At 33.1% G+C, this 72,089-nt stretch overlaps 6 protein-coding genes across 15 annotated transcripts; 2 read left to right on the top strand and 4 right to left on the bottom strand.

The window, feature by feature from the left end:
- Positions 1-6,862: 6,862 nt before the first annotated feature.
- LOC129310224 (uncharacterized) lies at positions 6,863-7,771 on the top strand. Its single transcript, XM_054952072.1, has one exon. It carries the CDS (start codon positions 6,863-6,865, stop codon positions 7,769-7,771), a length of 909 nt encoding a protein of 302 aa, XP_054808047.1.
- Positions 7,772-16,783: 9,012 nt separating this feature from the next.
- On the bottom strand, positions 16,784-18,742 carry LOC129287246 (COMPASS-like H3K4 histone methylase component WDR5B). Its single transcript, XM_054923441.1, has 2 exons — positions 18,041-18,742; positions 16,784-17,263 (listed from the first exon to the last, which is right to left on the bottom strand). The coding sequence occupies exons 1-2, from the start codon at positions 18,701-18,703 to the stop codon at positions 16,973-16,975; spliced, it is 954 nt and encodes a 317-aa protein (XP_054779416.1). The 5' UTR covers positions 18,704-18,742; the 3' UTR covers positions 16,784-16,972.
- Positions 18,743-22,889: 4,147 nt separating this feature from the next.
- LOC129313839 (F-box protein At4g02760-like) lies at positions 22,890-30,081 on the bottom strand. Of its 8 annotated transcripts, none has more exons than XR_008594052.1 (14): positions 29,540-30,080; positions 28,573-28,748; positions 27,903-28,100; positions 27,720-27,830; positions 27,173-27,258; positions 26,961-27,082; positions 25,636-25,700; positions 25,471-25,543; positions 25,332-25,394; positions 25,162-25,226; positions 24,995-25,069; positions 24,633-24,830; positions 24,163-24,204; positions 22,890-24,086 (listed from the first exon to the last, which is right to left on the bottom strand). XR_008594052.1 is itself a non-coding variant. In XM_054957251.1 (12 exons), exons 1-12 carry the CDS (start codon positions 29,867-29,869, stop codon positions 24,686-24,688), a joined length of 1,572 nt encoding a protein of 523 aa, XP_054813226.1. In that variant the 5' UTR covers positions 29,870-30,078; the 3' UTR covers positions 22,890-24,685. The 8 variants fall into 8 exon arrangements, 2 of the variants coding, with proteins under 2 accessions (XP_054813226.1, XP_054813242.1); XR_008594051.1 differs by having other exon boundaries at positions 24,177-24,204; positions 24,633-24,893; positions 29,540-30,079; XR_008594048.1 differs by having other exon boundaries at positions 24,321-24,893; positions 29,540-30,078.
- A 10,929-nt stretch (positions 30,082-41,010) lies between these two features.
- Positions 41,011-46,027, bottom strand: LOC129289962 (uncharacterized). The gene is made up of 2 exons (XM_054926704.1): positions 45,113-46,027; positions 41,011-41,540 (listed from the first exon to the last, which is right to left on the bottom strand). The coding sequence occupies exons 1-2, from the start codon at positions 45,950-45,952 to the stop codon at positions 41,127-41,129; spliced, it is 1,254 nt and encodes a 417-aa protein (XP_054782679.1). The 5' UTR covers positions 45,953-46,027; the 3' UTR covers positions 41,011-41,126.
- Positions 46,028-51,336: 5,309 nt separating this feature from the next.
- Positions 51,337-58,649, top strand: LOC129315434 (N-terminal acetyltransferase B complex catalytic subunit NAA20). Of its 2 annotated transcripts, XM_054959102.1 has the most exons (7): positions 51,337-51,668; positions 51,789-51,879; positions 53,311-53,443; positions 53,721-53,790; positions 54,181-54,241; positions 54,329-54,410; positions 58,444-58,649. In XM_054959102.1, exons 1-7 carry the CDS (start codon positions 51,591-51,593, stop codon positions 58,553-58,555), a joined length of 627 nt encoding a protein of 208 aa, XP_054815077.1. In that variant the 5' UTR covers positions 51,337-51,590; the 3' UTR covers positions 58,556-58,649. The 2 variants fall into 2 exon arrangements, with proteins under 2 accessions (XP_054815077.1, XP_054815082.1); XM_054959107.1 differs by lacking the exon at positions 58,444-58,649 and having other exon boundaries at positions 51,345-51,668; positions 54,329-54,801.
- LOC129315421 (ent-copalyl diphosphate synthase, chloroplastic-like) lies at positions 58,578-63,717 on the bottom strand. 2 transcript variants are annotated; one of them, XM_054959087.1, is made up of 15 exons: positions 63,603-63,716; positions 63,121-63,210; positions 62,923-63,011; positions 62,479-62,782; positions 62,188-62,371; positions 61,709-61,923; positions 61,469-61,589; positions 61,225-61,337; positions 60,893-61,119; positions 60,683-60,798; positions 60,488-60,586; positions 60,128-60,370; positions 59,921-60,044; positions 59,512-59,706; positions 58,578-59,009 (listed from the first exon to the last, which is right to left on the bottom strand). In XM_054959087.1, exons 1-15 carry the CDS (start codon positions 63,664-63,666, stop codon positions 58,770-58,772), a joined length of 2,424 nt encoding a protein of 807 aa, XP_054815062.1. In that variant the 5' UTR covers positions 63,667-63,716; the 3' UTR covers positions 58,578-58,769. The 2 variants fall into 2 exon arrangements, with proteins under 2 accessions (XP_054815062.1, XP_054815070.1); XM_054959095.1 differs by lacking the exon at positions 58,578-59,009 and adding an exon at positions 59,072-59,403 and having other exon boundaries at positions 63,603-63,717.
- Between the last annotated feature and the right edge of the window lie 8,372 nt (positions 63,718-72,089).

The raw sequence follows: 72,089 nt of genomic DNA, 5'->3' as shown, positions 1-72,089 counted from the left end.
GCAAATTTCCATGGTTAGTATGCAACCAATGTTTCATTCCCAAGATCACGCAGGATTTTATGGGTAATCAATTAGTGACTCCATATTAACTCATGCCAACCATATAAGAACTTAAAAAAGAGGAGGAAAACAAAATGGTCTCCAAACCATGACCTTTATCTGAAATTTTCGAACCAAGGAGGATACTTTTATATTCACCATCATATTTTCAAACAACTCAATGGACGTGATACAAACAGTATAATCATGAGATCAGAATTTTTAGAAAGGGCGAAAATACTTCAACAAAAAAGTCATAGATTGTCAATCTGTTTCCAATCATGTAAAAGAATTTAAACATACATAAATCACTGAGGCAGAACAAACACTCAGTATAGATGCACGCATAAAATGAAATCAAAGAGCATCTTATTCTAACCAGAATATATGTATATACAAAACGCATCACAGCACTAACAAAATCTACTAGCAACATATATCATCTTTTACTGAGGCAAGAATCAATCTCAAAGTAAGAACATGAAATTGATTTTGATCTAAATACATTAAATCGAACAAAGATTGGCTTCAGACCTTTTAAAAGAGATTGTGTTTTCAATCAGCTCTTCCTCCTTTTCCTTTGATCTAATATGCTCCCCTTATAGGTTCGGTCTTCCTTTCTAAATCGTCATGCGTCACTTCTCTTTAACTCTGGCTTTCTTCAAATTCGAACTCTTTCCAAAGATCAACACTGAATCTGTCTCTCACTTTCGGTCTCTTCTCTTCCCCTCTAGAAAATCGCTCGCCCTCCTTTATCTCTTTTTAGAAAAATCCCCCAGGAATCTCTCTATCTCTCCGTTATATTGAAGACAAAAATCATACCTGGTTAGCGTGAATCTGCAAACTCTGACTTAATTTGGCTTCTCCTTCCTTATACAGCGCCAGATTTTATTTGCAGAGTCAGCCTTCTTCAGTCTTGTCTCTGATCCTTCCTGTTCTTGCTAAATTTCTTTGTCTAATCTTGAAAGCAAATGTAGGGAACGGCCTCCTGGAGCTTGTGTATGAGGTGAGAGGTGCTTGCGTGCCGAACTCTGCCTTCTGATTGCAATCATGGAGAATCAGGAAGAGAAACGCCTCAACCCCTCTTCTCTGCATGCATGACTGGCGTTCGTCACCCTGAATGAAGGACCAGGAACTGAAGGGTTAAACGCTGGAACCCCTCGCGTTTAAACCTTGGTTTTTATTTTTTTTTAAACTATGACTCTTTTTTTTAATTTTTTTAATTATGTTTATTAATTTTTTGGTCACATTTTCAATTTAAAAGCACAACACCAAGAATGAAAGATCTCATCTCAAATTTAGATTTTTTTTTCTTTTTAAAGTTTAACGGGAATTTTTTTAAATTAATTTTAAGATTTTGCTTAATTTGTTTAACTACCATTTTTAAATTTTAATTTTAAAACAAATATTATATAGAATAGAATATCTTTTCTTAATCTTAAATTTTCTTACTTCTTGAAATTTAAAATAAAACATTATTTTTAAAATTTTGTAAATTAATTATTTTAACTAACTAAAAAAAATAAAATCCTAACTAACAAAAGATTATCAAGGCTAAAAATAAAATCAATCCTTATTTAATTTTTTTATCTTTTCATTTTATTTATATCATTAAATTTTATTTTTTGCTAAATTTATTATGCCTATTGTATTTAAAAATGTTCGGACAAAATACAGTGTTTACAAATTCAAATATCAATTGTTATCTATAAGTTTTATTTCAAGATTCACAACTTTTTTTAATTATAAGAATTCAACAGTAATTCACAAATTTATATTTGCAATCTTGATATTCCTCAAATATTGCAAACATCAATTGTCATTCACAAGTTTTGTTTTAACATTTACAACTTTTTTTTGAATTGCAAGAATTCAATGACAATTCACAAGTTTGTATTTAAAATCCTAATATTCTTCAAGTGTTGTAAATATCAATTATCATTCATAAGTTATGTTTTAAGATTTACAACTTTTTTTTTTAAATCACAAGAATGTAATAGTAATTTGTAAATTCGTACTTGAAATCTTGAACTAAGGGTAATTTACTCATTTATATTAATTCTTTAATGACAAAAAAATTTCTAAAATTTTTTAAGGAATTACAGTATTTTGAGGGATCAAAATGTTATTTACATAATTCAAAGATATTTTGTTATCATTTTTCCTTTTTAATATCCATGGTTATGGCGTCCTTAGTGAAATTTTTGCTTTACAAATTGTTATAATTGCCGTAAATATTAGATTAAGTTTATGTTTATAAAATTTCATAACTCTTAGATTTTTTATATTTTATATGTCAAGTTTATCTTTAGCATATTTATAGAATACAATTGTATATACTAAAATTTAAATTTAAAATTTTATGATAAGCTGATTTCACTCTCGTGATTAGTTGAATCAAGTGATGAAACTTTATAAATAAAAATAATATGACACACATGTTTTATGTGCAAGTGAATAAGAATCAATCGACCTTTCCCTCCAATTATCTCATTCCAAGTATCTCTTATTTTGTATAGTTTTGTAACGAAAGGTCGGCAGCCAAACGCATTTTCATGGAAAGTCAAAAGCAAAATGAAAAATATTCACATTGGCCTTGCCAGCGTTGACCGATGCATTTGAAACATCTTGGCGCGGACAAGATTATTTCAATAATGACTTGTTATTGTTCCCATGACAAATTATATGAATGTGACAAAAGTGAAATGCATGTGGATGGTATGTTTGGATGGTGTTTGGCCAAAAAAAAAAAGATGGTATAAAAAGTTGGGACAAGAGAAAATAGATGAAAATGGGAAGAGAGAAAGAGAGAACTATAAAAATAAAAATAAAAACTTATATATTTAGCCTTTTTAATTTAATCAAGACATGAAAATATTTTATAAATTATTTATTTTATAATAAATTATTATTATTAATATTATTAGCACATTAAAATTAATTTGTTTTGATTTGATTGGATAAGAATATATTAAATATATAAGACTACGTACATAAGTTTTGTCCTAAAAATAATAAAATTTGGATTCATGAGTGACCTAAATTCACCAACTTAATGAGTGTTTTTATCACAACTATTAAATTTCATCAATGTTTAATATTTTAAAAAAATTCAAAACATTCATCACGTACTCTCTATCTCCTCTAATGCTCTAAAAAAATTGAGATTTAATGTTTTTAAATATCATATGACAAAGATTCTAACAATAATTTAATTTAATTGAATGATTGTTGTTGTGTCATATGAGACAATAATTAAATGAGTGAATTTGTGCTACTCAACAGATCCAAATCCAAAATAATGTCACATTCTTTGTGTTTCCAAATCCATGTGAGACTTTTTTTGAATTAAAATAAATTAAAGGCCAAACTCATATTTAAATTAACATGATTAAAATATTTTAAAATCAAATTAGTTGGCATTTTTTTCTTTTATTTTTCTATTCTAACATCAATATTTTGAAAAAAATATTTTTCTATTTCCTTTTTAAAAATAAAGTGTACAACCATTTAAAATAAAATATAATAGCCTAAAAAATGGATACATTTCTATTTTTCAAATGAAAGAAAAAAAATATCCTATTCAATTAATGCTAGATTGTTTCAAATTAAACACCAGACACGGCATGCGCATATAAACTTGGAGGTTCGAGCGTCATTGAAAGATATAGTTGAAAATATAAACCAATCTAAATTATATGAGTTAGTTTGTATGAGTTGAATTACGTTTAATTTATTTTTATATATATTAAAATAGTCTCAACTCAAGCCAACTATTGAAAATCAAAGGTTAAATGGGCTAACTTATTTTTTTTTATTTTCTTTCAATTTAGTTTTCATGAATTTTTTAAAAATATATTTAAATAATGACTTTCAATTTAATATTCCTTCATAATTCATTTTAGATATATCAAAATATTAATTTATAATATGTGTAAAAGATATATGAATTGATTTAGTTAAAAAAGTCATGTTCAATATAATTTATATCTACAAAATTTCCTCTTTTCTTTTTTTAATTTTTAAAATAATATGAGTAAAATGGATCAATTTTAATACATCAAGATTAATCTATACGGTTGACAAGTTATGTAATCTGAGTTATAAAAAACTCGTTCTCATCAGAGTCGATTTTTTGATCCAACCCAATTATTATGATCAATTATTTGAGTCAATTTATATAACTCAGGCTCATATTTCGAGCTCCAATGAGAGGTCGGTTTTGAGGGGAGGTGATGGAAAGATGGCGCTGGTCCCACCGTGGAGCTAATTCAGAATGAAGGCTTTATCTTCACTTTTGCTTCCATTAGATCTTACTCAGTGAAGAAGATTATCGGCGGGCATGAAATCAAATTTTAAATTCAAAGTGTATATCAAAAGCAAAAATCCGGTATGTAATAAAATTTTTAGTCTCTTTGCCTTTGGTTATTAATTTAGTCTGTCAAAATTATTTTGATAATCAAAATTAATCTCTTAAATTTTTTTCACAAAACTATCATATCAGTCCTCTAAATTTTCAAGCATAAATTGACTTTTAAATTAACGTGATATTTTAAAAATTTTGATGACTTAATGTGTATATTAAGCGAGCTTAAAAAAAAAAAGCCAGTCTTTCACAAAGTCATATAATTTCTTTATTTTTCTTATCTTCCCCTATTTGATGACTTATGAAAATAAAAAAAAAATAAGAGAAATAAAGAAATAAGATGACTTAGGAAAGTTAGCTTGTTTTCATTTAATCAGAGATACATGTCAAGTCACTAATATAGATTACATATTTTAACATGATAACTTAAGAAAACAGGAAAGATTATTGTACGATGAAAACGACAATGATTGAAACTTTAATTCTATAGTATTAAAATCAAGGTTAAATCCACTCATTGAATTGATAAATTATTAAACAGCCTTCCCTGGTTCAATAAAATTCTTCATTTAAACAGGATTTTGACTATTAACTTTTGATTAAACAATTTAATTGGTTCAATGTTTTGCCCGATTTTGAGTACTTTTCTTAATTCATCCAACTCTTACATGAATCTAACATCCTAGCCTCTTAAGTCCCCATATCGTTAAAATCAGCGCTGAAAGGGGAGAAGAAAATCAGACAATATCACGCTAACAATTAACCCTTAAAATATCAAGTATAAACTTCCTTTTTGGCGGAGTCAAACATGATAAATTAGGAAAGAAATCACCGTGTCATCGATTGTTTCTTATGATGATTGTTGGGTTCAGCACCCAAAAAAAGAAAAATAATAATAATAAAAGCAGGCTATGGGGGCAGTTCTTTAGTGAAGATTACAAAAAACATGGATAGTGGCTTTTTCAACCAAAAAATACATCACAGAAGATAGTGCCCCAGTGCCACCATTGTTGTTGGTTTAAGTTGGATAGAAATTTCAGTAATGCTACCAATAAGGATTGAATCTAATGAAAAAAAACTAGTCTTTCATAATGTAATGAATTAATGTTCAAATTTTTTTAAGAGAAATATTTATATTTAATATTCAATCATCATATGAATAAAATGGAAAAAAATTGTTATTAAAAGCAATACTGCCTCATCGTTTAGCTAATATTTGAATCTAGTCCTGTAATTAAAATGTTTTAAAATCTATAGGACTTTCAATAGCTGCAATCTTAATTCATCAAGATCTCACATCTTAGCTTTTTGATAACATTTCTTAGTTTAAAAGTACAGCCTGGAGATAGATGTGGAGGACAAACCTGCTTCCAATGCAGTCAAACATACATGACATGTTAGGGGAGAAATTGTGGTGTCTTAAATGCCATTTAAGATTAAAGATTTTATAACATATATAAATTTGTTAATTACGTAAATACTTGTTATCAAGTAAATTCCGCCTCATGCTTCGTCGAAACGAAAGATATGATAAAATTGTTAACAAAATTAAGTGTGCCTGGGAACCATGGGCAAAAAGTTTTGTTTTTGGCCCCTTAATCAAAGTATTTCAAAATCTCCAAGTCTCTATAATTGAAGCCTTGACATATTTCTAGTCACCATGCCATCAAAATTCAAAACCAAAATTGAAAGGGAATAAAGAGGCTGAGCACATTACATTAACAATACTATCACATAGTGTAAGTTAAGAGTTGTCTAATTATTCAAAATGATAGAAATGAAATAGATTCATGAATGATTCACAATTTCATAAATTAAATTATTCTTTTCTTCATAAACATGATTCATTTATTTCTTTTTCACATCTTGATTATTATATTTTTATCTTTATATTTATTTAATTTATTACATTTCCTTCCTTTCAAGTGACCAAACAACTCTTTGGTAGTAAAGGCATTGGAGTTTTTTGCCACATAAAAGAAGGTAAAGTCTAATTTAATCTTATTTAGCCATTTTGTCATTTTCAACATTTGAAAATTACCGTTTCTTGCACATGACATTGGACGATATATAATAATTTAAAACTGTTCTGACAGATTTAACAAAAAAACTGTCTCGACAATTCTTGTGAATTTTGAGAGATGATTTTAAAATTTAGAATATAATATATAATTGCTCTAGCTTAAGGTGAATTAAGTTATTGAGAGTAATTAAAATATAGCCTAAATTGTAATGTACCCTTGTTTTCAAGGGTAGGAGATAATTAAGTTTTGACCAACTCTCTCTCCATCCTCATCTGTTTTTCTGCCTTCTTCTGATCTCTCTATTCCTCCTCTAGTATCCCATTCTCAGAAAATACAGACCCAGCAAAAATGAAGCATTTTGAAGCCAATCTTGAAGCTTTTTAGTTATAGCTGCTCCCCTCGAGCTCAACTCAGATCACTTGTGAAAGAAGCCATGAAGGAATTTTCCCCTTGCTTTGGAGAAAGTGACGTTGAGGTCGTTGAATCGTCCTTCTCAAGCACCACAAGAGCATCACAAAATGTGGCTACCTGTGTCTATCAAAGTGAATCACAAGGTTGTTCCTGCTTGATCACGGTATCATGGACCAAAAATCTCATGGGTGAAGACCTGAGTGTTGAAATGGACGACTCAGGCAATCAACGCCTCTGTAAGATGGAAATACAGCCATGGTCGTTCTCAACGAGAAAAGGCTCCCAAACTTTACTGGTCGGTACTACCAAAGTCGACCTGTTTTGGGACTTAACATCTGCTAAATTGGCTTACGGACCAGAGCCATTGGAGGGGTTTTATTTAGCTGTTGTATTCAACCAAGAACTGGTCTTACTCCTGGGCAATCTGAAAACCGAGGCCTGCAAGAAGATAGAAGCTGACCCTTCTCAGTGTGCTACTGTTTTAATTGCCAGGAGAGAACACATATATGGGAAGAAGTGTTACAGTGCAAAGTCTCAATTTCGTGATAAGGGGCAAATACATGATATAACAATTGAGTTTTGCTTTGACACAATTGTTAGAGGGCCTTGTCTTGTGATTGAAGTTGACAAAAAGATAGCGACGCAGGTAAAGCGACTGGACTTGAAGTTCAGAGGCAACAAAACCATTTGGGTCGATGGCTTTCCCGTGGAAGTGATTTGGGATGTTCATGGTTGGCTCTTCGGGAACGATACAGGCAACGCAGTTTTTATGTTCCAAACTCACTTCTCGTTGCAGAAGATGTGGGCATGTCAATCTGATGAGAATTCTCCTGCTGTGACAAAGGCTTATACCCACCAACTCCAGGAACAAACCCAGATCATGCAAGTTCGTGACTTTTCCCTGATTTTGTTTGCTTGGAAGAAGGAATAGTCCATTGGAGGATTTGTATCTCATTATTGAGAGTAAAAAACTGAACTTTTTAGACCCCATGTCTCTGTAATGCCGTGATCTTTTGGGGGAAATTTTCCTTAATTAGTTCGCATTGAATTTTATGTATCCGTTGTTTTGTTCTTCGTCTTTTTTTATCTGGCATTATAAACTCGTGCCTTCATCTGACTGCTACTATGAACTTCGTTTGTTTGCCGTATTAGAGTGTAATTTTCCGTCTGGTCGAGTGAAACTCGTGATTTAAGTCTTCAAGAATCAGTTTCTGCGCTTAAAGAACTGGGAGGATGAACTAGGTAGAGACTTGCGGGCATTCGGTCATTTGGGGTTAAAAATTATTAACATATATGTTTGAGAAAATATCAATAAAGACTCCATGACTAGACTTATTTTAAATTAAAGGTCTTAGATTTCTTTCTGAAATATCACCGGAGTTTAGGGATCTTGATTTTAATTTTTTTTTAAATAACAAAATTGCCTTTCTTTTAAATTAACATTAGAACCGTCCTACTTTATTTATTCATTTTTCTATTTTACTTATTTATTTATTTATAAAATGTTATTCATTACTCTACTTTATTTGTTCATTTTTTTAAAATAAAATCAAGTAAAAATCCGTCAATGAACAAATAAAATAAAACAATGAATAATAATTTATAAATAAATGAATAATATATAGTATAGAACTAAATAAGTTGTCTTAAGATGATTTGAATACTTGAAACAAAATCATATGAAAATAAGGTAATGAACAAATGAAATAGAGCAATTTTAATATTAATTTAAAAGATAGCCAATTTTGTCATTTTCTTCAAAAAATTTAATGTCAGATCAGGACCCCTAGACTTAGTGATATTTCATAAATTTAGGGGCTTAATTTAAAATAAGTTTGTTAAAGGATCTTTGTTCATTATTTTTTCTATATTTTTTAAAATTTATAATAACTCTCACAATTAGAACATTAATATATTTACATTATTTCTTTTAGAAGTTTGAAATTTGAGATTTTTTGAGTATCATGTGATAAAATTTCTTAATCAATAATAGTTATTGTATCATGTAAAACATTCATTAAATGAGTGAATTTAAGCTAATCACTAACTTCAAAACCTTTGCCAGATTTGCTTCCCCCCTTTCTCCCAGGACATGCATGGAAAATAAGCACGAGCTACTGATGTTTGTTTTCTATTTCATTTCTTCGTTCATATCACTCGCGCACAGACAAAGTTCACGTTTGGAACCATACGGCGGATTAATGAGGAGCTTGCTGTGTTCACCAGCAATTTTTCTTTTATTTTACACTTCCTTTAATAAAAAATATAATGTATTTTTTAAAAATTAAATGTTAAAAAATACAAGATATTTTTAATATTTAAAAGTATAATTGATACATATTTTTAAATATATTTTTAATAAATGAATCATTTTATATTTACTTTTATATATTGTGTGGTAGTTTTTTCGAAATGAAACGAAATAGGGTGGGGCGGCTAAAAGTTCTATATCATTAATTAAGAGTTTTTTCTTCAAAAGAAGGAGGGAAATGGCTAGAATAACTTTTCAAGTCAACTTTAGTCATTAGTTCATTTTTTCTGACTTCCCAATTTGAAGGCTGAAAATAAAATGACATGATATAAATAATATCATTGTAAAATTACTCTTATTCTTCTCACCTCCTCTCACTCTTTCACTCCCTTTCACCTTAACATTGACAAGATATAATAATATCTAATTTAAATATATTAATTTTATAATAATTTTTAAATAAAATTATTCATTCCTATGATAAAACTTTTAAATAATGCAATATTCTATTCTGCTCCATCCCACACAACCCTATTCCGTTACATTAACAGCTGTTCCTTTTTATTTCGTTATATACTCTCAAATATGCCCTTAAATGAAACACACTATTAAAAAAAAGATAAATATACAAAGATGATATTAGTTTAAAAATTATTGTTCTTTTTATTCAAAAATATAAGGTATTTTTTTAAGAAGTTATATGTTAAAAAATGAAGGTATTTTGAGTCTTTTAAGATGTAATTATTATCTTTTTTTAAAAAATATTCCTATTAAATATATTACTTTATATTTTTTTATGATGAAACACTTTAAATATGAAAAGATAGAGTTAGCTTAAATATAAATAATTATTTTATTAGAAGTGAGATTTGAATAAAAATATTTTTTTTAAATAGAGGGAGTAATTAATTTATTAAGGGTGATATTCATTTAAAAATATTTTATATTTTTTTAACAAAGAGGGTATTTCTATTTTTCAATTGAATGACCATTATCAAATAATTGAAAGCGATTTGTATTCCCTTATTATTACGTGAAAGTTTGGGTGTCATAAGAAAAATATAAATGTTAGAAAATCATTTTACATGTTAGTAAATAAATAATATAAACATATATATGGGAGTTAGTTACATGTCAATTATGCTGTCTAATATTTAACTCAAATAAAATATACAAAAAAATTGTCAACAAAACAAACAAAACTGAGCCTACCTCAAATTTATTTTTATCCCAAATTTAGATGATATTTAATGCCAGTCCCTCAACTAGCCAAGGTGGTTTAAATAATTCTCATATTTCTCTGTTTAGTTGAAGCCCCTACCTCATCCAATCTCACGTCCTAGCTTTCAAGGCCGCCGCACCATCAACCCCGTTGAAAAGATAAATTGATCAAACTAAATAATATTAACAATATTATTTAGATGTGTTTGAATTCATAGAAATTTGGATTTGAAATGAATCCCTCCTTTAAATATTAAAAAATTTATCAAATTCAAATTCATTTCTCATTATAATTCATTTATAATTTTAAATTCTTTTAACATCATCGTCATTTAAAATTACAATCACTTTAAATATTTTGTATCTTTTTTTGTGTTTTCACTATTAATATATTCATGATTTTATTATTTTTTATTTTCTTTGGTTCTTGTCTCTCATCAATTAAAAATTAGAGATAACCTCATCAATCAATTTTTTATTTTCATTTTGAATTTCAACTCATCTTTCTTTTTTATTTAGAGCTTTTTAAACTATTCAAACAAAAATATTTAAATAAGATCTGAAATGTAACATTTTAAATTTTAAATTTAAATTTATTAATTCAATTTAGTGAAAACTAATAGTTTGGACTTGAATTCGTTCTTTTAAAAACATTCAAATTTCTTATTATCAGGCATTTTTGTTGTTTTCCATATTCAGGAACCATTTAGTGCATACGTCATTGCACAATACACAATGTTTTGAAACTTCCTTGACAGTTTTCTCGTGTTTTGAGGGACGACTTTAAAATTTGGTATATAGCCAAATATGACATATTGATAAGAGAGAGAAGAAAAAATGTGTCTTCATAAATTTGATGTTCTAATTTTATTTATAAATTATTTTTAATATATTTTATTAAAATTAAACAAAATTTTAAATTTTATTAACTTTGTATAAAAATTTAATAAATTTTTACCTTTACTCTAATAAGTATTCTTAAATCTTATTATTGATATTTTTATTCAAAGCATTTAATAAGAGTAAAAATATAAAAAAGAGCATTAAAAATTAAAAAATATTTTATAGATAAGATTAAATTTTTTTCTCTCTATCCTGTAAATAGGACCAGAGGAGCAGTGAGTTTAAGAGAGGCTTTTATAGATTTCAAAGCATATTTGAAAAACTTAAAAAGTTATTTGATATGGCCAACAATGGTTGATTCCATCCAAAGTTTAATGAAAACAAAGGACACGATATATTTTCTTACGCCAAGAGGTTCTGAACTCTGAGCATATGCTTAAGGCGTTAAACCCCATTACTTTCACGTGAGCAAACTTTAACATTTGATAGTTTTCAACAAAATAATTTGTGCCTAATAAATTGTTGTCGGATACTTTGTTCTAGCTCCTTAAGTTCACCCATGATTAGAAGTCAGTCCCTTGACTAGAATTTCTTGAAATATTTTCGGTCTCTCGGTATGCGAAGCCTTAATTTTTAAAAAAACAATTATGAGTGAACCCAGGTTACATTGTACTAAGAACTCCACCTCTTGGTGCAACGTAGTGGAATAAACAGGATTTTTTTAAAAAAATAAAAAACAAATACAATTTGATTCATGGGTTGAGTTTTTAGCACCCAACCCATCACTGTGGTGAAATCTAAGACATTTAAAATTAATTTTAATAGTTCAAATTTAAAATATTTAGTCTGTAATATTTTATATAAAATATTATTTTTTGGCCAGAGGAACATTTATAAAATTATCTTTATTTTAAGTTCAGTACTTATTATAATTATAAAGATAATAATTATAAAATTATCTTTATAATTATTTATAAAATTATAATTTTGCAAATTTTGACGGAGGGATGACAAGATGTCGTCCCCTAGCAAAATTCAAATATAGCCAAATGCCTAAACATGACAAATTGATGAACAAGTTGTGAGTTTGGGAGGAATTAACAACAACAAACGATATGATAAAATTGTTGACAAAACAAATCATTCCCAAACGATAATAGGCTAATTCTTAGCTTTCAATGCATTCAATTTAAGTAGGGTTTTAGTCTAGCTTGTTAATCATGTTGAATCCTAATTTTGATGATAACAAATTAGAGAAGTTTTTGTTTAATAGGATAAATTAAGGATATGGAAAGGGTAATTAAGGTATAAATGAATCCATGTGCATTTATCTTTGGCTTTTGCTCATAAGTAATATTACTACTGATATAAGCATAATACTACTAATATCAGTATGAACATTCTTAAGTCTTAAGCCTCTGATTCCCAATTTCTCAATGGGTTGTGTATTTGACATTACCCAAATTCTTTCTAAGTCTTATTTCGTTTCTTTTCTTAAATCCTTGGGTACAAATGTCTTATACTAATCTTGAGCTTCACATGTTGTTCATGTTTCTTTGGGTATTAGACTTCCTCTTTTGATATCAAGTACTTAGAGTGATTCCTTATTTCGTAGCCTAACAATACCAATACTAGTGTGTTTCTACTAGTACAATTGTCTCAATTCCGTTAAGGGTATGTTTGGTTAGGGGGGAGGAAAGGGGAGGGGAGGGAAGGGTGAGGGGAGAGGAGGGGATGGGGAGGGGAGGTTTCAAACATACCCTAAATCTTGCTCTCTATCAATATTGGACCGCGTATTTCAATTTTAATGTTACTATCAGTATTCTATCCTCTCCACTAGTATCGTTCCTATATACCAATATTGTTCATTCAATTTCGGTACTAGTTGTCCTTTGGGCTAACGAGAATACTTCTAGTACTATATTAGGTCTACTTGCATTGACTTATGCTCTTTGTTCGTAACTGTTCTTATCAATACCAGTACTAATATAAAGAACGATGTTCTACTTTTTGTTGCTATCTTTACACTAGCATCATTATTGTCATTTATTTTGTTTTTGTTCCTATCTTTATACTAGCATCATTATTGTTGTAACGTCTGAATTTTAAACTCTAGAGTTTATTACTAATTAAGTGGTGAATTAATAATTTAATACGTGATTAAGGTTTTGGAGGGTGAAATGTTGTTTTGCCTTTTAGGATGTTGCATAAATAGATTTAAGTAGAAGAACAGCATTTTGAGGTAGAACGTGTAAGTGCGGTGAGGAGTTTCCTCACTATGCCACTTGCCTCGACTAGTGACAAGTGTGCCATAGCGCATGGTACAAATTTTGCTTTTTCAATACGTAGCTCAACTCATGGAAACAAAGGGAGAGAGAGGAGGAGACACAAGAGAGTGGAGAAGGAAGTGACCTCTGCTAGGGCAAGTGATTTCAAGAGCAAGACCTGCATTTTTAACTTATTACTTATCGAGTAAGTCTCGTACCATCTTAACCTCTAATTTTATACTATTTTCTCTTAGTTTAAACTATTGAAAAATTAAATTCAAAAGCTTTAAGGGTTAATTTTTTACCCTATAGTAATAAAAAGGCTCTTCAGAGTTAAATTATGACTTTGCACCTTAGTTAAGCTTTAACGATAAAGTTTTAAAATTGTAAGCTCAAATTGATTAAATTTAGAGAAAGGAGATGGGTGGAAATTTAGATAGAAGCTCAATAAGGTTGTAATAAGTGATAAAAGGGTGTAAATATGTAGATGAACTTAAGATGGGTAGTTGGGGGTAATTTAATGTCTAACTATTGTAATTAGTACTTGTAGTCAATATGGCAATTGACTTTGGTGCTATTTTTATGTAGATTCACGTGGTTAGTGTGTAAATTGGGCAAAAGGAAATCAAATAAGGAAATGTACCATGGATAACCTTTCTTAAGAACAGAAGGGTTGAAGTAAACATATAGTTTGTTATATTTATTAACTATTATAACTGCGTTAAAGTAAATGTATAAATGAGTTTGATGCTTGCAAGATTTTTGATATGTTTTCTGATTTGCATGATTTAGCATTAAAAAAGGGTTTTGAAATGTTTATTCTAAAGAGATTTTAAATAAAAGCGCGCGCGTGCGCACACGCACACACGCGCGCGCGCACATAAATTCATGTGATCAGGCTAGCATTATGAGACATCCGATGTAGCATTATATTAGGATTGTTACCATAGGACATCAATGCAGTCTGACAACTCTTTAGTACCTGTGAGGGTGTAGTTAAGAGTCAATGACACCTTATCATCAATGAGTGTGAAGGGAGAAACTGTAGTTCGAAAATGGGATAAAATACCTTTGATTGGGTGTTTCTATCATTGAAGGTGTGTTTGGATTAATATGTAATTGATTCATTAGAGCTTATGGTTTCAAGTTAAGAAGTTTTGGAGGATAAGTGGATAAAGAATCATGCTAGTGGTTGTGATTGTGTGAAAATATTCAAAAGAAAAAATTTTTTTGTCTACATTTGATATATAAACTAGTACTTTGGTTTTATTTATTTATATATGGTTATTATGTTAATGAGCATTAATGAACTATTTTGATTCATGAGATTGTTATCTCATCTGTGGTTATTTATATTTTTTCATGTTCTGACTCTAGTGCTGCGAGAAGGAAAGATATGATCCAGAACTAGAGGATATCTCTTTCTAGTTGCCCATAGTAAGAAGTTGGTGTAATGAATTTATATTATATAAGTTTTGAAAATTATATATAAGTTGCCATAAGAATCTATAAATGTGCATAGTTTTGTGAATGCATATGTATATGTGACTTTTGAATTCTAGCTTGGTATGGTGTATATACATGTATTGGACATGATTGTGGTGATTTAGGCTAGGAATTAAATCCATATGCATGTGGATTGAATGGATACGTGATGAATGTGACAAGCCTGGCCAATAAAGTGAATTATGTGAAATGAGCAGTTATGCCCAAGTGTGTGTGTAGGTGATTTTTTGGCCAAATTTATATGTGTGTGTAATATTGTGTATATAATTGGTCAATCATGTGTTAGTTATTCCATTAGACGTGGTCATGGCCTTAGAAGTGACCAATAACTTGTAGTTTCAAATTGTGATGCTTAAGTGAAAGGTTTTGATTTAAAATGGTCAAAATACACTTAGGTTTTCAACTTTTAAATGAGATATTAGACTTAAATGAAATTAGTGTTATTAGTTAGATTTTGAAACACGCTTTGTGTGAACGCTTGAATCACCCCAATCAGATATTGAGGGCAAAAATAGTGCATGTTTAAAGTTCATATCAAAATTGTTGTTCTAACAGTAGAATCTGATACGTACACCATGACACACGGTACAGGGCCAACACCATGGCCCTATTTTGCATGAAATAGTTGGTTTCTTCCGTTTCATTCAAGCTGTGCATATAGAATTTTTAAGCCTTCTAAAGGTTCCAAATGTTTTAAGTTTGAATCTCAACCCTTTTTAAAATATTTTATTTGTTAATTTGAGAGTTTGAGGGTTGAATGGTAATATCAAGAGAGACATTACAATTGTCGTTTATTTCTTTAATTGTCGTGAGCATGAAACTTTGCCAAAAAGTACTATGCTATTGCTATACTTTTAGAGAAGGTCATAGGAAAAGAAGAAGAGTCTAACAGCTAATTAAATATATCTAACAGATTTTTTTATCAACCTTAATTATCAATAGGTACATTAATGAATACAGGCGTATAAGAGTTATTATGTGATTTTAAGCATTCAATTCATTACCTACTTTTTGTGATTACATTTATTGTATTGTGTGCCTCATTGGTTGTAAATATATTCTTAAAGAGAGTATTTGTAGGAGTTGTTCATTTGTTGAGCATACTATGTTCATCCATGTTTTTTTTTTTTGAAACAAAGGACTTAAATTTAGGAAACTTAATTGGGTTATATCTTTGCCTTTGTAAAAGGGAGTGATACAAACTTCAGGTCTGAAATTGTCCTTGGACAACCATAAACTTAGATTAATGGTGGTGGTATTAGTAGAGCAAAATCACAAGTGAAATTTAAGGACTAGATATAAACTTAAATGATTAGAGTTAAACTAAGATAAATATACTTCTCTCCTTTACTCTCAAATTAATTAGTAATATCATTCCTTTACTTATCTCATTTTAATTAAGCATTATTTGTTAAAAATTTTATTTGCCCAATTCACTTCCTTTTGGGCTGGCTCATTTACAAATCAAAGCAGAATATCTAACCATTGGTAACTGCATCCTTGATTCATCCAAATTTGAAAACATTTAGCTTTCCAGGTTATCCTCCCTCACAACCCACCTTGCAAAGAAGAAAACTGACGTACATCACGTTAATAATGCCACTTCATAGTACAAGTCAGTTGCATTGATTCAAGTTCTTTCATATTGAGGTAAAATCTAACTCACGTTACTAACGTTTTTTAGGTTCGTGAATGGATGAATCAAAAGTGCATTGCTGACTCATGAACCTTGACAAACCTTTTTTTATTTGGTTACCTGACAAGCTATTATTTTCATATGCCAAACATGTTTAGAGAATCAAACTAGTCAGCAGATGTCACTTGAGAACATCCCAATGTCAAATCAAGATAACAATGGTAGAAGAAAACTCCCTCAAAATTTGCATGCGTGAACAAAAGCTTTCATTCAATGTATTAAGATAGCGTAGAATTGAAAGAAGAAAATTACGACGTATGACGGACAAATTAATCCATATACAGTCTCGCTCGCTCTATATCCTCCCTAAGGTTATTGTTGTTGTTGTAGTACAATTTTCGCTCCAATTCAGGGGTCTTGTACCCAAATCCTCACCGTTCTATCACCGTCAAGGCCAGCAGAAGCAATTTTGTTCTCTGATGGGTGACAGGTAACAGATATTACAGTATCTGTGTGGCCTTCAAGTTTCTGAACCATATTTTTCGACTGGAGATCCCATAAATAAACGCAGCGATCTTCTGATCCACTGACTATATATTTCCCATTTGTCACAGAAAATGTTGAAGTTATGCAATATACTCTGTTCACGTGACCTGTATAAATTTTCAAGAACTTCCCCATTGAGTAGTTCCATAGCTTCTGCATCCAGACATTTTGTTTCCACAGGAAGAAATATAAAAGAAAATCAGCAACGTAGTAAACTACAACCCTAGACATTTAAAGCAAGAATGACAAGAACTATTTCATCAACCCCAAAACCCAAATCAATATCCCAAATATGAAAAATTCAACACCCAAATTACTAACAGAATTGATAACTAATTATTAACTCAGCTGTTCTAACATTCAGTTTGAAGGTTGACATAGATAACTATAGAAAAATAGATTTTCTGAATATATCAACAAACAGAAAATTATAATTCTGAGTTACTTGGTCTTAGCAGGTTTTACACATAGGCCCTTCAAAAGCAGCCTTCTTTCATCTATCATTACATAATAACCCTAAGGGTTCATGACTTTTCCATCTTCATCATATTATTCTGCAATTCGCTTATAAACTTGTAAAAATTCTTATCCAAATAGGCGTGCCACAACTGAAACTAAATAGGCGTGCCACACAATTAAACGTTTGAGGCATATAAACAGAAAACAGAAGGATCCCGATTAACAACATGATAATCAAGAATACTCATACAATCATACGCATGTTTTACTGCCCGCCCGCCCACTTAATAAATTACACAGATATTAGCATCAGTAATAAAACACTCAAGGTATTCTCTTGGGCAGTTGATCGACCAATCCAAATGATGGTCCATCATCGTCCACAAGATTATCGGGCAGAAGTTATGCACCAATCAAGTGGAAGGAAAAATTTCATGAAATAACAAGATTAGAGGAAAAAGCCAAACTAACCAGAGTGTCATTAAGAGTGGCAACAAGTATAAACTTGCCATTGGGCGAGAACTTGGTGAATGAGACGCCAGGAACCTTATCGTCGATCAGGGTCTTTAAGAGAGTGCCAGAGCTAGCATCCCAAATCTTACAGGAACCGTCGTGGCTGCCGGAGACGATGAGGGAACCATCTCGGTTGAAGTGCACAGAGGTGACAGGCATAGTATGACCAGTGATTACATGAATACACTTGCCTGTCTTAACCTCCCAGATCCGAATCGTTTCATCAAAAGAACCAGAGACAATGAAATTAGACTGGGGATTAAAGTTGACGCAGAAAACGACGTCGGAGTGGCCACGGAGGGTTTTAACGCATTCACCGCTAGAGGCGCCAGCATCCCAGATGCGGAGGGTTCGGTCGTCGGAGGCAGAACAAATGTAGTGAGAGTCAGAGGACCAAGCGAGGTCAGAGATGCCATCGGAGTGCCCGGTAAGATGGTGTAGGAGAGAGAACGTGGGGGAAGACCAGATGATTAGGGTTCGGTCGAGAGAAGCAGAAGCCAAAAGAGAGCCGTCGTTGGAGAATTTGACGCAGGAGACGGCACGTTGGTGAGCAGTTAGGGTTTTGAGATGGCGGTAAGGTCTGTATGGTTGGTTACTGCTGCTACTTGTGCTCGTCGCCATCTGATGCGAGACCGGAAGGAGGAAAGGGACGAGAGGGGAAAGCAGAGAGTGCAGACGCAAAAATTGGCAAATTTATTCAATCATTTAATTAATTAATTAAAAAAATAACGACAAAATCTTTTTTAAATATATAAATAATAATTAAATTTTTTCAGTCATAATTTTTTTTTATCTTTAAAAAATATTTTTATGTCATTAATAAATTAATATAAATTATTAAAAATAAATAATTTATAAGGTTGATTTAAATATTTATAATTTTTTTATATTCATAATAATATAATAATAAATAAAAAATTTAATATGTGAAATTGTGATTTACCGTTATATTATTGTGAATATAAAAAAATTATGAAATATTTAAATAAAATTTATGAATTATTTATTTTTAATAAAAATAATTTGATAATTAATATAAATTTATTAATAATAAAAAAATCTCTAGAAATTTTAAAAAAATTATGACATTTTAAAAGATTAATTTATCATTTATATAGATTAGAAAAGTTTTATTATCATTTTTTAAAATTATAAATTTAAAACTCTAATTGTGTTGTCAAGTTCGTCTCAAATTATAAGGCACTTTTAAAAAAAATTTTTTATTTTAAAATATATGACATTTTGGATATATTAAAGTTTCATTAAATACATGAATTTTAATATTATCCTTTCTCTCTCTGTAATTGATTTTTGTCTCTTTTCTTTTTAATATATTAAATTATATATATTTTAAAAATTTATATTTTTATTTTAAAAAGATAAAATTATTAAATGTATTTAACAAAATTTATTGATATGTGAGATTTTATCTAAAAGTGTTTTATAATTTAAGATGGAGGGGGTATTATTTAGAAAGCTCTAAAAATAATAATTTAAATTATAAATCTTATATTAACAAATAAATAAATAAAATTGTCAAAAAAAAAAAAGTGTGATCAAGTGCAATGGCAGAACGTGGGAGCATCACTATAGTATCACAGCAAAATTGACAAGATCATCAATACGCATTCCGAATTGTCTCAATTCGTGTTGTACTAATTTTACCATCAGTAACTTCCCATCAAACTTGAGGAAGGTTTAGTGGCAAATTGATTTTCTATGCTAAAACTTAAATGTTCATTTTACAAAAATTAATTGTTATAAGAAAATTTGTATTTAGATGAGAATTTTTTAAAGATCATTTTAGTAAACCAAAAGTTATTTAAATTATATATAATGAAAAAAAAATTAAATGTAGAACTATAAAAAAATTGATTTATCATTTATAATTTTTATTACACAAATGCTTCATATTTTAAAATATTTAAAAAATATATATGATAACTATTTTAAATAACATGAAATTTGATGTGTTAAATAATAAGAATATAGAAATTCAAAATTTAACACATTGGATAAAAATTTTATAAATAGTTTAATATATATTAATATTTAAAATTAATTGAAAAAAAAATAGCATGGCCATAAGATAGGATATCACTAGTGCTTGGATTGTTTCCGCTACGGGTCAAATGGTTTAATAATATATAAAATTTTAATATACTATAAAACATTTATATAATTTAAAAAATTAGGAAATTTATTATTTAAAAATAGTCTAAAACACCATATTATATTTATATATTTTAATATAATAGTATAAAACATCTAAACGAGGTGGATAAATTAAAATGCATTTTAATACTCTCTCTATTTTAAATTATAAGATAATTTTGGAGGAATTTAATTATTCCAAAATATAAAACAATTTTGAAAAAGGTTAGATTAATTTGTTATTCTACCAAAGGATACGTGATAGTGAGATAAAAGAAGCTTAAGAACATGAAAAATGATAGAGCCAATAAACTTGATTGCATCCCTATTTTTTTTTTTTTTGAGCAAATTGATTGCATCCCTATTGAAACGTGAAAAATATTTAGTTGAAGAATGGATGTGGTGGCTAACTAAGTTATTTAATAAGATTTTATAGTCTAAGAAAATGCCTAACAATTAGAAGAGAAACACCTTAGTTCCTATTTATAAAAATAAATGGGATATTTAAAATTATACTAACTACAAAGGAACTAAATTTATGAGTCATACAATAAAATTGTGGGAAAGAGTGAGCATGTATTGAGATTGAAGACTAGTATTTTTGAGAATCAATTTGGCTTCATGCTCGATGGGGCAATGACAGAAGTAATTTATCTACTAATAGAATTAATAAAAAAGTATAAATGTAAAGGTAAAATTTTACACATGATTTTATTGATTTGAAAAGAGCTTACGATAATGTATTGAGAGAAGCATTTTAGAGAGCCTTGAAAAATAAGAAAGCATGAGTTGTTAATACTAGAGCTATACAAGATATGTGTGAGGGATATACGACTAGTATAAGTATGTTTAGCAGTGAAACAAAAGGATTTTTCTATAACATTCATATTACATCAAAGATCATATTTGAGTCTTTATTTGTTTGATTTAGTCTTAGATATTTTGACTGAGCCTATTTAACAAGAAATTCTCAAATGCATGCTTTTCAAGAATGATATAGTTCTTATTATAGAGATAAAGGAAAAGATTAATTGTAAACTTGAATTATAAAGGAAAACATTGAAGTCAAAAGGTTTTCACCTGAATAAGAGTAAAATATAATATTTTTGTTGTAATTTTGATACGAAGTTAGTCAGTAGTGATTTAGAAGTAAAACTGAAAGATTAGATTACACCTCAAGTAAAAAAGTTTAGATATTTGGGAGTTATTATTCAACATGATAGAAAAATTAAAAGTGATATTGCACATACGATATAAGTTAAGTGGTTTAATTAAAAAAATATTAAAGGAGTTATTTGTGATTATAAAGTGCCTAATCAACTTAAAGAAAGTTTTTATCAAACTACTATAAGATCAGCTATATTATGTGATAGTAAATGTTTGACTTTAATAAAATAATAAGAGCATAAAGTTAGAGTAGTAGATATGAGAATGTTAAGATGGATGTTCAAACATGCATGTAAAGATTAAATCCAAAATGAGCACATACATGAACAAGTTAGCGTAGCACCTATTGAGAAGAAAATAGTAGAAAATTATTGGAGATGATTTGAACATGCACAAAGAAGATTACGAGAGGCACCAGTGAAAAAAGTACAATGGATAATTTTAAATCCTATTAAGAAGGATAGAGGAAGGCCAAATAAACCTCTTTTAAAAGTTATTGAACGCAATCTCTTAACAAGATTTCTAAAAGTTTGATACATGATAGATCATAATAGCATTGTACAATTCATATAACTGATCCATCTAATGGGATAAAACTTATTGCTGTCGCCGCCGTTTTCATCGTCATTATCGTCGTCGTCGTCGCAGCAGTATAATGATTAAGTGCAAAAAGCATTTTTAAAAAGTTATAGCTTTGTTTTGAAAAGGTAAATTTGTTAAATATCATTGTTCAGTTTTATTGATATGTGTAATCTTACCTTAAATTGTTTTAAAATTTAAAACAAAGGAAATATAATATAAGAGGCTGACCAATAGATGCAGAGAGGCGAATGAAAAATGATAAATGAGGGCTAATATGGTAATATAAAAAATTAACTATCTCATTAATATCCCAACACTTAAATGCACATTTCAAAACCTCTCCCAAATTTGAGCCAATCCATATTCACCCACTTTCTAAAAACACAATCATAAATCCATTTTATCTCTTTATTTTTAACCGAAACAATTTTTAACAGTCAGAAAGTTAAAAGCTGTGTTGCCAAAGGCAGCCTTAATTCTCTACTAGCAGCTTGGAGTCACATACTATACCCTTGTTATCTCGTGCTCGTTGAAGCCCTAGGCCATCAATAAAATCCCAAAATTTAGGGTTTGTTTGGTTTTTATTTTATTTTTTATTTTTAAAAATTATTTTGTAATACAATTTTTAAAATTGTTTCCAAAACAAAATAAAATGAAAATTTGTTTTGTTATGTAAATTTAAAAACAATTTTAGAATTAAAAAATAGATTGATAATAAAGGTTATAGGTGATTAATGGTGATGATTTATAATAAAAATTGATTAAGGTAATTGTAATTTTCAATAATTAAATATAGCTTATTTTAAAAAATAAAATGAAAACAACTAAAGTTGTTTCCTTTTTTTTTTGTTTTTTAAAAAACAAAATATAAAAACAGTTTTGGAGACAATTAAATAAAAAACACTTAAGCAAACATGTTTTTAAATTTTCTTGTTTTTTAAAACCAAAAATAATTTTTAAAAATAGAAAACAAACAAACCCTTAGACTTGTGGACGAAACATTTATTCTAGCCTTCTGCGAAGACCGAAATCCACAAGCAATTCTCGTCCCTAATCAACACACCGCAAAAAACCCGTATAACCTATGCTACAGAAGCTCTCTGGACTTGAACCATCCTCTCTCAAACTCTTGCCATTTCTTGAGTCTGCCCACTAGCTTCTGCCTCATGAGGAATGCAGCCCAATTCAACTATCTTTTCAAAGGGAGATGTAGGGTAGCGCCATTCCTGATTAATCAAACAAACTTCTATTCCACCATCCTCGCACGTTTCAAATTCTAGCTGCCCCCAACCATAAGCATTAAGAGATGAAAGCCCAAATAAGGAGTTTCCCGTCTGACATTTGACATACAAAGCTTAGTTCTCTCAGAGACAGCTTCCATGCTTCAGGACATGAAGCTTGATCTTCAACTTGGAACTCGACACGGGCCCAGTATATACTTAGAAAATCCCCCACTTATTTGATCAGCCTTCTTCCGATTTCAGAATGTAGTGAAATATGCCTTTGGCAACGAATTCATAGCCATTAGCATAAAACTCGATTAATAAAGGATGACCTTTCCAACAATTTTTTTCCTAAAAAAATTTAAAACATTGAGCTATCAGCCAGAAACAAACTCAGGAAAATAAAATACACTTCAAACAATCTCTCTTACAGAGAATAACATGAAGGTGGTTGCATGCATGTAGGTCCAAGCATATACATTCGCTGACAATAGATACCTGCTCATAAAAAATTTTATAGCCAATCTGCTCAGTCTCAAAACCCTTTCTAATTTTATTTTACCACGAGGGACAAATCCCTTCATACTTTGCGCCTGCCATAACATAAAGGGAGCAAGGCACAAAAACACACTCTCTCCCTCTCCTGCGCTCTTGAATATATGCATAAACATATTACTTTCCACATTTCTCATTAAGCGACAGAAGGACACCAGAAATAGATACTAGAAGGTGTCTTCAATAAACACGATGAACTGAGGGGGGAGGATTATTGGAGAGGCGTGCAACGGAGAGAACCAGGCTCCACTGCGGCAGAAAATTTACATTTCCACATAAGGAACAACTGCCGGCTATAAAACTGGATCTAAACTCCAAACATCCTGCAGATTCCAAGATCAAACGAATATCAATTTCATTGTAGGCCAGAACAAAAGTAAAGTTGCAAGAATTCAATACCCAGAAGTCCATACTCCATATCCTTATTGCTCTTCTGCTTCCCTAGTATGTACATAAAACATAAATTACAAACATTAGGTAAAGAAAGTAAAACGCATTGAATTCTGAGCGAAAAAACACTGCAAACTCAACGGAGTTTTGAAGCATCAAAGTTGTACATTTATTCTTGATGAATCAGATAGTACCAAATACTATTCCAGTTTCCTCATAATACGTGAATTGCGAGAGCCTCATTGAAGAGGATAGAAGCATGCATGCAGAGATAGAAACCAAGAAATAGTATGGCACTCAGCAGAACAACTCATTTTTTCCTGGATATACCTTCCATCAATAATGTCTATAACATAGTCAAGGCACATCAAACTTCTAATTAATGGTGGCCAAAAATCAACCAACAAAACAATGTGAACCTGTCCACAACTCACATGACCATTTCATTTTCAGCACACAGAGAAAGTGAAAGATAGTACCTAGTTCCCTAAATTATTGTCCTCTTCAATTAATGCCATACGTTGAGAATCCCCTACAGGGCCAGAAAGTCTGTCTCATCTGAACTTTCCTCACAAATCACATAGCTGGCTTCTTGACCATCCTCATTGCCACTGCCCTGATCACTATTGTAGCTGCTTTCAGATGTACTCAAACAATTTATTTCATCTGAGGTATGGCTGCTCAATTGTAATGGAAAACTCATATCACCATTCAGTTCAGCATAAAATGTCTCAATGTAACTGCAACATGATCCAGAACACAACAGCTGGCATCATTTTAGTGAGAAATAGGAAAACCAAGCCCCTGGAAATATGAAGGCTTATTAGCAGAACCATCTAACCTTCCTTCTGATGGATATTCAGCCAGCAAACACAAATCAGGCCTTGCTTCCAAAACATGCTTAAGAGGCATGATACTGTAGCAAAGAGACAATTTATATTTAAATGATATAATCACGACATAAGCCACCCTGAGAGTATATGTGTATTTACTGAAGAAAACCATTACCTAGAGTTGTAGCACCTGTGATACCAGTCCCCATCAGATGCTAAGCCTTCCCTATTGGATATGTCCTGTTTTAAGCCAATAGTAAGAACTACACGCAAAAATGAGGTCTAGCAGAATTTCAGTATTATGTCACTTAAAAAAATAAAAAATACACATTTCTATGAACCCACAAGATGTACAAGACATTTGAAATCTCCTGCGAGAATTGACGTCAACAATCTAGCAACTTCCACCTGCAACAGGTTTAAAAGGTTTAGAGGAAATAGTTTGGGAAGAAGGGAACAAATGAATATGTATTACAATCCACACCTCTTTCAGATGCATGCAGTCCCTCAAAATCAATACCTCAAGTGAATTCCCTCCATTGCTACTTCCAAGGTTTCTGAAAGATATTAGGACATAAATAAAGATATTAACACATGAATAAAATCTCAGGAGGTTTTGAGAAAATTTGTCCAGTTACAAATAGCTGACCTTAAAAAGTTTCCAGTGATTGAATAGGATGTTGAAAAATCAACATATTTTAGTTTCTGAAATCCCTGCACATGTACAAGCACCCAAATCCAGCATCGGCAACACAAAGTCACCATAATAGCAGGGAACAAACTTTAAGATGCTACAATCAAGATTTTTCCTTTTTTTCCCCTCAGGTGAGGGAGGGGGAGTGTGAATAGAAGATTGTCTAGTTATAGATGCTATATGCAGTCACATGTCAATGGGAAAAGAAGGCGAGTCAACACACACATTCTTCTACACAAGCGTGTACCTGTCTACAGAAGTAGTACTTCCAAGTTATTATTATCGAGACAAATGAAGTTTGAATGTAAACTATCAGGAACTCAGTATCATTATGATAGAGCCCAAACAGAATAGTTTATACCAAACACTGAATCTATAGTAAACATCAAAACATTTTTCTCCCCAATGGAATGAAAGGGACTCGCAATGTAAGAAAACTCACACAGAGGATACAAAGGGAAATTGCACTCAGCAAGTTCAAACTCACTAACACACTAAAACAGAAAGAGAAAATAATAAAGGAAAGAAAGATGATCTTCCTCCACCCCCCAACCAGGCATTCGAGAGGCCAATACTCTTCCTGCCACTCCCAATTTTCAAAAGACAGAACCTACCTCTCCCTGGACGAAAGAGAAGATTTAAAGATCCAAAAGTTACAAAAGACTGAAGATACCCCTAGTTGCACCTATTCCCTACGCATATACCACTTCTTTTCCCCTATGGCCAGGAACCTCAAGATAGTTCTCTTATCCACTTTCCTACCCTATTTCCCTTCCCATAGATTCTGCTATAGGCCATAGGAAATTATTTGTAAATCTGCCCTGAATCTTCAGCTCTACCACATTATAAAAAATGTCAGACAAATTATCAAGACTAAAAATGGACACCAACAGACATTAACAGAGGTTCAAGCAGGGTAGCAGTGCATGAAAGAAACACAGTGAAGTGCAAATCACGAGCTTGACTTAAAGAGTCATTCCCTTCACAACTCTGCCCTCACCCCTTCTTACCTGGCAGATGTCTTCACACAATTAATAAGAAAAATCACGAAATAAAAAGTGTATATTGAGGGGGGGGGGGAACATATACCGTTTACAGAGTAAACTTACTAAAAGATAATTATTATCCAAGATTCACCAGAAACTGCCATATTTAACCAAAATGTCATAAATCTCTAACACACCCACAAGGCAAGAGCATTGGAAGCATGTGCACATGTTAGTTTATTCGTGCTTAATCAACATGGTATGTGGAATTTCGTACAGTTCTTGGGAACATACCTTAAGCAGTATACGGACTTTACAATCATGTAACTTAAACCCTCTAAGGGACAAAGAAATTAGATGGGGACAACTGTTAACAAGAAGAATGCAGGTTGGCGTTTTCAAACTGTCATCTCTGCCTAATAAGAAAAAAATCAAAAATAGATAAGTGAATATCTGTGAATGCAGAGATCCTTAAAAGTCAAAATCCAGCTGGAAACATACGATACCTGTTTTTGAAGACTCAAAAAACAAACGCTCAATCAAGTGGCAGTTCGTACTCACTGTCATTAATGTTTGCCTCAGTTCTACATGACTACCAGACAAAAAGCAAAGCAATCACTATCAATAATGTTATAATTCGTAAGCAACCTTTTTTAATCATAAGAAATAGAATAGTGTAAAATCAGGTAAAATACCAATACTGGTACTTATAAAATGATTATTTGGACAAAATTGGATACTTGAGAAGTTTTACCAAGAAAATTCAAGTGCAGCTGATCCCTTTCAAATTTTACACTATGGAATCAAAATATCAAAATTTAATAATATTACTAAATAAATTGTAGTCACAAAATAGCTTAGTTCCAGCAAAGGATTTTCACTCTGATTATGCTAATTGAATTTAATTAAGTATGTTGAATTCTAATAGAAAAGAGCAACAAGTTTAAACTAAATCAACTACATTTGAAGTCTCTAGGTTAAAAGGTTCAAGAAATGGATTTCCAGCCCACTTATGCCAGATGGAATTTAATAAGAGAGACAATAAGAGCTTACAGTCCAACTATTTCCAGGTCAAGTAGAGAAGGGCAGGCCGCTAATGCCGCACAAAGGGATGCATTGTCGATTCTTTCAATATTGTACAAGTGCAACTTTCTCAGAAGAGTCCTGCAAAAAGAAAATCTGACAGTTTATTTTAAAAAAATCCAAAGAAGAAGGCTCAAGTCTAACCCACCATACCCTGGAGCACCACCACATCCGTTTAAAGGGCTTAAACAGGATCTAGTAAGAATGGATGACTCTCTCCCTTGCCGAGATCTCTTGTCATTCCATGAAAAGTTAGATACATCCACGATGGCATTTCTGATGGTATAAACCAATGGCTGACAGGATCCTGGCGATGCGTGAGCACCAGCAACTACACCGAGCCTAAGAGACCTATCAAAAGTTTAAAACAACCAAAATAAACGCACAGAAAATGAGAATTAGGGAAAAGACATAATAATGCAAATCATACACAAGAAATTAGAATCAGGTTAAATGACCAACAAAAGTTCTTTTCTTTTCCTTTTGAAAAATCAGAGACTATGAAACTTATATTGTAAAAGTACACAGAGGATTGAATTTAAACCATTAACACACCACATTCTAACAGGAACTAAAATTTAGAGGTAGGAGGAAGTAATATAACATTAGAGATGAGTCGCTTATAAATTATGAGCGCCAATGCAGATAAGAGAGAACACCCAAACAAATAAAGTATGTCAAACCCATTTCCTGTTTTAGCTCACTATAAGAAAATATAATAAATCCTTTTTAATCATCTTCGACTCCTCAGTAAATTAAAGTTAACATGCTAACAAAAGTAATTGTAGCATTGATAGAACCAGACCGCTACAAAAGTTCATACCTTAAGGCCTTTCCAGCTCGCTGAATCATCGTGGAAACTACTGCATTGTTAACCTTGGGAACAAGTGTTGTCAAATCAATGTTTTCATAGCACAAAGGATCCCTGGCACATTTGTTGAACATAGAACAAGTAGCTGCTGCATAGCATAGGCTCTGGGTATCAAGCAAAGAAAACACCTGAACAACACGAGGCATGGCAAATGATCAACACCCATAAAGCATACTTCCTTATACAAAGCATGTTAAAAACATATGAAACCGGGGTACAAATATGCGCGCGCGCGCGAACCGCTTCTTCCTCCAGAAAGACTATCATGGACAAAAGCATTAGCTCTACTAAACAATAATCATCATTTCTATTCAAAAGAAGTAAATAACCAAAGAGTCATGTATTTTGCGTCCTCATGGCTTCGATAATCAGAAGACCCGAAAATATTATTAGAAGTATATGTGTGCGTATGCACAGTAGCATACAATCACATCGCTGGCAAACCCACACGTAAAATTCCAACATCGTTTTAACCGACTCAAAAATAAATCATAAAGTGTCGCGGAAAAACGGGACATCTTTAGACTTTGCCACATGAAATAGAAATGAAATATCTGCATCTAGGGAAAGCGAGGAATAGTAGAATAAAGTGACTTCAAATAATACTCGTAATGACCAAGATGCTATGCTCAGGTTACAAAGTAGGAAAATCTTCCAGCCAAGCAGAAGTGGAAGTTGCCAGTCAGATCGAAGGAAATCTGATGTACAACAAAGTCGCCATGGAAAACAATAAAATCATCGTAATGCAACGAGGTACTATAATCAAATTCACAGGCAAAAGGGAAGAGGAGAGGAATAATGAAAAGAAATAATTAACATGCAACAAACATTTCCTGAAATCAAAGACGAATATCAAATAGAAAGAAAATTAAAATCCAGAGAGGGACGCAATCAACCACAGAAGATAAGCAGGACATACTTTGACGGTAAGGTCAGGAGGGAGGGGCCAAACAAAAGAATTGTGCTTGGAGGCTCGCTTTCGGGAAGAGTGCTTGGCAGCATCAAGAAGCATGGATCCCATATGAAGGGCGCGATTGATGAGAATGGTCTGATCGGCATCGGTGGGCAATGAAGAGAGAAGCCTCTCCAAGGAGAGATCCAGGGAGAGGGAAGGGAATTCGGAAAGGCGGAGGAAATCTTCGAGGAGCTGATCCACCTGGTTGAGGTTTTGAAATCTAGGGTTCTGGTTTGGGGGAGGACAGGGACGCTTGGCCATTGACGAGGAGCGGCTGTTCACAGGAGTATCCATTGCTGCAAGCTTTAGCGGGAGGTGGTGCGTGAAGGACGCTATTATCAGACTGAATAGTATTTCACTCCGCCACAGCCCACAGCCAGAGGGAATCCATCGGAGCGCCAAGTGTTTGTGTGCCTGAGGCCACGTGGTGGATTATCAACAAGGCTTGCGCGCCTGCATATCCTCGCCATTTTCCTCGTCCCTCTCTGCTTATAGTTCCTTCTTTCGTCGTTTTTTCTCCATTTATCCTGAAATCATAAGCAAAATCAAACCAACGACATTTTATTTACATGAGAGCTATCAACAATGAACATTGATTTAGTTGATAAAAATTTAATTAATAACCTATAAAATTATGAAATTAAATTTTACTATGTCAGTGTGAAAATTTTTATTAACAGATAATTTATAAATACATTTGTAAATAGTTTTTAAATCTAAAAGCATGCTTTGACGTAATAAATTCTTAGTATAATATTCAATACATTTACTTTATTAATTTATACTATTTTGAACCATGATCACTTAAATGGTTTAAGGAAACTATTTCTTTTTTTTTTACTTAAAACATCCAATATCTTGAACTTGCCATATATTGAATTAAGGAAACTTGATATAAACTAGATTAATTTGAATCAAGCTATAATGTTTTCAAGTAAAAATTTTATGACCAAAGATATTGCATTCTCAAGGCTCGACACAACCTTTGACTAAACTTGTATGGTTTTTTTTTTTTATTAACTGAATCGAATGGATAGAAAACTATTTTATTCTTCAACATAATTTGAATTTATTTCAAATGATTTAAACAACTTAAACTTATTTAAAATAATTTATTTCTTCCCATATTAAAAATAAAATTCTGAATTTCTTATTCATGGCACTATTTGGTAAAGCTTTTCACATCCCAAAAGTACTTTTTCACTTTTAGGATGTGAAAAGCTGTTTCGGATAATTTTTTGAGAGCAAACTGACTTTGAAACAAGACTTTTGAAATGGGTTGAAATGTGGAATTTTCAAAGCTCTATCTGGTATCCTTTCAAACGTAAATGTGACCATCAGAGCATTAATGACTAGTACCAAATTTTGTATTTGACCATAATTCCCTCAATTATTTGCATTCTTCTCCTGCAACCAAGCTTGTGTTTCACACTTTTACTGTCACTCCCATCTTTGCTTGAGCTCTCTCATCTCACTCCTTCGTATGTCCTCGGCATCTCCTCCATTGTCTAGTCACAAATTGGAGTTGAGTCCCTCTATTTCTTCCTTCTCGAAGTTTGTTTTCTTGTTTCATCAACCTCTTGACCTTCATTACCCGCCATTCCAAAGAATCTGATCATAGTGGACGTCGCCGATTACCTGAATCTGTCACGAATCGGGCTCTTTTTTTGACTTGGACAACATTTCAAAGTTGAGAGAAGTCAAAACGCTTGGGTTTGCAACTTGACAAGTGCAATATAATATCCATTCCAGCATTACCAAACACATAAGATACAAAACACAATATCGTTATGATAACTAGGATTAGCCTGACCCTAATAAAATGATCATCATAACACAAGGGTTAAAAGAATATTTAAGAAAATTGGATCTCAATAAAACTCTTTTTGAAAAGCAGCTTAAGCTCAAACTATAGTTTAAACCAAATAAATAAGACAACAAAAGTATGAGAATTTACCACATGAAAATATTAAGTAAAACTGAAGGTTTTTTAGCCATAAAGGCACAATGTGCCTCGGCAGACTGCATAAAAGGAAATGTCCCTTTTTGTGCCTCACGCCGTGGTGCGATAGACAATGCACTGCTAAGTACACCCTTGTTATGATAGCTCTCCGGGCTAATTTTTGGAGCGCCCCATTTTGTCGACCGATGTCCAATTTAAGCAATTCAAGTATTTACACATAGCTCTTAGAGCCACCTAACTATTAGCATTGATCTCACACCTAAATATTAAGTCAAATGAGATTTAGACACCCAAACCTAAAATGGCACATTTTCTTTCAAAAATCACTACCAAAGTATCCAAACCCTCAAACCAAGTGCCAATAACCATGAAACATTTGAACTAACTCAAATGGACCATAACAATCTGTACAAGCATTCAAACTTTAACAACAACAGTCTAAATAAGATTTACCCACTAAAATCCTAAAGTTGACATAAATTTAATGAGGGGTAAAATGTACCACAATCTTTCAAATGGCCAAACTCACATATAAATTACCACAAAACTAACATTTGCATTAGTATCTCAACCTCTCACAATCATTACAACACATACACAACAACTCAGGCTGAGATACCTATAATTAACAATAGTAATCATGCAAATGCGTACAAAATGACATATATTTTTTCTGAGTTAGCATATGCATATTTCATTAGTTACAAACCAAAGAAAACAGAAAGGACTATACAAACATTAGCTAGTCCTCACGGTGTTCGGATGCACCTTCCTTTCCCTTGCCCCTATCAAAGCCTTCACTTGTAAAATGTAACCACAAGATGAGTTAAGAACTCAGTAACAAAATAGTCTAATCAAACTATTCATGTGTGAGAACAGTTTGTACATATGTGAAATGGCATTATAAACATATATCAAATCATATATACACACATATGGTTTTAGTATGATATGCATGATCAACACACTACTTCATATCTTCCTTATGTCTTTCGACTGAATTTGTGAGCTGACAACTCGATAAGACAGTTTATGTGACTGGATTGACCTAAACTCACCATTAGTAGGAGGTAGCCTCGGCCAAGATAACCTTTGTCTACTATGGACTATAGATTTTTCTTGTCCACAAATATTAAGGATGTCGATGCCCAATCTACCTCACATATTACTAAAGCTTTCAAATAATATAATATTAAGCATCAGGGCCTTTATAGTGTCAATGTGCCATATGAATTTTTAAATAATATCCCTAATCACACACTAAGATAAACTCCTACTCTCTCACAATGATCATGCCAAACATGCTCAATGCTTCAACATGCAATCATAACATATGATTTTTTCCAGAAATATTTATTTCTACTCAAACATAGTTTCGCAAATGATTATACTTAAAAAATAGCATTTTGCCTTTAAAAATCACACTAAACATAAATTTGCCATTCCACCTCACATAATTTCAGTCATAAACATTTCATATTAACATTACATTAGCTTAAAACAAGCACAATAGTTTCAAAGACATTCACACAACCATCCAAACATGCAAATAGGAAGATTAAACAAATTGATTACCTTAACCCTCTTGTCATTAAAAAAAGTTACCGTGGTCAACCAACGGCCTCACACCTGTCTACTAACACCATAATGCTTGATCAATGGCTAATTTACAAGATTAAACCTTTAATTATCAATCCACACTAATTACTTCACTTATAACATAATTTGGATACCCATAATATCTAAAACCTTGATTTAGCCTTAATAATTCTTCTAATATGCTCTATTAATCCTATTTAACAATTAAACATATTACTCACATTGCTCTAAATCACCCAATTTTTACCTAGAGTTCATCCAAACCCTAACCAAAAACTCCAAATCAAAATCACTATAAAATCTATAAATCTAGGTTTAGATGCTTGATTTAACTTTTCAAGGCTTTATCTAAGCTAATGGGTTCAGCCATTACCTAAGAAAACACGAATTATAACCTTACAATACCGTAATCCTAAAAAATTTGAATATATAGAGAGGGAGAGATGTAGGGAGCTTACCTAAAGCTACATCATACCCAAAATGCTTCCAAAGTAACCCCAAGGTCGATCCCTAGCACTCATTGGTCACTACTGGTCATCTGCTCACTATCTTTCTTTCCCTCTTCTAAATTTCGATCTGATTTTGTAATATCTCTCTCCACTAAGCACAGTTAACTAATAAAACTCATGGTAATCAAAGGATTAACCCAAAGAGTAATTACTAAGGTTTAATTCAAAAGCAACGGATCTCAAATTTTTCATAATCACAAAGAGTTTAAAAATGATCAAGATCTTTTGTTTTAGAGTAAAAATAAGTGACGGAAGTATGAGATACCTTGGAGGAGTGAAAGAAATTGAAGACAAGTGAAGAACAACTCTTTTACTATGTGACAAAGCAATGTGTAGTGGCTCGTGCACGCTGCGCCATGGCGTGTTGCACGAAAATTCTACAATTTCTCCTATCATTTTATAACAAAATCAGGAAACTTCTAACACATCCTGATTCTCCATCCGACGTCAGAATGACATGATTTAAGTATCTATGAAAAGCTCTAATATGAACTAGCTAATAACACGGGTTTTACTTCTAAAACAAGTCATACCAAGAAGTTGGATACCTAAACGTATTTTAACCACTTTTCGCAACTTTTATTCAAAGTGGGTTTCCAAAACCCTCAACATATGCCAAAAGCCTTTCATAATACTTGGACCATGTCTATTAAACTTAGAACTACTAGTATAATACGTCACTTGCACTTAAACCACGGTATAACAGAAATTCACTCCTTAACCCCTTTTTACCAATAACACAAGGAGAGGCAAATTGGCATTGCAGTATACCCAAACCAATCAAAACATGTTCAATTCATTATTTTTACACTTACACTAGTATTTTGGCCCTATTAACATATATATCACAACATATATAAATACTCAAGACCCAAACTACAAATAAGACATTTGCAATAATAAAATAATGCAAGTATAATAGCATGCAATCTAGAATTGGCATATATATACTATTATACAAATAAACTAAGCTAGAGGCATATAAAAAAGAATATGATAATTCCCAACCTCTTGAGCCTTCTCCCTTTCTGCACCAGAGCTAGAGCCTGAAAAGTGTTAAATGAAAGGGGTGAGTTTAGTCACTCAGTAACCAAGGTAAAACTATCCTATGTAGTTATATATCAATTATAAAACAAGCACACGCATATGAAACCAAGCACTTAAAACATACTCACACATATCATAACTCATTATTTCTCATTTAATAACTTCTTTATTCACAAAAACTAGGTGCATTGTCACCATATTCTCAAATATGTGACATGACTCTTTATTCACATAACTTGCCATAACTCAACACGTGTGACACGTCATATATTTATATAGCCAATGATCAACCAACCTTATAACTTCCTTATTTTTTTAAGACTTAAACTATGGGTTATAATATTAAATAAGGCTCTGTCCGTGTAACTGGATTGCCTAAACTCACTAATTATGAGGTATGACTTGGCTAAAGATCACATGACTCACTCTCAGACCACGGCTTCTCCCATTCTCAAATTTCTAGGGTATCTCATACTCTAGACTATTTTCCTCATTGAACTGGTAGAGAAAGCTAAGTTCTAGTTTCTTGACAAACTGTGGGACAAGGCTATATCCCTATGCACCGGAGGACAACCTAAATACTGTATAATTTTTTCTCTACTCCCAATCCCTAGGTGAACTCTTACCCACTGATTATGCCATAAACATGCTCACTTATCTTCACATTTTCATTTACTCAAAATCAATCAACACATTAGGCTCATAATCGTGCGCTACCCAAGTGAGCAAAAATTCTCATTTTCCATTGTAATACATCCTCTTTAACATATTCATCATCAATAACTCATTCACAATATATTGGAAAGGGAAATACTTTTTTGAACACCACATTTACTATTTTAAAACTCATTTAGAAAGCACTTTCACATGTTTAATATACATCACACAATTACCAGAATATCAAATTTCAATGCATGTAACCCAATTTCAGAAATCATAATTTTTATAATAAACACACAATTCATATTACAATTAACATAAAACTACCTAAAGTAAGGTTCCCCCGGTTACCTCAAACCTTTAAGAGATCAAAGATTTATCCCTCAATATAAGAGCTTTCAAACTTGAATTCCAAGCCAAATGGGTAACTAAGAGCTAAAAACTACAATCAATCAAGTTAAATTTAATCAACATTACCATCTTAAGTATTAAACCCTCAATGCTCTACTTCTAAATTGCTCAATGTTCACTTTACATAAGTTTAAGCCTATCTATTGGGTTTATTATCCCTTTTTAATCTATAATAACATTAATGAGCCATTAAACTCGCATTAATGGCATCACACTTTTCCAATCACCCATATAAATGTAAATTTCGGGTATTAATGGAGCTCATCTTCCAACCACCACCAAAATCATTAATACTAGGTTTAAATACTTTAAACAATTTTTATTATCTCCGTTCGAGTCAATGGGTTCGGACTCATATCCCATATGGACTAAAAATCCACCACCATTAAACCCTAAGCTCCTTTTCCCTCCTTTAGTTAGGTGGAAGGGAGGGGAAATTTTTAAAATTTTCCCTCCCTTCCCCCCTTCCCCCTCCCCTCCCTTTGAACCAAACAAACCTTAACTCAAATCTTTGAGAAAATTAAAGAAAAAAGGAGAAGAATAGTTTAAGGATCTTACCTTGAATGACTTCTCAAATCCTCCTTTAGGTTGTTCCCTAGCAAAAAAATGTGTGTCTCCTTCATTTTCCTTTTCTTCACTTCTATTTTTCACATCAGATCGCGCATTATTTCTACATAATTTACACTGTGCACTGTGGCGCCTATTCCCACATGCCACAACATATGATATAGAGAAGGTAAATTCTTGCTTGATGGCCTTATGTGCCGCAACATATGGCATAAAGGCTTTTTAACTTATTTTTCTCTACTTTTTGGTCTCCAAGTGACCCAATTTCACTTTAGACCTAATTCATACCTGAAATTCCAACTAAAAACACTTATTATTATCTTCTTACCACATACCACGTCAACTTATTTAATTATCTTTATTAATCTTAGTAATTTGGGGAATTAAAAAATGAGATGTTACAGATTTTACTACTAATAAGTGCAGATTCTTGCATGTGCGCCATGGTGCATTGGCTCGTTTACTGTGGTGCATGGCATAGAGAACCCTAAACTCATTTTGGGCCTTTCTTAATGCTACAGCTCTCTCAAACTCTGATCTAGCCCTCTTTTAAGGAAGTTCAAGGATCAAAAAGCTATATTAGTCTCCCAAAATATCATTAATAAAAAATTCACTTAATTTTACCATTATACCCTTTTAAATACCTAAAATTCCCTTATTTGAAATCCAAGATGTTACATGCAACCTCCATGTCAATTCTACAACTTTTGTCTCCAATTTTAAACCTCGTGCTCATCAAACTTTAACCTCTTCCTCTAATCTACTCTTCCTCCTGCAAGGTATGGTATCCTCCTCCGATTTAGTGATTCTCAATTTTGATCTGGTGATTTTTTTGGATAAAATGTTGATATATATTTTTGTGTGATCTGCTCTATCCTTTTTTCAAGTGTTTTTTATTGGGAATTTTGGCTCTGTTCTCTTTTTTGTTCTTCAACCTTAATGTTGCTCGTTTGATTCCACTTATTGGGAAGATTGGTTCTACCATTCCAAATATGTAAGAGTTTGATTCTGCTCTCTATTTTTTTTAGTCAATTGGGAAGTTTAGTTGTTAAGCATTACTTTAGCATTTTGGTGTGTGTGTGTGCGCACGCGCACGCATGCAGTCTCGCTTATTACAATTACTTGTACATACAAAAGAAGATGAGGTTGAGGCTAGTACAACATTAGTATCTAATTACTTAACAACATATTTATTGAAAGAGCCTTGTAGAACCATATTGAAAATAAAATTCCCAACTTATTTAAAATAATTTATTTCTTGCCATATTAAAAATAAAATTCCCAATTTATTATTCACAGTTACTAGTTTGTATGCGTACTTTTATTTCTATGCTGCTAGACTCTAGTTGTATTTAGATCATTTGCAAGGATATCCCCAATCCTCACCCTAATTGCACAATTTAGATGAAGGTATGTTTTGTTTAAACACAAACTGAAATTTGGATGGTCGATACTGAAATTTAAATTTCAAAAGTTAGATTAGGTTACAAAAGTATTGTTCAAATAAAAGTCATAAGAGAATAACTTTTGATTCAAAATAAAAGTTAAGATAGAAGCTAATTTTTTAGCTTTCTTGTTTTATTTATTAATTTATTTTAAAAATACAAAATAATATTTTATTTCTAAAATTTAATATTTTTCTTAAAGAGATAAAATTACACTCACAAATATATATCATAAAATTAATATCATTTTCAGTTATTATATCCCAAACTTGCTTTTAAATTATATTATCTAAACAAGTTGCTATTTGTTAAACAACTATTTTTTCAAATAAAAAGAGAAAATTAATTATTTAATTCTTGTAGTTTTAATTCAGTTGTTACTCAAATCTTAAATTTTAACTTGTTGTAACTCAGTTCTTAAAATTTTAATTTAGTTGTAACTCAATTTTTGAATTTTATTCATTGTCGCTTAGTTTTAAAAGTTTTGACTCGATTGTAATTCAAATGTTAAACTTTGAGTTAGTTGTAATTCAATAATTGAACTTTAACTTAGTGCAATTCAATTCCTCTACTTTTGACCATTTAAAACGTTAGTCTCTATATCTCAAGAAATAAATTATAAAGATTAAATCTTTATAATATTTATCAAATTAAAAGTTCTAGTAATTTAAACTTAGTCCCTTAATGTCAACATAATTTTAAATTTCAAAATTTTAGTTTCAAGATATAAGGACGAATATGTTAAATGGTCAAAACTATAAAGATTGAGTTGCAACAAATCAAAATTTAAAAATTAAATTATAATTAAGTCAAAACTATATGAACTAAATTACAGTAAGTTAAACTTCAAGGATTGAAATTTAATTAAGTCAAAATTTAAGGGATCAAATGATTAATTTTTAATAAAAAGACATTCAAACATAAATTGTGATACTTATTTAACAAGGCGCAATTTAGATATGAACTATTTTTCAAAAAATACTGGGATATCCTATACTATGAGGTGATGTAAAAAAATGTCAATTATAAAAAATGAAGCATGTGACACCTTCCATCTGTTTTTAAGAAACAATTGTTTATTAAAATTGCGGGCGCACATTCATTTAATTTTCTCTCTCCCTCTCATTTTCAGAATGCATGGACTCTCTTCTACAACTACTCACATCTCTCTCACTCAATCACTGCAAGCACTTCAATGTTTTTTTTAGGACTGCTGATCAGTTGCACCATCTCTGGTATTATTCCTCATGGTTTTGGGTGATGACAACCCTTGTTGTGTAGCTTGGAGTAAACTAGCAAGAGTACTCTGGGGGAACACAAGTGAGAAAACTAAGGATCTATTCTTGTCAGAGGCGTTGGCAGAGCCAAAACAAGGTTGGCTAGTTCGGCTAAAAGTCAACGTATTAGCGACCAATGAATGAAAAACTAGACTGGACCAGTCAGTTCAACTGGTAACCCAGTGAAATCGGCCAGTTGGCCAAGTTGGTTTACCAAGTAAATTGGGAAAATGTTAACCCAGTTAACCCAGTTAACCCGAAGGTGACCTAGTCAACCTGAAGGTAACCTGAAGGGTTGGACAAGTTACATATTTTCTCTACCAAAGCTCTAAAATGTCATCATTTGTAGGATTTAAAAAAAGAATGAAATGAACATCTAAACCGAAAAAGCTAAGAGGAGAATCAATCCCTACCCCAAATTGATCCTCTCGCTCTCTCTCTCCCATCTTTCATTCGCTGTCACTGCTGCTATCTCTCTGTGCATCTCTATTTGAAAAGTCACCATCGATGTTGCTGCTTCAAGTGAAACCTCACCGTCTCTATCTCTCGCTACTGATTGTCTGCTCATCTCTATTTGTGTTGCTAGCTGGTGTTCTGTTTCTCTACTTTGCATTTCTTTCCCCTTCTTTGCTACTATTGTCATTTGAGCTTTTGTGAACGGGTAGAGTAGAAGTTTGAAGGTCATATAGGACAGTGTTAGTCGAAATTGAAAACAAATGCTTTTACTTTTCTCAATGATAGAGAACCCATTAAGAGTAACTTTTTTTTTATGATAGAAAAGGCAACCAATAGACTTAGCTGCATAAACCAAGAAAAGAAATAGCAAGAACAAGTCTAAAATCACATGCAATATCCCTCATACATGGTCATCAAACACCTCCTCTGGGCTTTGAACGATATGCTCATTTCCCTCACAAAAACTCAAGAAAGCTAAACTATTTTTATAAAATATGATATAAGATAGGAAACTTTGTATGATAAAATATTTAAATATTATATATAATATTATCCAAGATTAAAATTCAAGTAGGAAACTTGTACCGGTAAATATTTGAAATGTTAGTAATTTATTATTGTCAGAATTATTATTATATTTGTGTCTTATATGAGACATTAATCTTAAATATTAATAAATATTTTGATAATTAATATTTTTTATTTAAATTTTATTATTTTAATAATGACCAATTTGTTGTTGGTTTGACCCCCAATTCAATCACAAGTCTGATTTAATAATCGATTCAGTTTTTAGTACCTTATTCGCGACATTAATTCTTTTGCCTTCTTGCATTAAAGGAAGGACATTAAAGTTATTTCTGCAGACTTTATTCATCAAATACTAGGCATCAAAGCCAATTTCTGTTGACTTTTGGCATTGAAGGCTAGGTTTCAATATTGTTTCGATATACTTCGACACCAAAGACCAAGACTCAAAAATGTTCTTACTGACTCGTTACTGCATGTTCAAGAGTGAAGCCTGGAGAAATTATTACTGGGCATTGCAAGTTGGTGATGAGAGCGGAAACCTTCTCTTGGTTAAGCTTTTTGGTGAAGGTTTTCTCAAATTGACCTCCTCACGAACCATATGAGAATCAACTTGGGCTTTGGAGAGCTTCCCTCTTAGGGGAAATTTGAACCCACAGATGAGGAAGGAGAGAGAATTAAATAAATGTGAGCCTCACAGTTCTAGTAAATATCCATTTGTTAGAAATAAAAAGTGTCAGATGTTCCATTTTTTTTAGTCGATGGTCTTCTTTAACCCCCCCACCTTTTATAATATAAAATGCCCAGTACTTTTCCAAAAAATAATTCATAAATATATTTGCATCTTTACCCAATTTTAATCCAATCACTCGCAGATTGTTTTCAACCCACAAATGGGTACACTTCGCCATGGAGCGCAATGCCCATGGTGGCCAGTCAATCTGCAAGTTAGCCGGCCTCCCTACAGATGAAATAAAAAATAATGCTTTTAAACAACAGAAACAGATGGTTTCAAGTAAACAAACGTAATTTACATCACAAGACGAGAAAGTAAGATGTTATATCTCAATACAAGCATGTCGTCAATCGCTAACTCTCTCTCGGACCAGACATTATACGAAGCCTTTCCTCAGATGCCTGATTAACCCCACTAAACCTCTCTTCAGCCAGGAGTGACTGCAAATCACTACCATTTGCCAAACTGTTAAACTCAACTGCTTTAGATGGCAATGTTGGGTAGCGTCGTTGGCAAAATGTCATCAATCTCTTCACTGACTGCAAGTATTTTCGTGTTGTCTCGTCATTCATGATGTGAGCTACACTATTGGTGTAAATCTTTTCACGAGCAGATCTTTCGTGAATACCAACCATAGTAACACCAATAGGCCAGGGTGCATTCCCTATGGCCAGCTTTATATAATGATCCATTGCAGCTAAATAATCTCGCTTCATACAGCATTCGACCATAAGCAATAACGCCTGACGGATATCATCAGGAAGTACCTGCAAAGAACATGCACCATTTGCATTCACATATGATGATTAAAAATTGATAAAGGGGTGCAAATTCCGGATAGCAAAATGCAGAGAGGCAAAACTAAACATCTAATTATCAAAATTCTCCTGGGGCCAAAAAATAAAATGACTCATGAGCGAAGGAGAGAGCATCCAACAGACAAGAAATTTGCTAGTCTAGATGGCCTCAGTTTATCATGACTGCTCCCAATCACTAACATCTTATTGTTGCTCCTAGAACAAATGACCAATGAGATGTCACGGTCAAGACAAGCATTTTCATTACTCAACTAGAAGCACCTCTACATCTTCTAGCAAGCAAATGTCCAACTAGAAAAATGAATAAGCACCATGACCAACCAGACAACATTGTAACCAGTCATGCACATCCAACACACTAGTTCACAATCAGAAACGCCCTCAGAAAAATCACGCAGGTACCATGTCCTTTCCAAGGAGGCTGTAAATGCACAAAAGCTGACCTTGATGGGATTTGGATCAACTGCATATTCTTCCAAAAGAAACAGCTGAAACCCGGTCCCATAAACCTTCAAAAAATAAGTTTGCATCCCTTCTCGACTTCAAGATTTGGAATTCCTTTCTAAAGGATAATTTTGATCACTGCATGTCCTCCAAAAATACAGATACCTCCCGTCCCGGTGGTTTCAAACTAAAAAAGTGCAAAGCAGCTCCAGAAATCCGCTAAATTCCATAGGCCAAGTCAACCGACTTCGAAAGTGAGATAACTCCAAGCCACAGAAGGAAGTAATGACTTCCAGATTTAATAGACACAGATGCTACTGGTTATGCTCACTACAAGAGAATTTCCGTAATCAATTGTTGAACACCTAATATTGTATTGACGTTTTGGAGCCTTCAAAAATCATAAGTTTTTTTTACTATACAAGCCTACACCCTACAATGTTCCCCGAAAAAAACCAAAAGGAGTCTTAATATATTAATCACCATCCAAACCCTACTCCCCACAAACATAGAGTTGATAAGAAGAACACCATCTCCACTTGCCTTGCCAGTCTTTTCTCTACTCCTTCTAAGACTACTTCAATCAAAAGGTATGTATAGAAGTACTAAATTTATGCCAAGAAGAAGAGAGATTGAAACTGGAAATACTTGAGAGAATAACTTAGTGGCATACAGCCTCCTGTTAGGTCTTCAGAATGATCGTACGAATCGTTGACCACCTTTCCAAAATTAATGTGGATTGTGGAATATGGACTGGCTGAACTATTTTCAAGATAAAATGTCAAAATTAAGGTGGTTATCATAATTAGCAATTTGTAGGATTAATGACAGATCACAAATGGAATCAGATACTCCTCCAGTCCAAAATATAGACAGTTTTTAGGAAAAATCTACATACCAATAAAATCCTCATTCTCATAAAAATATAATATGAACTATTTTCAGGATAAAATGTCAAAACTTCAGCTTTTTTTCACACATCCTTATGGTCAATCAGTTTCACATCCCAAAACTAATAATCCAAACGGAAGGTGGTTATTATAATTAGCAATTTGCAGATTAATGACAGATCACAGATGGAGTCAGATACTACTCCGGTCCAAAATATAAGCAATTTTTAGAGAAAATCTGCATACCACTGAAGTCCTCATTCTCATAAAAATATAAATTGTTCTCCCTTTTTTACCCTTAGCCTCAAGCCCCCAATTATCAATGCACTTTATGATGAGTGAGAAATAACCTTGGAAGCACGGATACGTGCAAAATCCCAGCGTGTCCGTGTCGGATACATATCCAACACGGACACGCGTTCAGGACACGGAAACGCCGCGTCCGCTTTCCGGTTTTAGTCAGACACGGGCTAAGACGGGCAAACACGGGCGGTGCCCAAAACTCAGCATTTTGGCCTGGTTTTTTTCTTCTCATTTCCAAAAATCGGTGAACTAAGCTTCATCCAGTTCAGTCGATTGTATCCCCTTTCTTGCGTGAGCTTCACTTTAACTCTCTGTCTCCGACCATCGTCCTTCTTCAATATTCAGTCACAACTCACGGTGCTCTGTCTCACCCGAGGTCTGAGCTCCGTCGCTTCAGTCATTGACTCTGGACTCGCAGTGCTTCTTCTCAAGGTGCTATGTGTCTTCAGCAGTTCAACCCGTGATTCCATCGCCCTGTCTCTCTAAGTTTGAGGTAAGTTCTTCTTCTTCATCTTCTTCTCCAGCGCTCTGTCACATTTGGTGTCCCTGGTTCCCATATATTCAAGACTTGAAGTTCCCACTCCTCAATATGCTAGATTCTGGTTCTGGGTATTGCGACTGTCAGGCTGTTAAGAATATTTTTTAAGCTCTTATTGACTGCTAAATCTACTGCTTGGGCTGGGAAGCACGGATAAGATATTAGATCTTGAGTGTTGATTTATTGGACATATTGAAATTGTACTTTTTAACTTTAAATATGAAATTATGAAATTAAAAATATGTACACATTTAAATATTTAACATTTAACATTTAATTTTTAATTATTTATATAGCCATACCCGTATCCTAAAATTTTTAAAAATTATCGTGTCCGCGTATTATACCGTATCATATTCAATACTCGTACCCGTATCGGTGTTTTTTAGGAAATAACTTTCCATAAGGATCTAGGTTAATGAATACAAAGGGTAAAATGGGGGGGGGATTTTTTACATGTACTAGATTGCTTATACTTTTAAACCAAGATTAACTTAGGGCAAATGCGTATATTTGGGACCAGAGAGAGTACTAAATTATACTTTGAATCAAGATACGCTAAAAGGATGTTGTCATTTAAATAGACATTGAGAGAACATAAATCCTAGTGAACCTAGGATCTTTTTTCTTTCGGCATAGTACCACAGGGGAAAGGTAGAGAATAGAGATGAAATTAATATTTTTGCATCATCTACTATATTCTTGTTACCTTTTTTCTTTTTTGCCTGATATATCTTTGTTCTTAAAAGAAAGATACGTTCATTTGTCAGGCAAGAAATCACCTTTTTTTAGTTGTTGTCAGTTATTTCGCTTGCTTCACTAAATATTTTAGCACCGTTCTCCATCTCATTACAAGATTACCCCTCTGTTGTACTAAAGGAGTTACGGTATTGGTAACCTATACAAAAAAATTACACACGTTTGTGTATTTATACTGTAGAGTCTAAGAAATAAGACATATTATTGATTATTGATGACTTATGAATAGTATGAATTGCTTTAGATTTTTACTATACAAATTGATATTGATATGGTAATCTTTCGCTTAGGCCCAAACATTAGATGATTACGGCCTTACCCATCCAATAGACTATAGTAAAGCTATTCTCAAATTACAGTCTTCTATTGCACATTCGAAAGAATCATAAGAGTGAGTGAGTGACTGCCTGATATTATCCTTGTGGTTGAATTCTTAGGAATGAATTAGCACGTGAGCTCTTGATTAAACTAAAACCAGGTAGATGGAAGGTTGCTAGAGTGTAGATACGAACCATATTACAATAATGAGTAACAGAATGAATAAAATCAAGCAAAAGCACGTGACCGAGTAAAGAAAAGCAATTCACCTTCTTCCGGCAAAACTTGAAAAGAGGGTTCAGGTAACGCGCGCACTGCTTGAAGGTGGCAACCATTGACTTCCCTTTGGCTGTTCGCTTCTCCGACTCTGGCATCTCATCCAGTTCCTGATTCCACTCATTCAGCAGCTTCTTGAAAAATACAAGAATTTTATCCTCATCACACAATTCCTCAAAATTAGCCTTCATTCGTTTTATATCCTTATCAGCGTCAACGCCACTCGACCCGCCATCTGCGCTCAAATCCTCTTCGCCGGCGCCACCTTCTCCATCGTCCACCGACCCATCATCTGCCTTTTGCCGCTTTCTCTCGCTCAGAATCCCAGTTTTCTGCCGCTTCCTCAATTCCGCAATATCACGCAAAAAATCGTTGGTCTGCCCCTCTGTCATATCACTGTCGACTTCAAATAAACCAGCTTTCAACACATACTTCAACCTATCCAGCCTAGCATCGTCGTCTTCACCGAAGAGGGTGACGGGTTGTTTCAGGAACCGGAGTCGGCGAATTACCTCTTGTTTCGGAAGAACAAGGTTATCGATGTTTTGCTCGTCCGTTAGGGGTTTGAAAGTAGATGAGGCGGACGAGGCGGCGTTGGAAACGATCGAGTTGGCAGGTTTGGAGGTGTTGGAAGAGGAGGTTGGGTCGGCGGAGTCGGCGGCGGCGGAGGTGGCATGGCGCTGAGATTTAGCTTCTAACTCGCGCTTTTCCTGCTCGCGAAGCTTCTGGATTCGTTTCTGTTCGATCTCGGACCGCTTAAAAAATCGCTTGCCCCCGGTGTCTTCGGCCAGAGATTGGCGCTTCTTGAGAAGCTCTTGCTTCAGGAGATCCATCTAGGGCTTCTTCTGTGGGAGATCGTTGGGCGTCAAGGCTCGAGAAGGGTAACAAATGAAGGATAAGGGAATTTTAATTTGATTTAGGGGAAAACGTAGAAGATATAATAATTTTTGGAAAAATAATAATAATATTTCAAAATTTAACTTTTGTTAGAGAGAATCTTATACCCTCCAAACTTGGAAAACAAGCATTCTCCACAGATTAGCAGTCTCGCCATCGTTAATTTGCCAAACAGAAAAAAAAAAAAAATTCAAACGATTCACAGCCTTTAAGAATACTACGCCAATACCATGATAGTTTCCTACCTCCCTTAAACAAATCACAATTGGGAAAATATAATCCCTCCAAAATTCTACTCCAAAATCATCAGGATTTTGTATTAATCTCCAATCAATTTTACTAAGAAGAGCAATATTAAAAGCTTTAACATCACGAAAACCCATGCCTCCTTCCAACTTTGATTTAGTTAGCATGCTCCATCTTCTCTAGTGAATTTTACCAACACCTTTCTCACCATAACCCACTAAAAATTTGAAATCAAACTATCCAATTCCTTATAAGTCTTAATAGGAAAAGGAAAGCATGCCATAAAATAAATAGGAATGGCATTTGCCATGGCATTAATTAAAACATCTCTTTCTAAAAAATTCAATAATTGTTATTTCTAATCCTGAATTTTCAACCCGCCTTATTCTTAACAAAAGCTAAAGAAGTGACCTTAGAATGATCCCAAATAATAGGTAAATCAAGGTATTTTTCAAGTTAGATTGCATCAAATATTTGCATACCAGAATAAATTTCATCTCTCAAATTTATACATGCATTAGCAAGAAAAAAAAACAAGCAAAATTTATCCAAATTAATTATTCATCTAGAAAAACAACACAATAAAAATCAATGAATTTTTTTAAAATTGGACAACATGGTAAAGAACCATATGAAATAGAACATGATAAAGAACCATATGAGATAGAACATTGGCAATGATTATGAAAAGAAGGGAAGAAAGAGGATCTTCTTGCTTCACACCTTCTTAGGGCTTAAATTTATCAATGCTAAAATCAACAATTCAAGTTCAACAAATGTAACACACTCTATAATTTAATTAACCAATTTCAAAGCAAAACCCATTTTCAATCAAGACAAACCTTAAAAAGTCTTACTCAACCCGATCATAAGCTTTGCTCATGTCAGCTTTCAAGGCAAATTCCATAATTTTACAATCCTTCCTACCTTTTAAATAATGGAAAGCTTCATAGGCTATTACAATATTATCATGGATCAACTCACCCAAAATAAAGCCTCTTTGTTGTTGAATTATACTTATTTATCAAACTCCCCATACGATTAGTCCAACTTTTTGAAATGATCTTATACACAACTTTACATAAACCTATAGGTCTAAAATGATTAACAATTTTAGGTTTATCAATCTGAGGAATAAGAAGAATGCTGTTTTTGTTAATGTCATTTAAGCCAATCCTCCCCTTAAAAAATTGAAAAACTAGATTACATATTTCATCTTTTACCATAGACTAAGATGATTGATATAACAAACTTGTATATCCATCAGGACTGAGGCATTAGTAGCATTCAATTGAAAAATAGCTTCCTCTGGAAAAGATACAACAACTAACAGCAAAAAATTATCGTAATCAAAAACTACTCTTCTAATAACATATTGAAGAGCTTCCTTTATAGGTCTCAAACTAACAGAGGCAAATAAGGTCTTATAGTAACTAGTAAAAGCATCACAAATCTTACCAAAATCCTCTAATCAAACTTCATTATCATCCTTCAATCTTAACACTTTATTTCTGGCTCTGCGCCGCAACAAATGCTATCACAAAAATTAATCCACTTAACTCTAGCTTTCTGCCACTAGAAAAGCTCTTCTCTTTTCCAAGTTTCATCAATTTTCTCAACAATACTCTTTGCTTCAATCCTAGACTCTTCACTCTACTAACTATAGTTATAAATATATAATATATTCAATAATTCATCAATTAATTTCCTATTATTAAGAAATTCAACTTTGCCCCACTTTCATAGCACCTTCTTACAATAATTCCATTGACACACCACCACCTTCATACCAATATTATTCCACCCATGAAAAACATCATACTAGCCTCTCTAACCACTGCCTCATAGTCAGCGTGAGACACCTAATCAACATCAAACTGAAACTCTTCTTATATCTTTCATCTAGAAAACAACAATCTAGAAGAAGAAGATAATGATATGAACTTACAAGCTTTAAGTGAAAAACCAAAACCTTTAGAAATTTCAACATAAATTCAGCATTCCTCACACACCTATCTAAACATTCCTTCACATGATTCTCTCTTAACCTTCCATTATTCCAAATAAATCTTAGCTCTTGAAAACCAATATCCATTAAGCCACATCTAAAAGTAGCATATGGAAATTCAACTGCATTCTTAAAGCCCTCAGTCTGCACCCCTCATTTTAAAAATTGAAGCTAAGTCATTAAAGTTGCCAATGCAACACCATGAACCATCCATCCCTTAGCTAGTGACTCAATCTATTCCAAACCACCCTTCTTTCCCATTCAACAAAATGGCCACACACAAATGAAACAAAGAGGGCATATTCATCATAAATGAAGCCAGGTGAACATGCAGTGGATTATGAGAGCTATATATCAACTACCTCACTACCATAAGACTAAACCTTCAATTTGCCATCTAGATCAACATAAATCTTCCCATGTATGCCACATCAACTTTTTCTCCAACATTTTTGTCTCTATAAAAAAACAAAGGGCTTACATTTACTATAAACCCCTATAAGGTTTTTTATTGTAAAGACTACCAAGCCACAACAGTTTCAGGAAATATTCTTCATGGCAACTTGGGGCTGTTAAAGGCCACCCACCCACATCTTCAGCCATATTGTTCTAGCATCTTTTAGAAACTCATAAGCTTCATTATTACAATCAATGCTAATCGATAATTCAGCCAAGGGAGTTCTATTAGATCTCATTTGTCCAGCGTCTTTCACACGACTCACAACTTTCTTATGGGATATTCGAGCTCTCTATTTTTCATTCTTTAATTGAAAAGCATAGACAAAAATATTGCTTATTTATCAACATGCCAATCCCTAACTTTTCTCTTCTTAACTACTCCAGTTAGCAACTCCTCACCTGCATCACATTTAAAACTAACCAATCTTAACTTTTCAATAATCTCATATATAACTTCTCACTTCACATAAGGGAATATGGCCTTTGAAAGATATTCATCATCAATAGATGCTTAGACCACATAACCTTTATCAAAGTACTTAGGTAGCCTAAATTTTCATGTCCAGATTTGGCAAAATGATCCACAAAATATAGTCCCAATTAGAAACAACACTCAACCTATTATTCCTTTTTATCTATATAGACAACCCAGCTTCTTAATACCTGACACCACTATTCTCACTAACCAATTTTTTTTGACTTAACTCCTTCAACTGTAATTTAAAAGATTAATTTTTCTACTTGACTCCTGCCTCTACTAGAAAATATTCATTTTTTGACAATACTCCTTCTACTTCACAAATGATAAATCCTTTACTTGACTCTTTCATCTCCACTGAAAGATAAAATATTTTTTCAATTACACTCCTTGAAATCCATAGGAATAGAACAAAAATCTTTATCCCATACAATAGATGCAGTATTTTTCTCACAATTCTCCTTCAACTCCTTTACAAAATAATTTTTTCCACTGAACTCTTGCAACTCCATTTATGATAATACATTTTATTTACTACTCTCTTTCAACTGCATTAGAGAATAATCATTCTTTTTTACCTGACTCTTGCATCTCTACTAATGATAGCACATTTTTTCTACCATTCTCCTTTAAATATATCTATAATGACATTACTAGATTATCTTTCCAACATCCCTTTGTCTTACTTCCACCTCCTAATTCATACCAATCAAAATCTTTCATAATTAAAGCATTTTCCTGACTCCTTGTTCTGCCACTAACTAAGGACCATATCTAGGCTCATTTGGATTATATTCATATTTGAGTCTTTTTACAGTACACAATCGTGGCTGATGATTAATTCAACCATGTTTAAAGTAGTAATTTGGCAATTTTTCATACTTAAATTTCACCCAAGACTTCCTACCATCTATTGAGAAATCCAAAATCTAGCAACGAAAACTTGATTAACATCCACAACCGCTCTAAATCTCAAAAAGCGCTTCACAACAACTTGCCACTCCAACAAGGTTCTTCATACATCAAAACAGTACTAAAATTTTTACCAAAATGAATCATGTTTTCAACATCCACAGCTTCCAAAGGAATATCATGCAACTGAATCCAATACAAGCATTTAGAAAAATCAATTTCATTAATAACCATAACTTGGCCTCTTTCTTGTAAGTAAAGGAGATGGTCTTGAATAGACCACTGCTTGCATCGAAGAATCCATTGCCCTTCTTTTATAGAATCAAATGGGAAGACAAATAAATTCTAACAAAATTCAACTACCACCAGGCCCTTTTATATTCCATGCCTTCTGCATAGCCGATAGGACCATAGGCTGACCAAACTTCTTATCTGTAAAATTTTCCGAACAAGAACCAATTTAATTGAATCATCTCCCATGTTAGAATTCCAAACCATACCTACTGCCTCCATTATTGATTTGTCACAAAAAACCTTCATTAATCATCTAAGAAACAAAAGAAGAAAAGGAAAGAGAGAAAGGAAAGGAACCATAAAGGGACAATGGCAGCAAACATTCCTCACAATTCGCCACCGAGAAGTGGTGATGGAAAATATTACTTTGATATGAATGATGAACCCTCACACGAATGCAGAAAGAAAAGGAAACTCAAGAGAGTGGTTGTAATTAATAATAAAAACTTGTATTGGTGTGATTAGATACCTAATGCAATATACTTAATGATTTTGGGTGCTTGTAACGTGCAATAAATAATTTTACTATAAAGTTAATGTAATTGACTATAAATTGACAGGTATCAATGATTTGGTTGAATATCTAAAATATTTTTTTTATTATTTTAATTAAGGCCAGTCAAACTGTTTGACTACAGTCCAGCCATAATTCAACTATTATTATTATTATTATTATTTTAAATTAGAAGGACATAAATTAATGTATTACCTACCTAAGATTACAATAAAATTGAACCTGCAGCGTCTCGGAGCTTATGTGCCTCTCTACATGATAAATTATAGGAAGAAATACATTCAAATCTCATATAAAATATTAATTATTATAAAATTCATTGAAAACTAAACTAACGTTATTAACGACTGCCTGTAAATCTCCCTAAATTATAATGATGTTATGGGAAGAAGTGGGGCTGTCCAATGCCCGGCCTGAAACCCCGGGGAATTCAACAGCAGCGGCAACTATTATTCGTTCGATCATGTCAACGGTCAAGATTACTTGACTGCACATCTTACGCCACCGCCATCTCCGATTCTACCCCCAACAGCGATGTAGACAATCTGCATCCCCAATGTATCAATCCCCGTCCCTGCTTCCTGACTCCTGAGTTCCCGCTCGGAAGCAACTGTAGACGCTCGGCACCTGTTGGAGAGCGAGTGAAGGGCTAAGATTAAGAAGATGACGACGATCCGCAGGTTTTGCTGCAACGATCTCCTCCGTTTTGCTTCCGTCAATCTCGACCATCTCACTGAAACTGTAAGCCTTTCCTCCCAGTTGTCTAAAACCTACGTTTTTTCAATTTGTCGAAAGAAACACGCATCAGGAGTTTATTGCTGACCCTGGTTCATTTGGGTATTCTCATCTGCTCCGTTTCAGTTTAACATGTCCTTCTACATGACCTACCTGGCAAGGTGGCCGGACTATTTCCACGTTGCCGAAGGTCCTGGCAACCAAATCATGGGTTACAGTAAGTTATTTATCTTGCCTATGTATAAATCATCCTGACTTCTGATTTTTCATCTCAAACCTATAATTAGTGAAAAGTTACCTAGGTCGTGTTGCGTAGCCGTTCTTAGTGCTGTAGTAAATGATCTTTCAGCTTGGTAGCTAGGTCATGGCAGTTGTTTTGTTTTTAATTCTGCCGAAAATAGATGTCATTTTTAATGATTCAAACGGAAAATTATGATTTTTTGAGGGAAATTAACACCAAGATCTCTTCTCTTTCTGGCTAAACTATATGAGGGATCTCCACATAACAAATTCCCTCTTGTAATTGGCTAAATGTAAATACGTGTATACTTGCCTTTGAACTTGCTTGACTAAAAATTGTCTATCATTTCCTTGTACATGTAATAGGTTGCGAAAACTGCAAGTAAACAGTGGGTGATTCACAAATTAACACATTTGGCATTGATAAGGGTGAAGGATAAAAATTTCTTTCCTTAATAGCTCATTAACTTTTATAAATTGTTGTTTAATTAGTCATATGGATTTAGGAATCACATGATATGATTTGTACCAAGAAGCCATTTATGGCGAATGATGCAGTGGCAGAAAGTGGCATGAAAATGATGACAATTTTAATGTCTTCCATTGTTATGGAGTTGCTTGTACATAGAACTTAGAAGCACAGAGATTCCTTAAGGTGCCAGATCTCCAAATTACCTTAGATGAGAGGTGATAGAAAGGTGCATGGTCCAAGTGAAGCAAGGCGTGGAAGTAACTAATGATTATAGTGTGGTTGTGGTCTTCTTGTAACCATCAATTTCCTCTGTGTCTTATGGATTATTTGTGTTCTAGTGTGCTGGCAGTCCACGGTTTTTTTTTTTTATCCTTTTAATGTTTGTTTTTGAAACCCTATAAAACTAATGGCTCAAGTGATCTTTTAAAGTAAGAAAATCTATTTTACCTCATTCTAAGGTTTGTAAGGTTGGTTTTTGTAGTTTCCTATTTTATCCTATATCTTTACATTTTTGGGCTAGGCTTATAAGTTGACGTTTTTCTTGTTGCTTCCAAACATTGTGGCACTTAAGTCTCTTTTTCTGTGAAGACAAAATAAGTGCTCGAGATCCTAGCCTTAAAGTGCCTAATTGAAGGCAGAACCTCTCGGGGTGTGAGTCTTTGAGTGGTGTTAGCCATTGATAACAACTTGCATCAATGCCTTTGTCATAACTATTTCATAATTGGTGTTTGACTTTGTTTCTGCTGCTGACATTCAGATTAATGCAGAATTCCATATGGTGGACACTGTTCATGGTTTTTTTTAATCTTATGTAATGGATATGGTTCATAGCCGTTTCTCCTCCCCCCCTTTCTTTTTTCAAGATGTTATGTTAGTACATCCTATGAGAAGTATATTTGGAGGTTAAATTACTTAACACATTTATTGTCACTGTAGTTATGGGGAAAGTGGAGGGGCAAGGAGAGTTTTGGCATGGTCATGTTACAGCAGTAACTGTTGCCCCTGAATATCGTCGGCAGCAGTTGGCCAAGAAACTGATGAATCTACTGGAAGACATAAGTGACAAGATGTAAGACATGCCTTCATTTGATAACCATATCTTAAAAATCCAAAACATTTCTTTGGCCTGTGTTTCCATGACTTAATCAATCCTTTCCCTGGTAGATCTGCATGCCTTGTCTCTCACCTGTATGGCTTTGTTTTTGTCCTATTATCTCAAGAGTTTGGATTTATATGAAAAAATGATTTAAAATTTCATTTTTATGGTAAAGTTTTTTGTACAACTGTTACAAATTGCTTATCCTTGCATGAAGGACTTGTTTTAAGTGAGAATGTGATATTTCCAGTGACAAGGCTTACTTTGTGGATCTCTTTGTGAGAGCATCAAATGCACCTGCCATAAAGATGTATGAAAAGGTAAGGGTGCTATTCATCACATGTCATCATAGACTTTTTTTAACATGCGACTGTTGTCCTTTAATCTGTTAAAAAGCATGCATAAACTTCGTGGCACCATCCTAGTTTTGCATTGTATCATTTGCCGGTTCTGATTCTTCTAGTAATTTGGGAGACTACTCAAAGACCCCGTGTGATTTGTAAATTGAGATAGCAGAAATATTACTTTTGGATTGGTCTAGTCCTTTAATAGTTTTGGCTAGTTCAGATATGTTCATTTATTTCTAAATAGTTTTGGATTAATATTATATTTATATGAGCACGATCTACTTCATTATAGTTTTTAATGTAACTAAGGACAAAGGACCAGTGCTAACTATGATTTTCCTTCCTTCCTAATTAAAATCTCAGCTTGGCTATGTGATATATCGGCGAGTGCTACGCTACTATTCTGGGGAAGAAGATGGATTAGGTGTGCTTCCGCGCTCTTGTGCTTTTGTCTTTCCCCTCATTTAATAAGCTACTTGTTATTTATTATCGGTTTGTGCCTTGTTTTTAGATATGAGGAAGGCATTATCGCGTGATACTGAAAAGAAGTCTATCATCCCTCTTAAACGGCCGATCACTCCTGATGAATTAGAGTATGACTAAATCTGCTTTCTAAGGAACTAAATTGCATGAGCCGCTTTTTTTTTTTTTTTTTTTATTAAAGGCAAGTGTGTAGGTTATCCATCTTACATGTGCCTAACTGATCTGAATTTATAACCTGTACCACATTCGAAGCTTGAAGACGTAAATGTGCTCTTTAGGAAGTTTTCCTATATGGCCTGAACAGGATAACAGCATCATCGATGCATTATGTTATGTTTAGTACACATGCAAGCTGGGATAAGCAAAAGGAGAGGGAGAGACACAAAAAATCAATTTGGTATGTTTGCTAGACATGAATGGGCTTCCTTAGTAAAGGCTTTCCATCCTGAAGATTTCTTTGCAGATTTGTTGGAAATGAAAATTTTACAATGATAGGTGAAATATCCTGTGTTCCCTTGGCGGAATAACTCCGTGATGGTGCAATTTGTTCTTATTGATAATTCCTGAAGTGTTTTTTAAACTAGAAGAGTTAAGCATAGATATTTTATTACAAAAATGAATGTTTATTATTTTTATTAAAATAACAAGCTTATTAATTTTTAAGATCATAGACGTCTGCACAATTTTCTTTTACATTCTTGCGTTGTTTCTACTATATCAAAATACAAGTGAAAATTTATTTATTTTACTTCCTTTTCACATAATTTGGGACATTAAGACTCTATTTCAATGGCATTTTAATTATTACTTTAACTCATTTATTATGATTATTATTATTATTATTTCAATTGGGTTAGATCCTATGAGGTTGTGAACTTGAAAAGGATGTACATGGGTAACGGGTTGGGGGAGGGGTTGGATAAGGTTGAAAAGGTGAAGGATTTTGCTACGGACTGTTTTGTTTTTAAGAGTTGGGTCTATGGGCCTAAAAAGTGTGGAGGAAATATAGTCCGACCTACCGATCCAGAGATCTGTGGAAGAACCCAGGTGAAAGGTGATCCTAGAAGACTCACTGGGCTTTAACATGATTCAGACTGTCATGTCATCGATCCCATTGGAAAGGTGGTCTCTTCGGATCGTGGGATACGTCTTATATTTGAACCACTCACTCAATTATTCGTAGGACATTTTATCGCTAATTCCACTTCAAGAAAAAAGTTTCCCATTTCTAAAAAGCATTGCAAGTTCTGAAATCCCACCTGATTGTGTCTTCCTTTTTTCGGAGGCTAGGAGCTGCTAGGCTAGTTCTTTTCTTTCCCTTTCAAGCCTCGGCTTCCCTGCTATACTAAAAAAAAAACCAAAAAGAAGGAGCAGCATTGCAAGGAGTACTATATATACTTTTTTCTTAAACTGGAGGGTCAGACTTGAGATCACAATAAAGATCCAGGAGAATTTTAATAAAGATTCTTGGACTAAACTTATTTAAATTTTTGAAAATTTACTTTAATTTAAAAGAACTAATTTGATGTTTAATTTTTAAGAAAAATAATAAAAATATCCTTAATTTAAATTAATATCAGAACTATTTTATTTCACTTGTTCATTATTTTACTTCATTTGTTTATTTATTTATGAAATATTGTTAATTGTTCCACTTTACTTATTCATATTTTTGAAATGAAATCAAATGAAAATTTGATAGTGAATAAGTGAATTAAGGCAATGAACAATAGTTTGTAAGTAAATAAATAATATACAATGTGAGAATCAACAAGTTATTTTAAGATGATTTAAAAATTTAAAATGAAAATAAGTTACATAAGATAATAAATAACATTTTTTAAGTAAATTAAAAGGTGAAATAGGATGATAAATAAGTAAAATGAAAAAGTTCTGATATCATTTTAAATGAGAGATGATTTTTTCACTTCTTTTAAAAAATTAATATCAAATTAATATCTTTGAATTACAGTAAAATTTTAAAAATTTAAGAGTTTTAAATTTAAATAAGTAAACTTTAAGGGTTTTTATTAAAATTCTCTCTAAATATCTGGCCTTGTGATTTCCCGGTTTTGCCATATGCACCAGCCTGTTGCATGACTTGATTTGGCGGGCAGTGGGTTCTCCGGCCAATAGGCATAGGCACGTCATCACTCAAAAGTTAAAATTGCGAACTCAATATTTGTGGACTAGGAGTTTGTTGGAGGTATCAAACACGGTCAAAAGAACACACCACGTCCCTTCAACTAATTTTTTTTTTAATTTTTTTAAGTGGGGGCTTCAAAAGGACGATGCAAGTAAACCGCTGGGAAGTGCAGCAGGAATTTTTCACCCTTGTTTCTTAGCGCCTCTCTCGGGGAAAGAGTAAAAGTGCCCTAAAATTTTCATGAAACAGGCCGCGAGTTCACTGGTGTTTTTGAGATTTATATGTACCCCTCAAATTTGAAACACGCGTTGACACCCCAGAAATGGATCCTATTTTTCTAGCCTATGCCTTGGCATGATTGGCTGTTGTGGTAGTTCACTTGGCAAAGTGCAAAGCATGGCTGATGAATAATCTGTGTGGATAACAATAAGGAAGAAGTGGCAAGGCCAAGGATGGACAGGGGTGGGTCCTGGGCTTCTGGCCTACCTGCTGCATGATCGCAACACCAAAGCCAGCTTGAAAGACGATAAAGGATAAATAACGCACCTGGGAAATCACGTGCCCTTGTCTTCATGGATAATGAGAAAGTCGCAATGGAGGTTTGGCCCCGTACGCATTACCGAAATTGGTTATGCTCCACACGTCAAATCTTCTTTTGCACTCCCCCCCCCCCTCTCTCTCATGCGCATCATGACTATGGACATCGTCCCATTACGTTTATACTGACACTCTGACATTAAAATATTCTCTGATGTATATCTTATCATCCCCCCCTCTCCTTTTCATGTACATTTCCCTTTACACTGATAATCCATTTCTTTAACTGGGGCAACTGGTTCTTCGGTTCTTTTGGTCATCTTTTCATCGTTTCAGCGGCGGCCTCTCATGATATCAACCATATGTCCGAGTGCCGCATCTTCTGTGATCGAGTCTGAGGGCATTGAGATCTCACATTGATGTGCGCACGGCACAGCTATATGCTCCACACATAAAGAAAGTACAGTGGCTATAATCATGCTGTTTGAAGGGGAATTTCATTTCTGATTCGACTACTGGCTTGAGCCCACCTTCCCCCGCTTCAGTGTCTTCACAATTTGACACGCCACTCTGCTTATGTTCATAGCTACCATGCGACACCACACCATATGTTCGATTGACCCTATCTTAACTTTTCTTTCTCCTAGAAAGACGTCATTTGCTGCTCGAATACTTTGTTGGCCGAGAAAGAGAGAGAAGCATGAGAAGACTACTCCCACGCTATCAAGCGCTTGATATTGCTTTTCTGCTTAACTTATCTCAATTGTTGTTGGTTTCATTCTGTCATCACCCATCTTCATGCGGCATTATCTGCAGCACAAAACCTTCGGGTCTTGTTCTGCCCCCTCTTCTACTACTGATTTGATCCAATTTCTCAATCCATATTTGAACTAATCCTAGGCATGGTGAATAAAATATTAACTCTGCGGTTCTATTCTTTTATGTTATTTTTTAAATATAAAAAAATCTGGACGTGAAAGAAATATTGAGTGATTTTTGGTCTTGATTTGACAATTTTGGAAAATCAGTGCAAAATCTGGGAATGTTAGTTGATGCCCATTTCATGATCAAGACCAACTCACCCACTTTGCGACGTGTTCATGGGGCAGCCTTGTCTCCCACTTTCATTTTTCCTGCCTTTACCAGGAAACCATTAGACCAAAGATCAACACAGATCTCACAACAAACTTAACCTCAGTTACCTTATAACTTTCCACTATCTGAATTTGTGGAAACCATGCTGTAAATCTCTTGTTAAAAGTTCAGTCAATGATAGACAGTTAATTCCTTCTTGCATTGCCATTATAACCACAAGTTTATAACGGTACTAATAAGTTTTTAGGCCGAAGCCCTACTTGGGACAGATTACTGCCCGTCAGACTTGTTTGAGCACTCGATGTTATGTTTTCTTGAAGTTGACTTGCTCATTCTCACATCATATTTATTTTCCTTTTTCGCAGGTTTATGATAGATGAAGATGGATGGTTCAATAAACTGACCCATCAAGTAGTCATGTTTTGTATTTTATGCTGCCTTCTTATGTTGCTTGTACTTCTACTGACCATTTGGTGAAGCAGTAATTTCTGATATGAGGTGTTGGAAATGTAACTTCTCATTTAAAATTAATGTACAAAACACTGCTTAATACAATATGTTGTCACTTCAATTTATTCCCACCTCTTTTGTAAGGAAAATGATTCACCCAGTCACAACCAATGATCTTGTTTATGTTCATGGTAACTATGCACATTGAAGGTGACATTTATGGAAGACGACAGACAAATAATTAGATGACTTTCTCAAAGAGAACTTTGACAATGTGGAGGTTGATAGTTCTTTCATCGCAGAAAGCTTGGTAGTAAAAACTCTTAGCCACTGTGAGGAAAGTATTCTTGATATTGGAATCGATGTCATTAGAAGATTTTTTAAACACTAATTGCACGAGTTCTTGCATCTTTGCCTCTGTTTCTATGGTGCTGATGTTGTACTTCATACTGCAACTTCCATAACTTCCATTCTCGATGGCCTTAAGGGTTCAGAACAAAAAATAAACCTTCAGAGAATGAAAATGTCAAAAGAAAGTTCCTATTTTCTTGGCAAGAGGCGATATTATTTAGTTCACCAAACTCTTGAAGACGGAAAGATGGACAGCTATACTAAAAGACAAAAGATTATTTGAAGGATGATGCTGCACTTAAATGCTAAACACCTCATCCCTTGATTGACACAAGTGCTTTTATATTGTGTGTTCACAGGGAAGGTTCAATTATAGGTTGGTGAAAGCTGAAGATAGTGCACAAATGGCCATTGCTGCGATCTCGTTGCTTTAAAGCAGCTAAGTTCACTTTACTAATAATTCAAAGAGCAATAGTAGCTTTAGTAAGCGCTAGAAATGGAGACACTAGCTTGTGTTTTTATATCTGTAGAAAGTGCGGAAGGTAAAAAGAATGAGTTCAAGACACAGCCAAAACATGAGAACATGGAAGGTAGCGTTTGTCCTGAGGCATAATGCTTGCTATGTCACTAACCTGGTCCTTTTGATGATATCGGAGCCTGTAACATACAGTATTTGTGAGTTGAAGTAGATGCTGGTATTGATGATTGAATAGTAGTTCCCCTGATATCCTGTGGCCTGCGCTTAGGTTAATTATTTGCACCAAAAGCTCTGCCTGTCCTCCCCTCTTGTCTCCTCCACTAGGCCAACTTGAAAGCCACTTTTGCCACTACATCATCAGCAATAAAAATAATGGAAACAATCAAATTGACAGCATTGGAACCAGTACTTTGGTGGCATCATTGGACCACCCATTTTTTGTTCTCATTTCTATTTTTCGAACTTGTCCTTTCCGACGTTGTGTTCCGAACCTTAAACTTACGGAAATGAAATAATTCCATTGTCAAAAGAAACTCTTTCTGATGAGTTGAAGGAAAGCTCACACTGTGATGCATGTCACGGCCAATTTTATGGCCATGAGATAGGAGAGTTTCCCAAGAGAGTTGATCTATGGTTCCAACCAAAGCCTCCACCAGTCCCTGCCCTGTTCTGTACCCATTCAACCTCCTGCACAAAAAGGCCAAAACGCATTAAGAGTAAGAGACCAAGCAGACAACATGAACATAGGAGAGAGCTGGTAAGTAATTTACCAGCCAACGGAGAAGTCTCCTCCTCCATTGATGTAGTGGTTGAATTTCTCAACAAAAGCGTTCCTCATTTCTTCATCATCAACATAAGTTGTAATTGTGTCGAGCAAGGCTACTGTTTTGGCCCATGCAATTCGCTCTTGAGACCTTTCGGGCTCAAATATGCTGCCTGCTGCCACAAAATAAGCCATTAGAAGTGATCTTCTGTTCAATCCAAACTCTCCCAATCTGCATTCTGAGTACCACCTGATATTTACGAGTTTTAGCTTCATGTCAGTATTGGCTGTATAGAGCATGTGGAAAACGATGGAATAATAAAGCATGATCATATATTGGAAAAATGGTTTTAGCAGCTCCTCTTACTGTTGAATATTGCTCCATTCTGTCTGATGCAGCCGTTGGCAATTGTTGTAATCTAATTTTGCTAGCTCAAGATAAGTGTTATTACTCACCTTTCCCATCCTGTGAAAAAATAGTGAATAATTTGGTTTATACCATAAAAATTTGTAAAACTAAAGCCTTTTTTTTTTTTTTTGTATTCTTTTTAAAGGTGTATACCTATAAAGAGTTTTGCCAATCCAGACGTCAGTGTCACCCCCGTACTGATCCATATAAAACCTTGTCTCTACTCGAGGCAAACTTGCATACCATGGCACGTCCAATGCATAAGCCACCTGGAATCGATAAATACATATTAATTAATTAGTGCAAAGTACATACCTTCCTAATTAAGTGGTCTAATAATCCTTAATTAGATATTAATCCAACCTCTCCAGGTAAGTTCTTCATGATGATCCATTTATCTATGAGCTCATTTGCTGCTCTTTTCTCTCTCAGGAATTTGGCTGAGAACTTCTTCGCATCTTCCAGAATCATCTCTCCAGGAAACCCTACTTGACTAGCCCTATACAGATTGAACATTCCTGTCACCGCTTGTGTTGACTGCCCAGCAATGCAGAAGAACTCACCATTTCTCTCAAAGTGCTTAAACACATCTGTCAAATACGAAATAATCAAAATCATTAACCATATTTTTTTAATAACATACATGAAAAAGAAAAATTAAGGGATATGGTGTTTTACTAAAATATTGAACTTACTAGCTGAAACTTCGCGGCCATGTAATCTCAGTATCCTGAATCCCATTGCTGTGTCATCAATATCTTGAACATTTGAATTTCTCGCCCAACAAATTCCCTTGTCGGTCCAGTATCTGAAATTGAAGATATATGTATCCATTGTTTTTGGCAGTTATTAATGAGGGACTGATATATCTAAGATCTCTCTTATTTTGATCATAATGATTTACAAAACTAATAGTTCATAATCATAATCATCATATACCTATGAACATAGCTGACACAGTCCTCCACCTCTTGCTTAAAATATCTGGATATTCCAAGGCGCTCCAGCCGATCAACGACCCAAATATGTTCGAACAAATCCACCGGGTACACATTTGGAACTGAGGAAAAAAAAAAGAACATCATTGAATGAAATGTTTTGATTAAAAAAACTATGAAAAAAAGTCTAAGAAATCTGAGAGGAAGTGTGATCAAAATTGAAAAGCTAAGAGTACTTTACCTCCACCATTGAACCTGGTGATTACTTTATTCAAGTAATTGAGGCAGTTTTGATCATGAGTCTGCATAAGAGCGAAGGCAGTGGAGGAGGGAGAAAACAAGAAAGACCCATCTTCACACTGCAATTTTAGAAGCTGCTTCCAGTCCAATTCTGACATACCCTCCAAGCTATGAAGCAATGTTGTGGGCACTTTATGCATCATCTTCCTTGGTATTCTATCCCACCAACCCCACCACGCACACAATTCAACAGTTCAATAATCACGTACATACGCTGTGTCCTCGATTAATTAATTAAACAGCTTAAAAAGATGACACGCTTTACTTTCCCAGAGGAAAAATAGTTTTGGAAGATTAGGTTGCTTTGATTCTAATAAATATAGACATGGGCAATCGCTCCTGTAATAATTACTGCCAAAGAAAGCTTTATTTGCTAGGGTTGTGCATAATGAAGTGACTGAAGAGTCTCATCTTATATACCTTGTGAGCTTTACATTCCTCATCGCCAAGATTTGCTTCAGCACTGGGGAATCATCCGGAACTTCAATGTTGAGATCGCGAGCTATATCCAGAAGGGAAGGGAAAGCAACTTCAAAACCGATTGGCATATGCTCAGCATTCTCATCCTCGAGCTTGCTGATGTTTTCTCTGAAAAATGCCAGCCCTATGCGGATACATAGGTATCGAAGTAATTAACAAATTATAGCTAATCATAAAAGTGCATATGAAAAGAGACAGGTACATGATAAAGCATAAAAGTAGCTAGCGTACCTTTCTCGCACTTTCCAGGATGGATATTCCATGATTTTAATGCAATAACACAAGCTAACGTGTTGATGATTCTATCGTGAGCAGAGAAAACTTGTTGATCACCCCAAGAACCATCAGGAAGCTGGTTGTTCACTATCCATTCGAGACTGGAGGGGAACTGTGGGACACCACTTCCATTAACGCCTGGAACAAGAGCAACCCATGCCGTGTCGTAAGCAGATATGTTGATGTCCCCATCATCCATGGAATCCAATATCCATCTGATAGCCTCAACCCGCTTTTTGATCTCAGTGCTCACCGGAATCTATTCACAGCAAAAGGGTACATATATATTTGTGTACGATGGCGTATCAAAACAAAAAGAGAAAAAGACCAAAACAGAGAAAGGCAGGCGTAATTAATTTAATTAAAGTAGATTTGCGGTGATTAATTAAAAAAAGGAACCTCGCGAGCTTCCTCCTCGTGGATGTCATCCTGCACAGCCTCGTGCCACTTGAACGTCGGAAGACCACCCTGAAATATGGCAGCGCATTCTGCACAGCACAAAGCACTCAAAGTTTGTATATATCGAATACAGTTTATTTGTCTCAGAAATATCAATATATAGGAAAGAAGAGAAGAACAAAATTGAAGGTGGCATGCCTTCCGTCCGTGCAGGTCTGGATATGGCTCTGCATCTTAGGCGAAAACCAAGGGGCACTTGTTTGTCTTTGGCCCCGGAAGAACCCACACCTATATATAAAAATCATATATTAATCAATACCAGTCTCGAATACTTCTCTTGGCTGGAAGATGAGAGAGTGCCATATTGCTTTCAGGCTTTCAGCTGTCAACTGGGCCAGGGATTTAAAAAATAAAAATTCTCTAGAACAAAAGTGGTCACTGTTTGGATAATGAAGCAAAAGAAAGAATATACGATATGATATATGTGAGATGATTTAGAATGGTGCACATTGGAGCTCAAAGGATGGAGTGCAAGTAAGATAAAAACAAGGTTGGTCGAGTGTGAGTGGGTTGGTTGAGGTAGTTGTAGGGATGAATATAAGGAGAGGGGGATGTGCCGACATGTGTAGAGGAAGAGAGAAGATGAAAGTAAGAAATGAAAGAGAGAAGTAAGAACTTACCGAGGAGGAAGAAGGGTTGGGAGGAAGGAGGGAGGGAGAGGGAGGGAGAGAAGAGGGGAGGCATGATGATGAAGGAGAAGAGGAGAGGAGTGAGGAGTGAGGAGTGAGGATGGGAGGAGTGGGGAGAGGGGCTATAAAAAGGGAAAGAAGAGAAGGGGATGAGAAGCAAGCAGACAGAAACGACTTCTCAAGAGATTCGCGCTAATGGGTGCATGGGATCAGCCCTTGAAACGGCAAAACCTGCCTTGCCGCACTCTGGGCACTCCTCTCCTTTCCCCTTCTCATTTTCATTTCTTCACTACATCACAGTTCTCTTTTTTTTTTTTCCCCCTTCTCTTTCTTTCTATTTTTGGACACCTTTTACTAAGATTTTAGTTGAGGAGGATTATTTCTTTTTAAATTTTAACCGTCTTGTAAAATTCAATTTATGGCTCATTGTACATCTTTATTCATATTTTTAATATAGGTAAAAGTATTATTTTTTTCTTTTAAAGACATATTTAATAAATTAATTGTCTTTTTCATTTCAATAAAATAATTAAAAATGCCTTATAATGAAAACAAGAAGAATTATGTGCTTTTAATAAATAATTACTATACTTCTTGCGGGTGTGGGTGTGTAATGCAAGGTATTTTGATAACTAATTCACAATTTCAAAAAAGTTACTTAAAATTTTAATTTTTTTTAAAAAAATTGTATCTTTTCAATTATAACCTTAGTAAATGCATTATATAGATGTCTTGCAGTAATGATAATTGAGTTCTCCACAGCTTTAGACTGTTTGTGCCAGTCCCTCTAATCCAAAAAAAGAAGAAAAATTTTAATTAATCATTTTTTAAAAAAATAACAAATAAAATAGGAGTATTGTTATAAAAAATTATAAGAACTACCTAATGCCGTGTAATATTTTAAATCAAGTAAAGTTTTTAAAAAATATTATATTATCATGAACAAAAAAATATATACTCTCCCCCTGAATTCAATTGTAAGGCATTTTTTAAAAAAATTGATGGTCTTTAATATAAAGTATTTAGTGAAGTATTAATTATATTTTTTTTAATATTATTCTTATTTAAATTCATTAATTATGAAAAAAAACATAGTACAAAATTGATTTTTTATTTAAAGAGAGATAAAAAATAAAGTTAATAATTTCACCATCTTCTTTATTTAAAATGATAAATGAGATAATTAAAAGTGCTTTGTGATATGAATCCAACAGAGTATCTCGTATGACTACCACTCGTTGGTTTATGTGTCCCCCACTTAAAAATTCTGCGTTGCTTGCCATTTGTGAATTTGATGCGTCTTGGTGTCTTGAAGTTGAAGACGATCATAAACTCCCCAGTGCTTACCTGTCCCTTCTTCATTCCGTTTTTTTTTTTTTTTTGCCGCCAAGAAGACCTTTATTCATCTCCCAACATCATGACAAATAAAATTTGGAAAATTGTTGGAAAAGACTTTAGCAAAAGTTTAATTGCTCATAAGGAATTGAGACAGTTTTTAAAATGAGATCCTTTCAGTGGCATAAATTGGAGATTTCATATAACCAAAATGCTCTAACCAAATACTCTCCTCTTCTCTCTCTAGTGCCCATTGTGATCGTCAGCCACAACTTCTACATCTTCATCGTTGAACGATGTGTTGGATAAAGAGATATAATGAAAGATTAAATTTTTAAAATTACTATTTTAATGTGAACCGAACGAACTCATTTAAGTCAAGGTTAATAGAAAAGTTATTTTTCTTGCTTCAAATTCCTCATGTGTTTTCTTCAAGTGTTTCAGACCACAAGAACTAACAACACATATTTGCTCCTTTTACGAGTATTCACACGAATAGCTTTCAACTCGAACAGCTTACTAACACGCAAAACATTCGTCCATTTTTTTAAACGTTAAACTACTCTTTTCTCAAGGCTGTTTCTGTAGCTCTCAATGTGTTTTTATCGTCAGGACTTTTTCTAACTATCTCTTGAAGCACATTCCCTTATCTATCATATATATAGATTAGGATCTTAGTCTTCCTCTAATGAGCAAATGAAATTTAATTAAATTTATAAAATAAATTTAGTTTATGATATTATATCTCATTTTAATTTATCTCATAAATTTAAATTATATAACAGATATGATATCTTCTTATATCATGCTAGTTATTAAACTTAATTTATCATATAAATCTAAATTTAAAACTAACATAATGATATAATACAATACATATATATATATATATATAAGAATATATATATATATATATACTTATTTTGAAAATACATATACATACATACATACATACATATTATATTATATTTTGAATTTTATATTTTATATACACATATGTTATACAAATATTTATCAAATAAATATTCAAATGCATATATATATATATATATAATTCATTCGCCCTAAATAAAGAATTATATTCATTGAATCTAAATATATTCTATATTCAATGAACTTGAATATTTTAACTCAAGTTGGGCTATTCTTATGTGCGATCCTGTAGGCTCATATGAAGTTGGCAATGTGCCAGTAATGCTATTAACCCATAAGTCACAAGTGACCTTTAGCAAGACATTATGATTACCCAATTCATATAGAAATTAATGATTCGATGTAATCTATCATATAACATTATCACATTCCTTTTGTTACGTGATATTTTGATCAGGTGTGAGACATGAAATTGTCATTCTCCTTTATTTAATTATTACTTTCTCAATCTCTAAGTAGAATGACTATAGAAATGAAAAAATCATTTCCATTATAGCATGGTCATATATTTTCTCAGTCTTACTCATCGAGAGGCTTAGCAATACCTTTCAATTAATGTGAGGGACAAATTTCATCTTGACCATTCATATTCCTCCGCATGAATATCTCTAAACTCAATCATATTCTTTATAATCACCCAATTAAAAGTGACTTTTAATTAAGTCAAAGTTCAATGGTCATCATATAGGGATTCATGATGATTTCAAGTCAAATGGCTTAGTGATATGATTACATATGAGATAAGTTTATAACTTGTATCATGCAACTTTCTCATATTGAGTTGGTCTAGCACCTTATACTCTTTCAAGTGTTTATAACTTTAATTTATATCTCTATAATTAATCAAAGTCATACTAGTCTTGTTTCATCAATGATCCCTATAGATGACCAACCAAGGACATTTAGGACAATCACTATAATTTGTTCAATGATACAGTTATCATAGTGAATATGCAACTGATATGATAACAAAGAGAAATTCATTAAATAATAATATTTATAGTACTATGTTAGCCTTAGGGCACAATTTCTAACACGATGGCGTGGTATGATGTTCGTCTATAAGTCTTGACTTTGTGCCATCAAGGGTAGCCTTCTTAATTCTGTCTTCAACCTCGAGACTCATGTTGATTCTTCTATCAAGTTCATTCAAGTCGCCTAGTTTACTTTATCAATTTACACTCCGTCTTCGAGGATCAATCTTTTGCTTCAACTAGTTGCCTGAGTTTGTTTTCTCTCGCCTCTTTTGTTACACAATTAGAGGTAGATTAAAGTTTGTGAACTCTTTGGGTTTTATCTTCTCCTATTGCCTGTTTGAAAACTAGTGTTGATAATTAAGTTATAATGATGATGAAAATCCTTTGAATTCTATAATAGTATTGTAAGATATATATTTGTATGTCTCGTAACTTTTACATTAGTTCAAACAAGAGTAGAAACAGAAGAGCAACTAGAAATGATTAAAAATGGTGGCCTAGACATTATTCAAGGAATAAAATGCTATTATTGAATAATTTGGTTGACAAATGTCATTTTTCGTTTTCCATTCCCTATGCTTTCTTATTGCAATGGTCTGTTGCAAGTTCTTGTGTAAATAGGGGTATGTGTCTTAGATAATGTTTGAGAGTTTTTTTAAGATGGAATGGAATGGCATGGGATGCTAAAAGCCTCATGCCATTATTTGAAAGAAATTTTTAAAAGAAAATGGAATGGTTTGGGTGGCCTTCTAAGTCATCTCTTGCCATCCTAAATCCATTTTTTTTACTACCAATTTGAGGGGTCGAGAATGGAATGACATGCTATAAATAATATTTTTTTTCAAAATTACCCCTATCTTTTTCACCCTCTTTCACTCTTTCACTCCCCCTTACCTTAAAACTAAAAAAAATATAGTTATATCAAACAATGGAATGTTCTATTTCATTTCAAAAACTCATCCCATTCCATCACATTTCATTATATTAATGACAATCTTTTTTCATGCCATCATATACTCTCAAACATACCCTTAAAGAGAAAGGGAGACTTTGTTGGATTTATGTCTAACTAATCTTGTAGAATATATGAGTCACAATTTAGTGACATGGACTTAAATGAATGCTTTTGTAAGGTTTATTTTAAGTTAATGCTTTTGTAAGGTTTATTTTAAGTTAGGGTTTTGCTTATCGTTGAGATGTCTATGCACATTGAGGAAGCTTTAATATCTATAGACATTAAAGAAGATATGAATGAAGCTTCACATTTCTGCTATGTTGGAGAAGATATCTTTGCTTATTGCTTATTTTTTAGTTACATTGACAAGATTAGAGTTTGGCTCTGGGGATGATCTCATCCAACATTGTAAGAGGTGTGAAATGTTCTTAGTGCTTGAGGCATAAGTGGAGGAGGAGAACTGAGATTGTGATTGACTAAGTCTAAGAGATGAAGTACTGCTCATATCTAAACTTGTGCTCCTATCGTGAAGATTACTTGTTTCCCAAAAGAGCTTGCACATGAATTATCATTTCTTCCCTATAAGGTGTGAAGTTTCCTCTCTAGATTCTTAGCCTAAGGTGGAGACTATTAGGGAATTGATTAAGAAAGGAAATTCTATGAGAAGTACATGCACCATTGGTGTAAGTGATGAATCTTCATAGTCACATGCAATACTTCAACTAGCTATGAGAATGGGAAAGACCTCCTTACTTTTACCATGAGAATGTTACACTTGCACCTTAAGGTGTTTAGCTGTAACAATATCTAGATTCTTGTATTTTCTTTTTGTAATGTAATATAGTTTATGTTGTCAAGGGATGTAAAAATGTATTATTGTTTAATCTAAGTGGATTTGTTGGAGTTTAATTGTTGTTTTTTGTATTTTAAGTTGGTGCAAATAAGCTTTACATATAACAATATTAACCATTAAGAATTTTCTCTAGTGTTTTTGTGAAAAATGAGTAAATTTTTAAAATAGCTATTTGCATTTTCAAAATATCTATAAATGTTTTTGTAAAAAAATGAGTAATTTTTCAAAATAACCATTTACATTTTTAGAACATCCTTGAAAAAAATTTCAAAATATGAATTTGTGATATTATTAAAACACAACTTTGGCACTATACTCAAATCACAAGTTCTAAATCATATTTGAATATGCATTTTGGATGTCCTGAAAATGCAATTTTGGCTTCTATATATTCAAATAACCATTTTGATATCCTACAAATTTACGCTTAGTGTCATGTTTTAAAACCATGTATTGTATCTTCAACCATATATTACTTTTCTTTCATAATATGCAACCACTATTCAAAGAAATTTAATTTTTCTTCCATTTATTCAAATAATAATTTTGGATATTCTAAAAAATTTACACTTAGTATCATGTTTTAGAACTATATGCAAATATCTTCAATCATATGCGACTCTTCTTTTACAACATACAACCATCCTATAAGAAATAAAATTTTTCTTCCATTTATTCGAATATGTAAAAGTGATATTCAAATATATGAAAAAATAGCATTTCTGAATGGTAAAGAAGAGTAATTTTGAATATATAAAAGAAAATGGAATTTTCATTTACCACATAGCATTTTTGAATGTTATAAAAGAAAATAGCAATACTTCATCTGATTGATGTTAAAAATGCCTTTTTGAATGGCGATCTAAAAGAAAAAGTATATATGAAACCTCCACTCAGGTATTGGCATTCAAAAGATAAGGTTTGTCATCTTTATCAGGCTCTATATGGGCTCAAACAAGCATCTCATGCATGGTTAGTAACATTATGAGCCAACTAGGTTTCATGTGTAGTCTTCATGACTCAACTCTTTTTGTTCGCTCTACTGCTCGTAGTATTATTCTGTTGCTATTGTATGTTGATAATATAATTATCACAGGTAGTAATGATATAGGAGTCTAAGAGTTTAAGACATATTTAGGCCAGCAATTTGAAATGAAGGATCTTAGAAGATGGAACTATTTTCTTTAGCTTGAGGTCCACTATAGGAGAGACAAGTCAAGTATACCATTGATTTAATATCTTGAGGAGGTTGAAAATACCAAGGTATTTAAAACTGAACCGATCAAAGCCAGGGGTCATGGGTCAAGGGTTTAACTGGGGATCAAACTGATCATAATAAAATAATATAATTAAAACAAAAACACATTAATTTAAATAATATACTTTATCTAAACCACCAACCTCCCTATTCTCGTATACAATGTTCATTTTTCCCTAAATTCAACTCTTTGGGACCCACTAATTTCATAAAAGACAAACACCTTTTCTTCCCACCATGTCCCTTTTTCAATCATTTTTGCATCATGCAGTGTACAAGAAAACACTAGATCAAACTGAAGAAAATACAAACACAAAATCATTTTCTCCATTGCCCATCATTTTCTCCATTTTCTCCTGGTGGTTCAATGGTACCAAGTTCAGCCTCAACTTTGTTATGTAGGAGAGGTTGGAGGATCGAACCTGGGGAGGCTCTCCGCAAGGAGAATAATCCTGCATACTACTGCGGGGAAGCCTTTGTCTCCTGATACTCACCGTAAGGGGTGGGGTCGCCCTGTTGTGGGGCCTGAGGGGAGAGTGTCTAGCACCACAAAAGACCTCGGGGAGGCGGGGTGAGCGGAGGGCTGTTACAGATGTTATTTGATATTATTATATAAATATTAGTCATTATTATAGTATTATCTATTTTCTTTATGTATATAATGTACCATTCATATCAATAATAGATAAAGCATTTTTCAATCATTCTTTAATTTATCTTTCTCATATGTGATAGCTTTCATTTTTAAATTTCCTCGATATCATTTTTAACATTTTAGTTGAATTTTAAAAAAAATAAAAAAGCTTTTAAATTGGCACCTACCTATATATATATATATAGAGAGAGAGAGAGAGAGAGAGAGAATTCTACTAAGAAATATCTAGCTTTACCCAAAAAGATACATTGTTAGGTTTTTTAACATCTTAAAACTTTTAGTGTTTTTTCATTCTATTTATTAATTATTAACATAATTTTTGTTTGAAATTTTTATATTCTTAAAGTTGTTTTCTCTGGAAATTTAAGTAAACATTTTAGTCTCTCTCATTTTCAAATCGATATGTGAAAATCTAGTGGCCCAAAAAATCAATGGGGAAAAAATTAGCGTTCATTTTATTTTTAGATGTATTTTAATTAATATTTTGCTTAATTGGTTCCACCATTTTCAAATGAAATGATGATCGGCCGATGTCATGATAGATATTTATTCGCTTGCAGATCACAGAAGTCATCGCCATTGAACTTTCAAAAACTTTCTTGGATTTTAAAAAACGTTTTAAAAAATATTTTTTTTTTCCTTACAAGCCATTGAACACATTTTCTTTGATGTATAATCCCTTACCAGAACTTTCATAAAATATTTAATCTATGAGAACATGATCTTTTAAGAAAAACCTCTTCATTTTAAAAATATTTCAACCATTAGTCCATTACAAGCATTAAGGGTAGCATGGCATTTTTAAATTTAACATTTTTTTAATTGTTTACATATATCTTTTTGTCGGAAATAGATCAATACTAAATATGAATATTTTTTAATAAAAATTTAAATTTTAATTTATCACATGAGGGATTAGTCCTTTCACTAAACTAAACTATCGTTGTTTTTTAAATTTAATTTTTAATTTAGGTCCTTTATAATTATGATACCTTTAAGGGTTTTGAAAATAAATATAATCCTCTTTTGGTCCTTTACTGCAATTTCCCCTTCCAACTAATTAGGACATTGACTATCTGTATTTTTCTCAACGAAAATAAAAACAAAAAATAAGTAGGCAAAGCAACCTCTTTCGGGTTTGATCAAGCGAGAAGGTGGGTTTCAAATCAGAGTAATTAAATTAAGAAATATGGCAAGTGATACCCCTCCTGCATCAAAATTTTTCTTTTATTTTTTATTTCTTGAGCAAACCCCTTCATCAAAGCTTGTTACGGGCAGGAAAAATAAGAATTTTTAAAGGGACACTAACAAATTTGTCAATCTTTCCAATTTTATTTTATTTTTAATTTTACCCCTCACCTATTCATTTTTATACGAAATAGAGACACACCCATTGACATGTGGACACGAACATATTCAATGCTGAGATCTTCTAAATTTTATTTTAATTTTTTTAATTGAATATTTTAAATTTTATCATTTAATTCTACCTTATTGAAATTTAAATTCTGC

The sequence above is a fragment of the Prosopis cineraria genome, unplaced genomic scaffold (genome assembly GCF_029017545.1).
Source record: "Prosopis cineraria cultivar Desert tree isolate PC_DT_omini unplaced genomic scaffold, ASM2901754v1 PC1, whole genome shotgun sequence".
NCBI classification, from domain to species: Eukaryota; Viridiplantae; Streptophyta; class Magnoliopsida; order Fabales; family Fabaceae; genus Prosopis; species Prosopis cineraria.
Note: the sequence above shows the minus strand (reverse complement) of the source record. Positions and strands in the feature narration are given on the sequence as shown.

Bases quoted from the DNA above. Each gene is read 5' to 3' on its own strand.
- LOC129310224 (XM_054952072.1), top strand. From the start codon at position 6,863: ATGAAGGAATTTTCCCCTTGCTTTGGAGAAAGTGACGTTGAGGTCGTT.
- LOC129315421 (XM_054959087.1), bottom strand. From the start codon at position 63,666: ATGCCTCCCCTCTTCTCTCCCTCCCTCTCCCTCCCTCCTTCCTCCCAA. The intron at 63,211-63,602 runs GTAAGTTCTTAC...TTTTATATATAG, and splicing joins CCAACCCTTCTTCCTCCTCG to GTGTGGGTTCTTCCGGGGCC. The intron at 60,045-60,127 runs GTAAATTACTTA...CTTTTTGTGCAG, and splicing joins GGAGACTTCTCCGTTGGCTG to GAGGTTGAATGGGTACAGAA.
- LOC129315434 (XM_054959102.1), top strand. From the start codon at position 51,591: ATGACGACGATCCGCAGGTTTTGCTGCAACGATCTCCTCCGTTTTGCT. The intron at 51,880-53,310 runs GTAAGTTATTTA...TTGTCACTGTAG, and splicing joins CAACCAAATCATGGGTTACA to TTATGGGGAAAGTGGAGGGG. The intron at 53,444-53,720 runs GTAAGACATGCC...TGATATTTCCAG, and splicing joins GAAGACATAAGTGACAAGAT to TGACAAGGCTTACTTTGTGG.
- LOC129287246 (XM_054923441.1), bottom strand. From the start codon at position 18,703: ATGGCGACGAGCACAAGTAGCAGCAGTAACCAACCATACAGACCTTAC. The intron at 17,264-18,040 runs GTTAGTTTGGCT...GTCTGGATGCAG, and splicing joins CCACTCTTAATGACACTCTG to AAGCTATGGAACTACTCAAT.
- LOC129289962 (XM_054926704.1), bottom strand. From the start codon at position 45,952: ATGGATCTCCTGAAGCAAGAGCTTCTCAAGAAGCGCCAATCTCTGGCC. The intron at 41,541-45,112 runs GTGAATTGCTTT...TGTTCTTTGCAG, and splicing joins TCAAGTTTTGCCGGAAGAAG to GTACTTCCTGATGATATCCG.
- LOC129313839 (XM_054957251.1), bottom strand. From the start codon at position 29,869: ATGGATACTCCTGTGAACAGCCGCTCCTCGTCAATGGCCAAGCGTCCC. The intron at 27,831-27,902 runs GTATGGTGGGTT...TTCTTTTTGCAG, and splicing joins GGATGTGGTGGTGCTCCAGG to GACTCTTCTGAGAAAGTTGC. The intron at 25,227-25,331 runs GTGGGTTCATAG...GGCTTAAAACAG, and splicing joins TCAAATGTCTTGTACATCTT to GACATATCCAATAGGGAAGG.